The sequence below is a fragment of the Pelobates fuscus genome, chromosome 1, assembly GCF_036172605.1.
Source record: "Pelobates fuscus isolate aPelFus1 chromosome 1, aPelFus1.pri, whole genome shotgun sequence".
NCBI classification, from domain to species: Eukaryota; Metazoa; Chordata; class Amphibia; order Anura; family Pelobatidae; genus Pelobates; species Pelobates fuscus.
The window spans coordinates 488573698-488645786 of record NC_086317.1 but is presented as its reverse complement, the minus strand read 5'-3'; the positions used below and the strand labels follow the sequence as shown (position 1 = coordinate 488645786).

At 43.0% G+C, this 72089-nt stretch overlaps 1 protein-coding gene across 1 annotated transcript; it reads right to left on the bottom strand.

Annotated features, from left to right (window-relative positions):
• Nucleotides 1–35781: 35781 nt before the first annotated feature.
• On the bottom strand, nt 35782–71847 carry LOC134573321 (ecto-ADP-ribosyltransferase 3-like). The gene is made up of 6 exons (XM_063432999.1): nt 71717–71847; nt 48976–49072; nt 44464–45142; nt 42364–42396; nt 40566–40595; nt 35782–36377 (listed from the first exon to the last, which is right to left on the bottom strand). Exons 2-6 carry the CDS (start codon nt 49018–49020, stop codon nt 36286–36288), a joined length of 879 nt encoding a protein of 292 aa, XP_063289069.1. The 5' UTR covers nt 49021–49072; nt 71717–71847; the 3' UTR covers nt 35782–36285.
• Between the last annotated feature and the right edge of the window lie 242 nt (nt 71848–72089).

Below are 72089 nucleotides of genomic sequence, written 5' to 3'. Positions count from 1 at the left end.
TTCATTGTTGCACTGTGGAATATTGTCATTTAAAGGGCCACTCTAGGCACCCATTAATGAAGTGGTCTGGGTGCCAGGTCCCTCTAGGATTAACCCTTTTTTCTATAAACATAGGAGTTTCAGAGAAACTGCTATGTTTACACTAGGGTTAATCCAGCCTCTAGTGGCTGTCTCATTGACAGCCGCTAGAGGCACTTGCGTGCTTCTCGCTGTGAAAATCACAGTGAGAAGACGCCAGCGTCCATAGGAAAGCATTGATAATGCTTCTCTATGAAACTGGCTGAATGCGTGCGCGGCTCTTGCCGCGCATGCACATTCAGCAGAAGAGGAGGAGAGGAGGCGGAGAGGAGGAGGAGAGCTCCCCGCCCGGCGCTGGAGAAAGAGGTAAGTTTAACCCCTTCCTCTCCATGCAGCCCGGCAGGAGGGGGGCTCTGAGGGTGGGGGCACCCTCAGGGCACTATAGTGCCAGGAAAACTAGTATGTTTTCCTGGCACTATAATGGTCCTTTAAGGTAGTTTGTGTAGTGCATAGATGAACTGGCTCACTTCCAAAAGGGGTTAATCTGATTGTATGGGAGGGCAGAAGGTACAATTTAAATCCCTCTTTGAAGCTGGGACCCCAACAGAACTGCTCTATAAGGTGTGAGAAGTCTGGAAGTCTGGCCTCAGCACAAACCAACTCTCTAATTTGCCATATGTCTAGATTCCCTCTTAGATAAGGGGTCATTTTGATATGTTAATGGACATTAGCCTTGTGTTCCAGTATCATATAACAGATTAATAATGAATCATTTTTATTATATTTAGAATGGGACAAGCACAATCTTCTAATCAAGCCTAAACATGATGTGCGAACAAGGGGACCACACAGATGGGGAGATCCCCAGCATGATGACCTGAAAACCATAAGTTGGCAAGAGAGTGGGCAAATGTGGGCATGGTACTCAGTAACAATGTTCTGTCACAGTTAGCAAAAAGTAATAAAGGATATATAAATCAAACAATACATGTAAACCCAGAAAATCCGAATTATTATAGGGTGTATCTTGTTCTTTTTAGTGCTCCAAGTGGGTCCTTATAGAAAAACATCCTACAAGATGAATAATTTAGGTAGTGGCCACTTCTCCTCAATAGACCAGCATGTAGGATATGTAATGAGAACAAACACAAAATAGTCCTCTGATGGTCGAGTAATTTCAATAAATGGTGTATTTGTGTAAAGAGCACCATATAATTGATGAGATGCACTACCTATGGTCAAGATCACACCTCCCCTCATTGCCTGTTCTGCATGTGTACACATTTACTGTGGCGGAACCAACCTCATCTCTGTGAACTGGAGAAGACTGGTTGCTAGTCTCCTGCCCTGCGACTATGGCCCTAGGGTGTATTAACCCTTTAAGAAGTGTATTTGGGCACAATGGATTTTTGTATGCTGTTCCTGGCCCTTTAAATACTTGGGAGCAGTGTTACAACTTTTAAACTGGCACTTCGAATGCAGTCGAAGTGCCGAAGTCGTCGAAGTGGCCGCCATTCAACAAACGAACACGTGGCGGCGGACATTTTAACTTATTCGAACACGGTTAGCGGTGTATGCAGCCAAATCTATGGAACTGTTTGCGGCTACCCAAATGCACGAACACCGCTGACCCGTACCTTCTTCGACACTGCGGCTGGAGACTAAGTCCTGTTCGAAGATTTGAACGCTCGTTCGAATGGGACCTAGTCGTTTTCTTGGTGTAAAATAGACCAACCGCACAGCCCAAATCCATGGAACTGTTTTGGGCATGAAAATGTGCTTGCGGTCGGTCAAAAGTGACTTATAACTATCTCCCGAACGGCTGGAAAGATTTGTATGATTTTTGGGTATGTTTGTATTTGGAATGTGCTGATTAATAATATGTAACTATTAATATTGGATGTATGGTTTTAGAGTTATGAAAGTTGGGTAAAATGTATGTTTAAATTGTATGTATAACTGGGTTACCTCTCAGGCTAAGGGGAGGGAATCTGTGGGATGTAACCATTGTGCGATTGGGTAATGCATAATTGTATGTGGGCGTCTCCCTTGCAGGGGAGAATTGCATAAACGCAGAGTGTGTGTCATTAAACCGGAGTTCTACTTTACCCTCAATTTGGAGTGCTGTCTCTTATTGGGGGAATCTGCTACAAGGGATTGCTATGCTTGTCATATTCCCTTGCTAACTCACTGCTAAGTTCTTGTAAGTGCTGGTTCCTGTTTTGCTCTCTGGAGGAGTCCACGGTGGTTATTGTGTCTGCTGCAGTGCTTGGAGGCCTCAGGAAGCGCCAGGAGCATCTTTCAACGGAGGTACCCAGTCGGGGTGCCCGTCGATCCGTTACATTTACTGTTTTCTAAAGTGAGCTAGATATCTACACCCTGTTGCTCCTGAGCTAGTTTGTAGCTCTTCAGTTGTGAGTGCATTTCTGATTTTCTTTACACTGGACCATTGGGAGGCCTGTTAACATAGCTACTTACACCCACCTGAAAACAAACGTTATATAAAGCACTAAAAATATAAAACTCAATATAAATATGTACATAAGTGATATTAATGTAGTCAGCTGCTGCTACATGGTTATGTGAAATTCCCTGAAAAACACATTAAAAAAGTAAAACCGCATAAAACAAATTATGCAGAGGAGTGCTATACTTAGTGCAATTAATAAAGGAATAACATTAAAGGGTGGTTTCATCCTAAATTTGATTTTCCATTTTTCAACAATCCAATATGTATACCTACAAAAATAATATACAAAATAAAATCATTAAAAACTAGGTTCCTCGCGAACACAGTTGAAAAGGTTAGACAGCTCAAACACTCAGTTCCGGTCCAAAAAAAAGTGCGGAGAATAATAAGAGGGAGTAGCTCCTTGATATGTTTCTGAGGTAGATGCGTTCTTGGAGGTAGTATGATATGTGGAGACAGAAAGATAGAGCAGAATATGGTGTAGTATGTGCCAATACAGAGGCAAAATAAGAAGTGTAAATGCACTTACATATTTAAGAGCTTGGATAGCTCCATTTAGATGTGCAATGGCTGTACTGTACCCGTCTAGGGATATTTGGTGTCTTCTATTAGTTAGTGTTTCTGTGAAGGGGACCTCCAACCAGGTATGGTGGCTCAAGATTAGTTGCACCCCGCCACCATGGGGTCTCACAGGCTTGCAGATGAATTGCTAAGTAGATATTAAAGAACAAGAATAAAAAATATAGCGCTCACTGATATTATTAGACACTAATTAAAAAAAATTGGAGAGGTATTCACAAATAAGGAAAAAATGGGAGGTTTTGCTCAATCCAGAGCGCTCAGGTGATATTTTCCCCACCAAAGGAATTGTGTCCAGGCTCCAATGGAAAGATCAGGATGAAGTCCGAGGGTGTGATAAAATTAACTACTTTATTAGATGAACTAGTATATAAGGTAATTAAAATAATAAAAGCAGTAAAAATGCAGTGAAGAAACAAATCACGGAGCACGTTTCACCAACAGAGGCTTTTTCACAGGTGTATACACTGGTGTAGACTTGTTGAACATTCATTTTGTATTTTTATTTTTTCAGTACTGTTTAGATGATAATATACTCTGGGAGCACACATTAATGTGCAGTGCTGTGCACACCTGTTAATGAAAATATGACAGAGTTATTCACTAAAGGGAGAATCCAGAGTGAATTCCAGGTGAATTTTAATCATAAGGTCAAAATATTGGAAAAATAAAACTGGAGAAATTCTCTAGGTCAGCGATGCTTTAAGTTCAGCAATTCTGACATTAAGTTGAATTCTCACGTTAGTAAATAATCCTGTTTATTTTATCATCATTGAAGCAATGGCTCACCAAAGGTAAAACCCCAGCAAGTCTCTATCACACATATTGTTTTATACAAACACTTAACGATACAAAACACAAGCACGCACCTGGCTAAATACACAACTGAATTGTGAAAGTAAAACTGTATCCAACGTCTGAATTAGATAACGCATTACGCTTTCCAGTAAATGTTCCCTTCGTTTGAATAAAACGCTGAGATGTAAGATCAGATATTAATTTATAAAATAACGTCTTTCAATTGTTTATTTTATTAATTTATAATGTGATTAACTTCTTACCTAATTACCATATTAGAAGACATTTAAAACCTTGCAAAGTTTAGCTGTAATTAGTAACAAAACAAACGTTTACAATAAGTATAAGGATGATATGTAATATGCTACATGTTTAAAAGCTTAAAGGGACACTGTAGGCACCCAGACCACTTCTGCCCATTGGAGTGGCCTGGGTGCCAACTCCCACTACCCTTAACCCTGCAAGTGTAATTATTGCAGTTTTTCATAAACTGCAATATTTACATTGCAGGGTTAACTCCACCTCTAGTGGCTGTCTATAGGTCACTTCCTGGGTTCTAGCACAGGTTTCCTGTGCTAGAGCGTCGCTGGACGTCCTCACGCTGTGTGAGGACCTCCAGCGTCGCTCAAAACCCCATAGGAAAGCATTGAAATGATTTTTCAATGCTTTCCTATGGGGAGACGTAATGCGCATGCGCGGAATTTCCGCGCATGCGCATTAGGTCTCCTCGGCCGGTGAGCGAGATCAGTCTCGCCCACCGGCCGACGTAATCACTAGGAGGAGCGTCGCGGAGGCGGAGACAGCGGCGAGGGACATCGCCGCTGTCCCAGGTAAGTCACTGAAGGGGTTTTCACCCCTTCAGTAACCGGGGATTGGTGGGTGGGAGGGAGAGGGACCCTCCAGTGCCAGAAAAACGGATCGTTTTTCTGGCACTGGAGTTTCCCTTTAACCCACCACTCGGTGAAGAAACTTTACTCATTTGGATACTTGCGAGACAATGCTATAGAGACTTGTGTTGCAAGGTTGAAAATACACAATATTCCCTCAGGAACAATTACTGCCTTTTAAACACACAAAACCACAAGGCTCCATACATTTTTCGTTAGAAAGTTTTTGACTACATTTACATACATTTTACTTACCCACTTATCATACACAGTGTACCCCCTTTCCACCTCATCCCACATAGGAGGAAAGAAGGGGAAAGGCTCGCCCTGATATTAATGGGGTTCTAGTGAACCCCACTTTTTCATTTTAATTTTCCTGATCAAACAAGGCAAGTTACGTATTGGCTAGCTCCTCCCCTCATGACTTGAAGGACAAAAAATAGAATTCTGAAACTGGTATTAATACATCCACTCCCTCCCCACCACGCAGTCTTTTTAACATGTCCTTCTCAGCACAGAGCAGAATAGAGACTGTTCCCCCTACACAGGGTCACTTGGCAGATATGGATTGACACCTGTCCTCAGAGACCATGATACACACTGACACAGAGCAGAATAGAGACTGTTCCCCCTACATAGGGTCACTTGGCAGATATGGATTGACACCTGTCCTCAGAGACCTAATTGTGTAATAATGGTAATATTATTACCTATTATATAATATTGGCAGGGGCAAGGAAATTCCCTCTAAATAGATGGGTATAGGCAGAGAGTATGGAGACCGGAGTGATAAAGTGTCAATAAGGTGATATAAAGTAAAATGTATCACAGACACACAGCCACCCTTTCTCTTAGCTAGTTTCCAGAAATTATGGATAGGTAGAAGGGATATAAAGACTCAGAGAGGTCTAAGAAGAATCCTCTAAACTAGCCCTAATCTCCTAAAACACCTTCAAGGGTGTTCTAAGCTAAAGCTCAATCTAAACGTTTAGATGACTGCCTGATTTCCCATCACAGATGCTGGCTAGGAATAACAGTGTGCAAGACAAAGAGTGGGTCTAAGTGCCCATAGTGCAGCGAAGTGTCCCTAGTGAAGTGAAAAAGAGAATAACGAGCTGGCGCCCGGGCCTTTTGTGCAAAGAAATTTCGTCCGGGTACCTTCCACTGCGGTGTCCCAATAGCTACAAATTTTTTGAACGCCTCAGACTCCACCAGCTTGTATGGTGAAAGCTGGCGGGCTAAGAGTTCAGTCACGCCAGCTGTCAGACGCCGGGCAAGGGGGTGACTTTGTGACACTGGCTTCTTACGCTCAAACATGTCCTTGACAGACACCTGACTGTGGGAAGATGAGCAGGAACTGCTCAAGGCGAGAGACGGAGGGGCAGATGGTTGAGAGGGGCAAGGAGGACAGCAGTGGTTAACGTGGCTGAAGATGCTGGACCAGGAGGAGGATGGTGGCTTTGAGTTTGTGTGCTGCTTGTACTCATGTGTTGATCCCATAGGCGTTTGTGATGTGCGATCATGTGCCTTCGCAAAGCAGTTGTACCTAGGTGGGTGTTGGACTTCCCACGACTCAGTTTCTTTTGGCACAGGTTGCAAATGGCATCGCTGTTGTCAGAGGCAGACACACAAAAAAAATGCCACACTGCTGAGCTCTGCAATGACGGCATTCTGGTGGTGGCAACAGCATGTGTTGATTGGCGTGCTGTCTGGCTGACCCCGGGTGCCGATGCATGCTGTCTGACTGTGCCACTTGCGACGACCTCCCCCTGCTTCCAACTTGTCCCCTCCTCCTCCTCTCTGTCTCACAATCTGAACTTTCCCCCTGTTCTTCTTCTCTTCTAGCGGGCACCAAAGTGACATCCACGGACGCATCGTCATCATCAACCGCTTCCCTTGTATCTGACAACTCAGCAAAGGAAGCAGCAGTGGGTACAACATCATCATCACACCGTATGTGTGTAATGCTGCCTGACTGAGACATATCCCTGTTATCTACATCCTCTGGCAATAATGGTCGCGCATCACTCATTTCTTACAACTGATGTGTAAATAACTCCTCTGACATACCAAGTAAAGCGGCTGTGGTGCTAGTGTTGGTGGTGGCGGCAAGCGGGTGAGTGGTAACTTGAGAGGTGCCCGAAGCTAAGCTGGAGGAGGATGGTGCGTCGAGGCTCCGAGCGGAAGCTGAAGAAGATTGGGTGTCCTGTGTTAGCCAGTCAACTATGTCCTCAGAACTTTTCAAGTTCAGGGTACGTGGCCTCTGAACACTGGGCATTATTCTAGGGCCAAAGGGAGTCACAGAACCACGACCACGACGGCCCCTGCGGGGTGGCCTGCCTCTGCCTGTCATTTTTTTTTTTGATTAGTGGTACTATGCGTGCAAGCTACAGTGATAACAGATATGAGTGGCACTGGTGTGACACTGTGCCCTGGCAGGCCCTGAAACGCACACTCGTAAAGGAAACTGACTGCTACTATATTACAGTCCAAAAAGTTTATTTTTTATTAAATGCAAGCTATTGGGACACCAGATATGAATGAGTGGTAGCACTGGGCAGGCCCTGAAACGCACACTAGTGACGGAAACTGACTGCTATTATATGACAGTCAAAAAAGTTTAGTTTTTTCTAAATGCAAGCTATTGGGACACCAGTGAGAGAGTGGTGGCACTGGGCAAGTGGGCACAATATACGCTGTGAGCCTGACACACACGCGGGCAGACAACTAACTGCTATTCAATCTATTATAGTCAAAATTCTATTTTTTTTTTTAAATGTACACTACTGTTACACCAGATATGAGTTGCACTGGCGTGACACTGTGCCCTGGCAGGCCCTGAAACGCACACTCGTGAAGGAAACGGACTGCTGTTATATTACAGTCCAAAAACTTTTGTTTTTATTAAATGCAGGCTATTGGGACACCAGATATGAGTGACTGGTGGCACTGGGCAGGCCCTGAAACACACACTAGTGAAGAAAACTGACTGCTATTATATCACAGTCAAAAAAGTTTAGTTTTGTTTAAATGCAAGCTATTGGGACACCAGTGAGTGAGTGCTGGCACTGGGCAAGTGGGCACAGTATACGCTGGGAGCCTGACACGCATGCTGGCAGACAACTAACTGCTATTCAATCTATTACAGTCAATTTTTTTTTTTTGTTAAATGTACACTACTGTTACACCAGATATGAGTTGCACTGGTGTGACACTGTGCACTTGCAGGCCCTGAAACGCACACTCGTGAAGGAAACTGACTGCTATTATATTACAGTCCAAAAAGTTTAGTTTTTTTTAAATGCAAGCTATTGGGACACCAGATATGAGTGAGTGGTGGCACTGGGCAGGCCCTGAAACGCACACTCGTGAAGGAAACTGACTGCTATTATATTACAGTCCAAAAAGTTTTTTTTTGTTAAATACAAGCTATTGTGACACCAGATATGAGTGGTGGCACTGGGCAAGTGGACACAGTATACGCTGCGAGCCTGACACACATGCTGGCAGACAACTAACTGCCTTTCAATTTATTACAGTCAAAATTGTATTTTTTTTTAAAAATGTACACTATTGTTAAACCAGATATGAGTTGCACTGGTGTGACACTGTGCCCTGGCAGGCCCTGAAACGCACACTAGTGAAGGAAACTGACTGCTATTATATTACAGTCCAAAAAGTTTTTTTTTGTTAAATGCAAGCTATTGTGACACCAGATATGAGTGGTGGCACTGGGCAAGTGGACACAGTATACGCTGCGAGCCTGGCACACACGCTGGCAGACAACTAACTGCTTTTCAATCTATTACAGTCAAAATTGTATTTTTTTTTAAAAATGTACACTACTGTTACACCAGATATGAGTTGCACTGGCGTGACACTGTGCCCTGGCAGGCCCTGAAACGCACACTCGTGAAGGAAACGGACTGCTATTATATTACAGTCCAAAAACTTTAGTTTTTTTTAAATGCAAGGTATTGGGACACCAGATATGAGTGAGTGGTGGCACTGGGCAGGCCCTGAAACGCACACTAGTGAAGGGAACTGACTGCTATTATATCACAGTCAAAAAAGTTTAGTTTTTTCTAAATGCAAGCTATTGGGACACCAGTGAGTGAGTGCTGGCACTGGGCAGGCCCTAAAACGCACACTAGTGAAGAAAACTGACTGGTATTATAACACAGTCAAAAAAGTTTAGTTTTGTTTAAATGCAAGCTATTGGGACACCAGTGAGTGAGTGCTGGCACTGGGCAAGTGGGCACAGTATACGCTGGGAGCCTGACACGCACGCTGGCAGACAACTAACTGCTATTCAATCTATTACAGTCAATTTTTTTTATTTTTTTTTAAATGTACACTACTGTTACACCAGATATGAGTTGCACTGGTGTGACACTGTGCACTTGCAGGCCCTGAAACGCACACTAGTGAAGAAATCTGACTGCTATTATATCACAGTCAAAAAAGTTTCGTTTTTTTTTAAATGCAAGCTATTGGGACACCAGTGAGTGAGTGCTGGCACTGGGCAAGTGGGCACAGTATACGATAGGAGCCTGACACGCACGCTGGCAGACAACTAACTGCTATTCAATCTATTACAGTCAAAATTGTATTTTTTTTTTTAAAAATGTACACTACTGTTAAACCAGATATGAGTTGCACTGGTGTGACACTGTGCCCTGGCAGGCCCTGAAACGCACACTAGTGAAGGAAACTGACTGCTATTATATTACAGTCCAAAAAGTTTTTTTTTGTTAAATGCAAGCTATTGTGACACCAGATATGAGTGGTGGCACTGGGCAAGTGGGCACAGTATACGCTGCGAGCCTGACACACACGCTGGCAGACAACTAACTGCTATTCAATCTATTACAGTCAAAATTCTATTTTTTTTTAAAAAATGTACACTACTGTTACACCAGATATGAGTTGAACTGGTGTGACACTGTGCCCTGGCAGAGCCTGAAACGCACACTCGTGAAGGAAACTGACTGCTATTATATTACAGTCCAAAAAGTTTTTTTTTTTGTTAAATGCAAGCTATTGTGACACCAGATATGAGTGGTGGCACTGGGCAAGTGGACACAGTATACGCTGCGAGCCTGGCACACACGCTGGCAGACAACTAACTGCTTTTCAATCTATTACAGTCAAAATTGTATTTTTTTTAAAAAAATGTACACTACTGTTACACCAGATATGAGTTGCACTGGCGTGACACTGTGCCCTGGCAGGCCCTGAAACACACACTCGTGAAGGAAATGGACTGCTATTATATTACAGTCCAAAAAGTTTAGTTTTTTTTAAATGCAAGGTATTGGGACACCAGATATGAGTGAGTGGTGGCACTGGGCAGGCCCTGAAACGCACACTAGTGAAGGGAACTGACTGCTATTATATCACAGTCAAAAAAGTTTAGTTTTTTCTAAATGCAAGCTATTGGGACACCAGTGAGTGAGTGCTGGCACTGGGCAGGCCCTAAAACGCAAACTAGTGAAGAAAACTGACTGCTATTATATCACAGTCAAAAAAGTTTAGTTTTGTTTAATTGCAAGCTATTGGGACACCAGTTAGTGAGTTCTGGCACTGGGCAAGTGGGCACAGTATACGCTGGGAGCCTGACACGCACGCTGGCAGACAACTAACTGCTATTCAATCTATTACAGTCATTTTTTTTTTTTTTTTTTAAATGTACACTACTGTTACACCAGATATGAGTTGCACTGGTGTGACACTGTGCACTTGCAGGCCCTGAAACGCACACTCGTGGAGGAAACTGACTGCTATTATATTACAGTCCAAAAAGTTTTTTTTTGTTAAATGCAAGCTTTTGTGACACCAGATATGAGTGGTGGCACTGGGCAAGTGGACACAGTATACGCTGCGAGCCTGACACACACGCTGGCAGACAACTAACTGCTTTTCAATCTATTACAGTCAAAATTGTATTTTTTTAAAAAAATGTACACTACTGTTACACCAGATATGAGTTGCACTGGCGTGACACTGTGCCCTGGCAGGCCCTGAAACGCACACTCGTGAAGGAAACGGACTGCTATTATATTACAGTCCAAAAACTTTAGTTTTTTTTAAATGCAAGGTATTGGGACACCAGATATGAGTGATTGGTGGCACTGGGCAGGCCCTGAAACGCACACTAGTGAAGGAAACTGACTGCTATTATATTACAGTCAAAAAAGTTTTTTTTTGTTAAATGCAAGCTATTGTGACACCAGATATGAGTGGTGGCACTGGGCAAGTGGGCACAGTATACGCTGCGAGCCTGACACACACGCTGGCAGACAACTAACTGCTATTCAATCTATTACAGTCAAAATTCTATTTTTTTTTAAAAATGTACACTACTGTTACACCAGATATGAGTTGAACTGGTGTGACACTGTGCCCTGGCAGAGCCTGAAACGCACACTCGTGAAGGAAACTGACTGCTATTATATTACAGTCAAAAAAGTGTTTTGTTTTTTTAAATGCAAGCTATTGTGACACCAGTGAGTGGTGGCACTGGGCAGGCCCTGAAACGCACACTCGTGAAGGAAACTGACTGCTATTATATTACAGTGAAAAAAGTTTTTTTTTTTGTCAAATGCAAGCTATTGTGACACCAGTGAGTGAGTGGTGGCACTGGGCAGGCCCTGAAATGCACACTAGTGAAGGAAACTGACTGCTATTATATTACCGTCAAAAAAGTTTTGTTTTTTTTAAATGCAAGCTATTGGGACACCAGATGAGTGGTGGCACTGGGCAAGTGGGCACAGTATACGCTGCGAGCCTGACACACACGCTGGCAGCCAACTAACTGCTATTCAATCTATTACAGTCAAAATTCTATTTTTTTAAAAAAATGTACACTACTGTTACACCAGATATGAGTTGAACTGGTGTGACACTGTGCCCTGGCAGAGCCTGAAACGCACACTCGTGAAGGAAACTGACTGCTATTATATTACAGTCAAAAAAGTTTTTTGTTTTTTTAAATGCAAGCTATTGTGACACCAGTGAGTGGTGGCACTGGGCAGGCCCTGAAACGCACACTCGTGAAGGAAACTGACTGCTATTATATTACAGTCCAAAAACCGTTTGTTTTTTTCAAATGCAAGCTATTGTGACACCAGTGAGTGAGTGGTGGCACTGGGCAGGCCCTGAAATGCACACTAGTGAAGGAAACTGACTGCTATTATATTACCGTCAAAAAAGTTTTGATTTTGTTAAATGCAAGCTATTGGGACACCAGATATGAGTGGTGGCACTGGGCAAGTGGGCACAGTATACGCTGTGAGCCTGACACACACGCTGGCAGACAACTAACTGCTATTCAATCTAATACAGTCAAAATTGTGTACACTACTGTTACACCAGGTATGAATTGCACTGGTGTGACACTGTGCCCTGGCAGGCCCTGAAACTCACACTCATAAAGGAAACCGACTGCTATTATATTACAGTCCAAAAAGTTTGCTTTTTGTTAAATGCAATCTATTGTGACACCAGTGAGTGAGTGGTGGCACTGGGCAGGCCCTGAAACGCACACTAGTGTAGGAAACTGACTGCTATTATATTACAATCAAAAAAGTTTTGTTTTTGTTAAATGCAAGCTATTGTGACACCATTGAGTGAGTGGTGGCACTGGGCAAGTGGACACAGTATACTCTGTGAGCCTGACACACACGCTGGCAGACAACTAACTGATATTCAATCTATTACAGTCAAAATTGTATTTTTTTTTTTTAAAAATGTACACTACTGTTACACCAGATATGAGTTGCACTGGTGTGACACTGTGCCCTGGCAGGCCCTGAAACGCACACTAGTGAAGGAAACTGACTGCTATTATATTACAGTCCAAAAAGGGTTTTTTTGTTAAATGCAAGCTATTGTGACACCAGATATGAGTGGTGGCACTGGGCAAGTGGGCACAGTATACGCTGCGAGCCTGACACACACGCTGGCAGACAACTAACTGCTATTCAATCTAATACAGTCAAAATTGTGTACACTACTGTTACACCAGATATGAATTGCACTGGTGTGACACTGTGCCCTGGCAGGCCCTGAAACGCACACTCGTAAAGGAAACCGACTGCTATTATATTACAGTCCAAAAAAGTTTTGTTTTTGTTAAATGCAATCTATTGTGACACCAGTGAGTGAGTGGTGGCACTGGGCAGGCCCTGAAACGCACACTAGTGAAGGAAACTGACTGCTATTATATTACAGTCAAAAAAGTTTTGTTTATGTTAAATGCAAGCTATTGTGACACCATTGAGTGAGTGGTGGCACTGGGCAAGTGGACACAGTATACGCTGCGAGCCTGACACACACGCTGGCAGACAACTAACTGCTATTCAATCTATTACAGTCAAAATTGTATTTTTTTTTTTTAAAATGTACACTACTGTTACACCAGATATGAGTTTCACTGGTGTGACACTGTGCCCTGGCAGACCCTGAAACGCACACTAGTGAAGGAAATTAACTGCTATTATATTACAGTCCAAAAACGTTTTTTGTCAAATGCAAACTATTGTGACACCAGTGAGTGAGTGGTGGCACTGGGCAGGCCCTGAAACGCACACTAGTGAAGGAAACTGACTGCTATTATACTACATTAAAAAAAGTTTTTTTTGTTTAAATGCAAGCTATTGTGACACCAGTGAGTGAGTGGTGGCACTGGGCAAGTGGGCACAGTATATGCGGTGAGCCTGACACACAGGCTGGCTGGCAGGCAGGCAACTGCAATAACATTACACAGAAAAAAAAAGCAGACTGATGTTCTAGCCCTAAAAATGGCTTTTTGGGGTGCTGTCCTTACAGCAGAGATCAGATGAGTCCTTCAGGACTGTAGTGGACACTGAATACACTAGCCTAGCTATCAATTTCCCTATCAAATCAGCAGCAGCTACACTGTCCCTACTCTCACTAAGAATGCAGCTTCACAATGAATGTAAAATGGATGCTGTCCAGGAGGTGGGAGGGTCTGGGAGGGAGGGTCTGCTGCTGAATGGCTGGAATGTGTCTGCTGACTGTGAGGTACAGGCCAGGGTCAAAGTTTACTCAATGATGACGAATAGAGGGCGGACCGAACAGCGCATGTGTTCGCCATCCGTGGCGAACGCTAACAAGCGATGTTCGCCAGGAACTATTCGCCAGCGAACAGTTCGGGACATCACTAACCAGGAGCCTATACCCCTAGAGGGGAGCTGACACTTAATTAATTAGGTGATGGTTCCTATGGTTGCTGAGAGAGACCACAGTCTGGAGTGTGGCAATATTGCTTAAATGTAAATCAACTCTAGAGTATTTGGTGTGCTGTGAGAGAAATAAGAAGTAATCTCTAGTTTTAGTATACAGGGACCTCCACATGTCGTATAGGTTGAATTTGAACAGGGTCTAAAACTATTTGCTATGGTTCACCTGACTCCTAGAAGGGTTTGAAAGCAATGGGCCAGATGTCTCCAAATGAGGATTTAGGACACAATCTAATTTTGCCTTCTTTTGGATCAATAGCAAAAACATATGTGAGGAAGCCTGAACTTGATGGACGCAAGTAACTATTCAGCTATGTAACTATAACCTGTCACAAATTTTAATTTGTCAAGTTTACAAAACATATCTCCAGAAACCAGGCTTGGTTGTCATTGGGGGCTAAAGGTTCATTATTGTAATGGGAAACATGTTCATTAGTCAAGTAAGGAAAACATACCGACCATTTGGGTCAAAATATTGTTTCTCCAGAGAAAACACCCAATATTTATGGATAAGAATGGACAATGCTCAGGATCTGCTGCGTGAGCTTGCATGGAATGTTATTAGGGTTTTTTGGGGAATTAAAGGAAGGAGGCTGCAGAAGTGTGTTTCACTATTGCAGGGTTGGGCTTGTGAATATCTTGAAGTGCTAACTGCCTCTTATGATGGATGTTCAGCCCCTTAGCGTTTAAGGAGTATACCATAAAAGTACTTGCCATACTAATACAATGTTTAAGTATTATTCAAATACCTGCTGCACAAGGAATTGCACCCACATCAACAAGGACCCAGCCCAACTCACCCAGAACTCACATAGAGGCTTCAATCAGTATCTTGGCATCTGCACAGAGAAATAGGAAACAGGGAACAGTAACTGGTATAAACATTGTGCAAACAGTACATTATTAGATAAGCAAGGAATAGCCTTCTTTTATGAATAGCCTTCTTGGGCATCGAACACACTGTTGTGGATCAGAATGTTGATCTTCGTTATATTCAGAGGAAGCCCAAATTGTTGTTACAAGTGCACTTGGAGAAGCGAGAATTAGACACCAGACACCTGTTGGTATTCAAAATAAGCCTCTGACGTTTTATTCATCAGCTGGGTTTTATACATTAAAAAGTAAGTGCTTACGTGCAAATACTCTTAGAACAGTAATAGTAAGGCAGTACAGATAAGACATAGGGATGAGCATCATGTACACATAACAAATACGTTTCTGGGTAAGAGAGAACAAAAAGATTAGAGAAGAGACATTTCAGGTGGGGGCTCTCTGCTCCCGGGACTTAGACATACATGGTCTTAAGTGTTGTTCAAGCATCAAGCATTTCCTAATTCCAAGTTAGCCAATTTTAATACAGGATATTATTATATGACACCTATAAGCTTGAGCCTTGGAATCAAGATAAATTCTATCACAATCCCCTATTTTGATCCAAGGGTCACCCAAATGTCCAAGGTATTTCCAGGCCTGCTAGCCAAAAACTGTGGGACTTTCATTTATTGCTTCACCATGGTTCCCTTGGACTGAGAGACCACCAGAATCAGCGGAGGAGAGTTCTTTCATTTGTTAGGTGAGGTAACATCATAAAACCTTTCCGAAGTCGGAGCTGGAATGTAAGTTAAGATACCAACAGTAGGTTTGCTTTTACATAGAGAGGTTAGTAGACATGAAAAAAATCTAAAGGTTAGAAAAATAGCCATAATGACAAATATGGCTAATAGCAAAAAGTACAACATTTTCTTAATTAGTAAAGTCAACCATGTTCCTAGCCCAAATGTCCAATCCCAATCCCCAAAGAAGCCGTTATCCTGTTTGATATCCTGTACTAAGTCATGTAAATCTTTTATATGTTTATGTAGCATAGTGCCATGGTCAGATAGGTTAAAACAGCACATACCTTCAATAGCTTCACAGCCTAAGTCATGTTTCATTAGTAAGTAGTCAATGGCTGCTCTATTCTCAAGGATTGCCTTCTTATCTGCCTGGTTGTCCATAAGTAGCTCTTCTAGGGCCTGTGGAGTGGCATTTAAACCTTTTGCAAGGGAACAGGCTACAGCATTAACTACTCTGGTATTATACAGCGCTAAGCCTGGGACTCCTACCAAGGTGTACGCTAGGGCAGAGTATTCGGCTTTAGATAGGAGAGTAATTTTTTAGGGTTACAATCTGCAGTAATGGTGTTTTTAACATCTCTCCTGTCTCTCAGCAGTTTGTGTAGCTGGGTGGTTTTAGTGATCAGGTCACATTTGGAAAACATGGTCATGGTTAATCGAGAGATTGCACAGGGACCTCCTGTAATGTTACCTGGGACATAAGCATAAGTAATATTTCCACAGGAGAAAGTCCATCCTTTAGGAAGATAGACATTGTAGTGGTAACTCATAACTTGGTGAGTTTTGGTACAATTCATAGTGGTGCTCAGGGCTCTACAATTCGTGGTATTTTTCCACCATGTTTGGCAAAACAGGGATTCAGTATTAGGGTCTCTTGAACAATTACAGGAAAAAGACTAACATAGTTCAGCGCCTGTCACATTAATTGTCTTCAGGGCTAGGGGAGGCTTGCCTACCAGTGGGTTGAAATCCTAAGAATATAGTTGTAGAGATGTCTATGGGTATGCAGGTACTTCCTCAACAGTGAGATGGGGGTAGGGACAGCTAAAAGACAATATAAGGGTTTGGGGCACATCCAAACAGGATCTCAAAAGGGGATAGGCCATGTCTGGAATTGGGGGTGAATCTCATAGAAAAGAGTGCTAGGGGGAGGCATTCAGTCCAGGGCTTCCCTGTGTCTTGCATGGCTTTTGCAATCTTGTTCTTTAAGGTGCCATTTGCGCTTTCTACTTTCTAACTGATCCCTAAGGCTTTCATAATTTCTTGCATTATTTCCCCAGTGAAATGGCTACCTCTGTCACTTTCAATCACTTCAGGTACTCCATATCTACATACCAGTTCCTTCAGAAGCTTACTTGCTGTGACCTTCGTTGTGGCTTTCGACACTTCAGGCTGTGTAATTTGACTCAGAACTCTCTGATTGGTGGATTAAGTAACCAATCAGAGAGTTATGATTCAAATTACACAGCATGGGAAAATTCCAAAGAACTTTCCCACGCTGTGTAAAATGACACAGAGCACTCTGATTGGTGGATTTCAAACCAACCAATCAGAGTGCTGTGACAGGTAAATGTAGAGACGTACCTGTCAGTCTCTTCATTTACCTGTCAGAGCACTCTGAGTGCTCTGAGCCTAATTGAAGGGCGGGGCAAGGCTTTATAAGCCTTCCCCGCCCTGCAGAGCTCAGCCTGTGAAGATGGATTATTTATTTTTGCGCACGTTTTTTTTTTTTGTTTGTTTGTTTTTATTGCGTCGGTTATTATGGTTTTTTATTTGGCCTTTTTGGGGGCTGAAAAAGATTTTAGAAGAAAGAAAACCATGAATGGTAATTTTTTTTTTTTTTTTTACAGGTACTTAGTTAAAGGTCCCCCCCTCATTTTTTTAGGGTGAGGGGGTTAGGTAGGGGGATAATTTTTTTGGGGGGGGTTACTAGCGGTTTGGGAACCCCTAGTCACCTGGGGGGGACATTTATTTTTAGGGCCCACACCCGCCGCTCAGGGGTTGGGGCCGGGGGGAGGACAATAGGTATTTAGGGCCCCCACCCACCGCTCAAGGGTGGGGGCTAGGGGAGAGGACATTAGGTCCACCCCTTATTAGTATTTAGGGCCCCCACCCACTGCTCAGGGGTGGGGGCCAGAGGGGAGGACATTAGGTCCTTATTCCAATTTAGGGCCACAACCCACCGCTCAGGCTGCTCACTGTTTAATAGACATGCCCCTACTCGCGGTATAGCGAGTAGGGGCATAATTGACTAATACTGAGTAATCTTTACCTAAATTGGTCTTTCAGCCTTTTAGTAGATAGCTCTCTAATACCGTGGGAATTAGGGAGTTATCTACTCATTCATTCCTGTCATTACACTGATTGGCCAAGTAACTTACATTTTATATGAATGTATGTTACTTGATTGTTGTAAGTGTTGCAAATGCTTACAGCTGAATCCTGGCTATGTTTGTATACTTTTTATTTAAAATTGTATACAATGTAACATTCTTCTTTCACTGGGTAAGTATATTAGTACTTGGGCAATACTGTACTTCACAAATTCGGTAATTTCGGAACTTCGGGACCTTGGCAATTCGGCACTTCGCTAATTCGGACATGTCTAGTAATAGCATGTGATTTAGGCTGTGTGGTGCGCAGTAGTGTGGTTCGATAGTGATGAAGTCGTCTAAGTAGTGTATAGCTACTGGACATCTGCACTTGTTCAGTAGGAGCCAGGTTAAAGTTTTGGCGAAGATATCGAATATCTTGGGGCTACTTTTAGTCTGGTAGTGAACTATTAGCTATTTTCCCACATAACTCCATGCAGATACGAGAGTGGCTGATGAATGGGTAGTAATTTAAATGCGTTAGTAATGTCAGATTTACTTAACCAAGCAGCCTTCCCGGAATGAATGATGGCTTGTATGGCATCGTCAATTCTGGCGTACTGAAGGGAAAAATCTTCTAACGGGATCAGCTAGGTGAAGTGGATGAGTGAGGTGCAGAAAAATCAATAATAAGTCTCTTTATATTGTTAAATTTCCCTGTGGCGATTACTATGGGGTTTGTCCTGCAGGAAGTAAAAGGTGGTGTTGTGAATGGCCCTATTATGAAACCGGTAGTGATTTCTTTAAGTAAGAGTTCTTGTACGCTGTTGGGATCTGTGAGTGCTGACTGTGGGTTGGGGCATTCCAAAATACCTGTGGGGAGTGACACAAACCCTGTGTGAAACCCATTAGTAAAACCAGACGTGAGAAATTCTACCAGATGTAAAGAAGGATGATTAGACAGGTAACGTTGCAAATTTGGTACATTTATTGGAGTGGAAGATTTTTTTTTAGGGTACAGCCTGTTGGGGCACATTGTTTTTGCGTGCGCTCTGAAACAAAGCGAGCACACGTGAAGAAGCCTACAAGCACTATAACTGCAAACACCGGCATTTAAATTATTGCAGACTTGAGCTTTACCCAGAAAAACAATTGGCCTGCCTAATTTGTCTCTCAATTCCCTCTGGGTTGTGTTGGACTGATAATCAGCATTGGCGTTACTGGTGGAGGGAATTGCCACGTTTTCTGGACAAAAATTGATTGTGTGGGCTGCTGATGATCATATGGCGCAGGAAGGAGTTTTGAGACCCGCAAAATGCCTTAGAAACAGTTCAGTGTCTAACTGACTCTAGTCGGTGTTTTTATTGTATTGAGCCAGTGATGCAGCAGATCTGGATGAGAATGATTTATGATAGTCATAAAAGGCATAGCCTCCGTACTAATATGCTAAGTCAATAACTTTGTGTAGGTAAAGGTCAAGTTCTTCTCTACAGAGGGAAAAATCCGTACAGATAACGTCTCTGTACAGACCGAATGCCAGGACAAATTCAGGGATATTAGGTTTCCTATTTAGTCTAGGATCTCTAGACTTCAGGACTACTGAGAGATCATCAAACGTATACGACCTGTTCTCAACTACGTCTTGAGATGCTATCAGTAGTGAAGCCAGATTAATGTCAGATTAATGTCAGATTAATGTCCTTCCCCTCTATTATGTCACATTTGAAATTCTGAGGTATGAGGTGAATAGGATTTATAATGTTGGTAGCTTTTTTAGCTAGTATAGGGTTATCGTTACCTCCTGGGTTAGGCTCAGGCTGGGCAATAGGTACTGGAACCTCCGGAATGGTAGGAGTATTGTTAGACTCCAGATTATCCAACCTACTATTAATAGTTGCTACAGAGGACACTAGGGAGGCCATCATAACATGCAGTTCTGCCAGGCTGTTTTGCACATTAAATTCTGAACTAGGGTCAGGCCTTTCACTGCCTTCAGTAGTGATTAACAAATGAAAGAGTTCAGTTTTCCTGGCTGTAGCCAGGAATGGGATATTCCTCTTTTTGAGTTCCGTCGTGATTTGGGGGATTGTCCAGGATCTATAGCTGGAAGCTGGGCTTGCTGGTATGGGTTGCCTTCTCTACGAGCCTGATCTGATCGGGGTGCTGGAAACAGACAGGTCATCTCCTTGTATGGAAGCACTAGACATGCTAAGGGAGTGAGGGAGGTAGATCGGTTAGTATGGTGCTGACCAGATCTGCAGTAGCCCAGCTTACTAGAGTAGTGCCCTAAGGCAAAATTATAACAGCTTATCTTGGTGACAGGTGACGCCCTGACTACATGCAGTGGTGTATCCTGGTTTTGTGCTGCCCTAGGCAAGTTTGTACGAAAGTGTGATTTATACGAACGGCTGCTATGTGTACACTAATGGGAAAACATAAGCGTTTTATGCGAACGGAGTACTGCTCTTGTATGAATGGAACTGTGCAGACGAATGTTTAACCGCACCGCCAGTTAGTACGAACTGCTGTATGTGAATGAAAGATTTAACATGAGTGATATAGTCGAATGAAAACTGTTTGAATGAACGTGTGAGTAAATTACAAGTATGCCTGTAATACGAAATGCTAACTGAGGTCTTTATTCACATGCTCCAGTATTTATGCAATTCCCCATGCAAAGGGTTTCCTGAGTAACATCACAGGGGTATTACAGGAGTGGACTACATGGGAAACTTAATTTAGAGCATTTCTCCCACCATGCACTGCTGTACGAGAGGGATACTCCCACTAGAATATCCTGTTAAGTGGATTATCCCTCCGTACAGCAGAATGGCTTTTAACATAAAAATCCATAACTTTTGCTTTATTCGTGTGATTAATATGAATGACCGTTCGGTAGATAGCTGGGGTCTGAGCGCATACTTCGTGCGAATACCGCTCAGATCCCAGCTTAAATAACCGAACGGCACACAAAAACATATTTTATATTGCATTCACCTAAAAGTACCGAACACCGATTGGGGAACCCAACACTAAAAGACCGGAGCTCCCGAATGGCCTGGAAGTCTGTGTTGTCGAGCAGCCGATTTTAGTTCCAGGCGCTCGACGACCAAACACCGCTGGGCTAACAAAGGATCCAAGATGGCCGTCCGCCGCGTGGTCGGTTGTTGAACGACAGTCACCTAGGAAAGAACTTAACTACCGATTTGCAACAATGTTGCAATCCGTTAATTGGAGCCACACTACCCTCTGTGTGTGGGCTCTGGTTCGGTACTTGGTTCGTTTCACGAACAGACGGTAAAGTTGCTGTTCGTGAAACAACAATGTGAATGCTAGCAGCTTTCGGCTGCTAGCATACGAATGCTATAGGTTATACATGCAAGCATACATTTCCACACAGTAAGCAGAATACATTTAAACATAGTAGTGCAGCAGTGTTCCGGACAACCTTTAAAGTCACAGCCATATAATCTGAAGTGGCTAGGTTTGCCACATTACACAATGCTGAAAATAATTGAATTATGCACGACAGGTTGTATAAAAAGTGTTTTTTTTTACGTGTGTGGCCGTTATGTGTATGTGAACGAGAACCGTATAGTTTACGCCCATGTGTTAACGGAACCGTGCAAACTAAATGTTATACATATGAAATGTTTTAACAAACATTGGGTTAAACAAGTATGGGGTGCATACGAGCAAAAGAGTAGGACTTACGGTTTAGCCGTTCGTATGCTGGCTTCGTAAAGTTATACTCACGAACTGGGACAGGAAAGAAAGTTTGCAAAATGGACTGCCGGCGGACGAGAAAATGTGTGTGACAGTACAGTCTGTGTGTGGGGGGGGTCAGTCTGTGTGTGGGGGGGTCAGTCTGTGTGTGTGTGGGAGGGGGTCAGTCTGTGTGTGTGGGGGGTCAGTCTGTGTTTGTGTGTGGGGGGTCAGTCTGTGTTTGTGTGTGGGGGGGTCAGTCTGTGTGTGTGGGGGGGTCAGTCTGTGTGTGTGTGGGGGGAGTCAGTCTGTGTGTGGGAGGGGGTCAGTCTGTGTGTGGGAGGGGGTCAGTCTGTGTTTGTGTGTGGGGGGTCAGTCTGTGTGTGTGGGGGGGGGTCAGTCTGTGTGTGTGTGGGAGGGTCAGTCTGTGTGTGTGGGGGGGTCAGTCTGTGTGTGTGTGTGGGGGGGTCAGTCTGTGTGTGTGGGGGGTCAGTCTCTGTGTGTGTGTGGGGGGGTCAGTGTGTGTGGGGGGGTCAGTGTGTGTGGGGGGGGGGTTGGTCAGTGTGTGTGTGTGTGTGTGGGGGGGTTGGTCAGTGTGTGTGTGTGTGTGGGGGGGGGGTCAGTCTGTGTGTGTGTGGGGGGGTCAGTCTGTGTGGGTGTGGGGGGGTCAGTCTGTGGGGGTGGGGTTGGGAGTTAAGTCTGTGTGGGGCGGTGGGGGGTTAGTTTGTGTGTGTGTATGGGTCAGTCTGTGTGGGGGTTCAGTCTGTGTGTGTGTGGGGGGGGGGACAGTCTGCGTGTGTGTGGGGGGGTCAGTCTGTGTGGGGGGGTCAGTCTGTGTGGGAGGGGTCAGTCTGTGTATATGTGTATGGGTCAGACAGTCTGTGTGGGGGGGTCAGTCTGTGTGGGGGGGTCAGTCTGTGTGGGGGGGTCAGTCTGTGTATGGGTCAGACAGTCTGTGTGGGGGGAGGGGGGCTCAGTCTGTATGTGTATGGGTCGGTCTGTGTAAGTGCTAGAGCTGCTAGAGAAATACCTCGTGTGAATGTTTACATGGTGTGTTCAATAAAAACATGGCAACATTTCACTCTTTGTGTGTTATTAGTTTAAGCAGACTGTGATTGTCTATTGTTGTGACTTAGATGATGATCAGATCACATTTTATGACCAATTTGTGCAGAAATCCATATCATTCCAAAGGGTTCACATACTTTTTCTTGCAACTGTACATACATACATACTTCACCCCATTACACACTAAATCTCATATATATTTTTCTAAGCTGTGACAATGCAATGGCACCAAACTCAGGTACATTTATCTCTCTCTCGCTCTCTCACAATAGATTCATCCTTGCTAGAGGTTTAACCCTGAAACTGAAACAGATTACTTGCAGTTCCATTTAAACAAGCCATCTTTGGACTCATACAATGAACATTCGTGGTTTTCTTTCCAGAGAACGTATATTGATTTAATATTGCTTACAATAAATAGAGTATATGTATTCTTGCAGGCCAGTGTGTAAAACCATGAGGAGAGGAGGGCAGTGGCCAATCCCGGGGGATAGGCAGCAGCAGTGTACAGAGCAGGTACCTGCCTAGCGGTGCATTGCTGTCTGGAAGTAATGCATGTATGTACGTAGTGGGGAATCGCGATGCAGCCTAGAACAAAATCTAACCCCATTAAACCCCCCAATAACGACAGACCACTTAGTATGGATGAAACAGGCCACAGCATTTATTATCACAACTAAATTACTGCATAACACATCCATAACTTTATTTATTAAATCTCTTATTTTCTGTAACCAAAACATTAGACATAAATAAGCATACATTAACATATATACATATATAACTCCACCCATAGTGTTATACAGTGACCCAACCGTCCTTGCCAATAAAAACCATGGAGTGGTTCCTAATCACCACTCCCTCTCACCTCCCCCCTCGTCATAAAAAATCCTTCCAATGCCTGCCATCAGCCGACCTTATCCACGCTCGATGGGCACGAGACCTCAGGCAACCTAAAGTTTAACCTTTGGAGCAGGGGAGGTTTGAGACCTTAAAAACTTGTTCATCTCATTCCATATACTTAAACGTAACCTCAAACTCAATTGGCAAGGACATCCCCCGCTAGCTGCGACGAAATATACTATAGGGTGGGCGGGAGGGAAGCTGTTTGCTGGCCCGAATCCCAAGTGGCACTGAGGTAAGACCTCCCCCACACTGTCTTACACAGAACATAATCACACCCACAGACTCTTCCCAACCAATCCCATGCATCTATCCCCACACTCCTACATGTGCCCTTGTCCGCTTAGCTGCGCTATCTCCCCAGGGCCTTGTATGTACGTAGTGGGGAATCGCGATGCAGCCTAGAACAAAATCTAACCCCATTAAACCCCCCAGTAACGACAGACCACTTAGTATGGATGAAACAGGCCACAGCATTTATTATCACAACTAAATTACTGCATAACACATCCATAACTTTATTTATTAAATCTCTTATTTTCTGTAACCAAAACATTAGACATAAATAAGCATAAATTAACATATATACATATATAACTCCACCCATAGTGTTATACAGTGACCCAACCGTCCTTGCCAATAAAAACATGGAGTGGTTCCTAATCACCACTCCCTCTCACCTCCCCTCTCGTCATAAAAAATCCTTCCAATGCCTGCCATCAGCCGACCTTATCCACGCTCGATGGGCACGAGACCTCAGGCAACCTAAAGTTTAACCTTTGGAGCAGGGGAGGTTTGAGACCTTAAAAACTTGTTCATCTCATTCCATATACTTAAATGTAACCTCAAACTCAATTGGCAAGGACATCCCCCGCCACAACCCCGCTGTTTTACGCCTAAAATCAGCGGGGGACCCCACCACAACCAGCCATGGCCTGTTCCACCACTTCTCGCAGCGCTAGAGTAACAGAGGTCAAGTCCGACCTCCAGCAAGCGCACCCTTCCTTCGAGATAACTAGGCCACATTCGGCCAAACCCAAAAGGCAAACCGGAAATTTTAATTTTAATTTATTTTTATTGTTTTTTTGTATATTTATGGCCATGACAAACCTAGAAACACATCTAGTCCGATGACCGACAGCAGCGCACCAGGGCACTCACTTGCGGAGCGCACTGCCAACAGGAAAGGGCGATAGGCGCAGCCTAGTCCCTGAGAACCTTGGGGAAGAAACATAATGCGTAACATGTCCAAATTGAAGAGCACCCAAGTCCGAAACTGTTACCGACCCATGTCATGCCACCCAGGGATGACAAAACCCCTGGTACCCCATGAGGCGGGACAGCTGACCCCGTATGAGGAGGAGCCACACCCCCCTCACGTATCCGGTGCCAGACCCCGAACCTCCGCTCCCGAAGGCGGAAGATCCAACCACTCGCCCCCGCCTCCTGGCCCAAAGTACACACGAAAATCCCACCCTCCCCAGTCTATGGTGGGGGGGGGGAGGGGGACCGTAACCGCGGAGATAAATCCAGTCAGAGACCAGCAAGGCGAACCCAAGGAACCCACCACCTTGACTCCCACCATCCGAGCCCTCTGAACCATTGGCGCAGGCACGCCCAGCCTGGCGGTGTCCTTAGCCGCCCCAACCAAATAAATGCCCCTTGAATTCCCCAACAGCCATATCCAGGAATTTGATCCCCCAAGAGGAACACCCCAACTAAATGGACGTGGGGGTGAAAACCCATCTCCGAGAACGGAACGGCACTCCCAATGAAAACAGGCAAATGACGGAAACCGGCACCGCCCCCGATCGGAACGGTATATTGCAGACTATCCTGGAAACCCATTATAGCATGGTAGGAGCCCAACCATTACCCCGTGCATTCCACCTACCACAGGAGGATGCAGAAAGTAAACCCCGCAACATCCAAGAATTGCACAGATTCTATCGACGAATCAGCCAACCGCAACCGACTTACCCTTCCTAACGACAACAGCCGTTGAGCGTCGAAACCTGAAGGAAGTCCGACCCTACGCTTACCCAACTCCACCAAAAACACCCACCCACGTGCCGACGATCGTCACATGAACAGGAAGCCGAGCCCTGCTAGTCGCAGAAATCGCCCCCAATGCCCATAATAGACGGGACCAAACATGTAGATGAGCAGTCCACTCCCGGAAACCCCCAGGAAACGTTCCCATCCGTCCCGATCACTCCCACCTTATTAGAGAAGGCCCCACGCTGCCTCAGAGATCAACCCACAGACCAGCTTCATCTGACCGTTGGACCAAGCGACCACACCTCCACTGCCCTATAAATCGACCCCGCGACACCTCCGCCTGAACCACGCCCTATAGTGAACAAGACAGAGCATCGGCCATCCCATCGGGAATACCCGGACGAAAGAAAATAAATAAATTAATAAATAAATAAAATAAACCTTTGCCCAGCCGCCCCTAGCCTCAAACAGCGCCGAGCCAGGCACGGCAACCAGAGCACAACTGGGGTAGAGGGTACTGTCACATGATAAAGACAGCCAGCACCACCCCACGATGGTCCCGAAGGAAAACCACCCCACCTGTTCGCGAGCTGGGTACCCAATGCCTACCATGCCCCTAGAAAGGGGAAGCTCCAAGAACACCAGAGTCCGCCAGAGCCCCAATGCTAGCCACCGTAACGGGCAGGAGTCAACACACCATTGAGAGCCCAACATGACCCAAAACCCCAAACCTGTTGCACGGCAAACAGTCGGAAGTCATCGGAAAGAAGTTAGGGGGCCAGATTGCACAAGCCACTGTCAAGGCCCAGAAGGAACCCCATACAGTCCCAAGGGCAACCACAACAGGCAAAGTCCAGCGCCCCCCAGAGAGCCCATGGGTAGCGCAGCTGAAAACCACACCTCCCCGCAAAACCCCGACGCCTCCTGCCCAATGACCCAAACCGCAGCCAGTGGTAACCAATGTTCCCCCTGTAGAAATTGACCCCTCTATCCCTGAGACTACAGCACGTATCCCGACCCACGGACATGGCCTGGGCCACGGAACCCAGAATCTCTGAAACACTACCCCAAGAAAGCCCCGCAGCAGCAGAGTGCGTACGTCCGACACTGATGGCCCCACACATGAGCGACATCGGGAGCAACTCCCCTGGAGGCACATAGCCACCCAAACCCAACCGTCAGAAAAACAGCCCGGAAGCAATAACCCGACCGATGTACCGGCAGCAGCCGGAAAACAAATTCCACAGCCGCCTCCGACAGCAAAGTCCCAGTGCCCTACCCACTCAGACCGTTGTGCCGAGCTACCATCCCAAACCTAGCCCCTGGAATGAAACGACAACTGAGCAGATAAGGAATCTGGCGATATCGACCTCGCCCCTCCATGGACACCGCAACCCAAAGGGGGGACCCGCAGAGTGGACTTCAGGGGCGCACCAAACGATTGAGGAAGTAAGCTCCTCGAGCGTCCTTGGTAAACTGGACACACCCGCCCGATGGAGCTCTCTCATGGACTGAGGGTCCTGTACCGAGAGCACCCACGTCCCCCATCCCGACAGATTGCAGAGAGGACGAAAACGCATCATGGTGAAGCGCCAGACGAGCCCCAAGTAAAACCAGAGGCCGAAACCCATCTGGTCCCAGGACAAGAAGGGCCGCACCGCCAACTGTCGACGAAAGTGCAAAACGTACCTCCACCAACCCAGCTCATCCCAGGAACGACATGCGCCCCGAGAGTGTCCTGACCGCAGAACCACGCAGCGCATTCTCGGGGAGCCCTCTCCCTGACCATGCTATCCAGAAAACAGGGCGCATCTGAATATGCGCCATGGGGTTTAACTGACCACAGCATGCTCCCCACGACCCTCTGGAGCCCCCCAATGTCCATCTTAGGCAATGGACCCCCCGTGGCAGGAGGGAACATACCTGCAATAAAAGCCCCCCGCCCCATCTGCTCCCTGGCATCGCGCGCAAGCCAAGCGGGCCATGAAAGCTCAGCAACACCCAGGGTCACGTAAACCTGGGAGGCATCGCCGGCGCTATCAGCTGCGCCGGACACTGCAAGAAAGTATACCGAAACACATGACACATACTGAAATGAAAAAAGGGGGGGGTGGAGGGCGGGAAGCTGCGTCCATTTACCCAATTGTTTGGAGACTAGTACCGCCTCTCTTTTATTTTATTTTTTGTTTTTTTAGTTTCGGTTTTGTTAAGCCATTCGGGAATGTACAGTTAATTTCTGTCTTATAAATATTTTTTTTTTTTGTATTGAAATCTATGTATGTATGTAGTAATTTTTATATTTAGTAATTTTTCATTTTTTTTTTTTTTTTTTTTTTGCTAAAAGGACCGGACTGAAGAAAAGAAGGAACAACGGAGGCATGTGAAGCGCCAAAAGAGGGGGGGGGGGAAATGTACTTACCGGTCGCAGCCTGGCGATCCAAACCCGGCACTGCGCTCACAGAAGGCTGAGGCAAAGAAACAGCAGTTCCAGCATCCAGAAAAGCCATCAGCTGTGATCCAGGCGCCACCTGCTGGACGTGTCCTGAAACAGCAGCAGAGTCCTGAGAAGAGAGCAGTGGAGAAGACGCGATCCCCTGCCCCAGAGGAGATGGCCGAGGTAAGTGATTGCAGGGGGGGGGGGGAGGGGGTCCAGACAAGGTAGGAGGGGGGGTGGAGAACAGAGGGGACCCAGATAGAGCAGAATAGGAACATGGAGAGGGGAAAGGGAGGAGAGGGGAGAGGGGAGAGGGGAGAGGGGAGGGGGGCAGGATAGGAACCAGGAGAGGGGAAGGGAGGGAGCAGAAAGAAGGAAAAGGACCCACAGAGCTGAAAGGGGGGGGGGGGAGGACAGAAAAGGATGAGAGGGTCCCGGGGGCCCTGACAGTGGGAAGTTGGGCCCCCCAGGGGACCCACTGACAGCAGCCACATGGGAGGGGGAGGGAACAGAAAAGAGAGTACCGGGAGCCTTCCTCACTGGCAGAGGAGGCTCCCGACCCACAAGGGGACCCCCCACGCACCCCCAACAGCGGTACCACCTACCACAGGGGCCCCAGCGGGAGCCCCACCCCCCTGCCGGCCGCGGGGGGACCTGGAATGGTGCCGGGTGGCCACTCGCCGCCTGGTGGTACTCACGGGCCTCCCACCGCACCCGGACCGCTATCCCCACGCTGGCGGCCGGGGCGGGAGTCAGGGGAACCGGCCGGGCATGCGGAGCCCGCCAGGTAGGCCGCGCACCAGGCCTCCGGGCCGCAGGGCGCGCGGTAGATGAAGGCCTGACCTCAGGCCTTGAGGGAGCAGGCTGCGCCACGCGCGCAGCCTTGGAAGGCCGCAAATCTCGGTCTCTGGATGCAGGCCGCGTGCCTGGAGCCCCAGACACGCAGTCCTGGTGGTGCCTCAGGCCCGGGTTCCACACCCTCAACCGGGCCCGAGGAGTAGGAGCTGGGAAGAGCCTGGCAGGCGGGTGGGAACGCCTGCCAGTGCTGGAGCGGCCCCCAGGGGTAGGGGCCGCAGGGGAGGCAGCAGGGGAGACCGCAGGGGGTGCTCCAGGGGGAGGTAGGCCGTGGGGGGGGGGCCACACCGGTAGCCATACCTCTATTAATGCTTGCCAATTGTCCCCACAGGTGCCGGCCACCATCCATGCTGCAGCAGCCCTGAGGGAAGCCAGAAGCCTCAACCATCAAGCTGTGTAAATCTGCAGGCCCAGGCAAACAGGAGCGGGAGGACAGAAGCTGTTTGCTGGCCCGAATCCCAAGTGGCACTGAGGTAAGACCTCCCCCACACTGTCTTACACAGAACATAATCCCACCCACAGACTCTTCCCAACCAATCCCATGCATCTATCCCCACACTCCTACATGTGCCCTTGTCTGCTTAGCTGCGCTATCTCCCCAGGGCCTGAACTGACAGCGAGGGAGCTGCACCGCTCTCCAGAGCTGTAGGCAGCACTCGGTGTACAGAATGATCTCGGCAGATCCCTCACAACACCCAAGGAAGAAGACACCACTCCAGCATCCCCCCAACTTAAAGGTAGGGAATGAGGCCAGGTGAGTGTAAAAACATACAAAAATAAGAAAATGTATAAATGTGTATGTGTGTCTGTGTTTACATATACAGGAATAAGTGTGAATGTATATGAATGTGTTTTTATATGAATGTGTGTGTAATTTCCCCAATAAGAGGTTGTAGAGTGGCACAAAAAATCCCCCAACTACATCTCCAGCTCTGTCCTTCTTGGAGTCCTTAATGTCCCTTTGTTCTGTGTCTATTGTCATTCTCATCTCTTTGTGTCAACGTCCCTCCTGCGCACACTAATTGGGATGTCTTAAATGAATACTTAATATCTATGTATTGAGATAAAACACTGCTTTCATTTTACTAGTATTGTTAAAAATAGAATCACTTCCCTCAAGTATTTAAGCAACAACTTTTCCTCCAGTTTTTTCATATCAGTTTTTCCCGCTCACATCCACCACACCGAACGTATACAAACAGAAGAATCAATAATAGGAGTAAAGCTCAGATAATGTTGACGCACACTATTACTGTTTGTGTAAGGTGCCTGCGTGTCGGACGGCCCATTTGACTTTGTTACCTTAATCTGCCCTATACAGGTGGGTTGTGTCACAGCCGGATAACCCATAAGACGGCATAGGTGGCTGCCTAGAGCCCATGATAGGACATAATTGTCCAGTAGGCCCCTGTCTCGGCCTGGGGCTCCTGCTCTGTATGTGTGTGGACTATGTCTTCGCAGACAGGAATATCAACAGATCTCCCTGGCCAGGTCTGAAAAGAATGTACAGTGCACGGTTGGGGCTTGCTGTACACAGATACGTCATAGTGTTTATCTGTCAGATGTTTTATGTAACAATTGCAGTATTCAGAAATACAGTTAAAGGAACAGTGCACACACAAAAACAAAAACACAGTTTTAAAATGTACAAGGTTACTGAATTCATCATACAAGTGGGCCCTGTTACATAGAGTTACTCTACACAGGTGGGCCGTGTTACACAGTTACTCTACACAGGTGGGCCGTGTTACACAGTTACTCTACACAGGTGGGCCGTGTTGCATAGAGTTACTCTATACAGGTGGGCCGTGTTACATAGAGTTACTCTACACAGGTGGGCCGTGTTGCATAGAGTTACTCTATACAGGTGGGCCGTGTTACATAGAGTTACTCTATACAGGTGGGCCCTGTTACATAGTTACTCTACACAGGTGGGCCGTGTTACATAGAGTTACTCTACACAGGTGGGCCGTGTTACACAGTTACTCTACACAGGTGGGCCGTGTTACACAGTTACTCTACACAGGTGGGCCGTGTTGCATAGAGTTACTCTATACAGGTGGGCCGTGTTACATAGAGTTACTCTACACAGGTGGGCCGTGTTGCATAGAGTTACTCTATACAGGTGGGCCGTGTTACATAGAGTTACTCTATACAGGTGGGCCGTGTTACATAGAGTTACTCTACACAGGTGGGCCGTGTTACACAGTTACTCTACACAGGTGGGCCGTGTTACATAGAGTTCCTCTACACAGGTGGGCCGTGTTACATAGAGTTACTCTATACAGGTGGGCCGTGTTACATAGTTACTCTACACAGGTGGGCTGTGTTGCATAGAGTTACTCTATACAGGTGGGCCGTGTTACATAGAGTTACTCTATACAGGTGGGCCGTGTTACATAGTTACTCTACACAGGTGGGCTGTGTTACATAGAGTTACTCTACACAGGTGGGCCGTGTTACATAGAGTTACTCTATACAGGTGGGCCGTGTTACACAGTTACTCTATACAGGTGGGCTGTGTTACATAGAGTTACTCTACACAGGTGGGCTGTGTTACATAGAGTTGCTCTACACAGGTGGGCCGTGTTACATAGAGTTACTCTATACGGGTGGGCCGTGTTACATAGAGTTACTCTATACAGGTGGGCCGTGTTACATAGAGTTACTCTATACAGGTGGGCCGTGTTAAATAGAGTTACTCTATACAGGTGGGCTGTGTTACATAGAGTTACTCTATACAGGTGGGCCGTATTACATAGAGTTACTCTATACAGGTGGGCCGTGTTACATAGAGTTACTCTATACAGGTGGGCCGTGTTACATAGAGTTACTCTATACAGGTGGGCCATGTTACATAGAGTTGCTCTATACAGGTGGGCCGTGTTACATAGAGTTACTCTATACATGTGGGCCATGTTGCATAGAGTTACTCTGTACAGGTCGGCTGTGTTACATAGTTACTCTATACAGGTGGGCTGTGTTACATTGAGTTACTCTATACAGGTGGGCCGTGTTACATAGTTACTCTACACAGCTAGGCCGTGTTACATTGAGTTACTCTATACAGGTGGGCCGTGTTACACAGAGTTACTCTACACAGGTGTAATTAAAGACTTTGGCTCCATGACGATTAAACTGTATTCGTGTGGTCTGAGTGCCATTCACCTAATAATGTGCACTCAGACCTGAGCTATCTTGGGATATGTTACATGTCTGTGTGCTATATGTAAAATGTAACTTTATGTATTTTATGGTGTTTTACTGTCTTTGTATAATGGTGATTTGCCTTGGATGACCGAAATGCAGTCCGTAAAGGCATCTGGTACCAGACACTGGGTATTGCGGAGTACCAGCGGGGTGAGAGACTCCCCAAGGAAGACCAGCGGTTGAGGAAGCGAGTAGCCCTGCGGATGCCCTTCCTAGGAGAGCAGCCCCTGGAGGAATGGGTAAAGGAATTGGAGCTCCGGGTATGGCAGGAGATGTGGCTGGAGGATGCCTACCAGGCGCTCTGGTGGTATGGGGCACAGTACCTGCCCTGGACAGCCGAGCATGACAAGCCAGAGGGAGAGGAGTTTGATGGTCCTGGCTTGTTATGGGAGTCTTTTTCAGAGCTCGAATTTGGGAGCCCTACACAAGCCCGATTCAGTGATCTCTTGGAGTGGAGGGAGAGCAGGTATGACTGGGACGACACTCACGAGATGGAGCAAGACCTGGTCCACCTGGTGACCCGGGAGATGGAGCTAGAACAGGGCTCAGCAGGAGAGCAGCATGACAGACCCAGACCCATTCAGAGGGGACGAGGTGGTACAGTTTTACTGGGAAGAACCCCAGGTGGCCGGTGGAGATGGGACCAAGGTCTCTCCACCGGTCCTGCAGGGAATTGGGAGCACAGTCTCCATTCCCCAGCGGCAGTGTAAAGTGCAGGGAGAGGAGAGCAACGTCCTCCCTCCCCAGCAGCAGGCTGAGTTACAGGGGGCAGAGGTAATTATTCCTGCCCCCCAGCAGCAGAGTGATATGCCGGGAAGGCAGTGTGAAGTGCAGGGAGAGGAGAGCAGTGTCCTCCCTCCCAAGCAGCAGGCTGAGTTACAGGGGGCAGAGGTAGTCGTTCCTGCCCCCCAGCAGACGAGTGAGATGCCGGGAAGGCAGTGTGAAGTCCAGGGAGAGGAGAGCAGTGTCCTCCCTCCCCAGCGTGATTTTTGGGAATTGGGAGCCCAGTCTTCAATCCCCAGCGGCAGTGTGATGTGCCGGGAATTGGGAGCCCAGTCTCCATTCCCCAGCGGCAGTGTGATGTGCCGGGAATTGGGAGCCCAGTCTCCATTCTCCAGTGGGAGTGTTATTTGTTGGGAATTGGGAGCCCAGTCTCCAGTCCCCAGCGGCAGAGTATACAGCAGGGAATAGAGAGCCCAGTCTCCTTTCCCCAGGAGACACTGCAAGTGTCTCAGGGACACTGCAAGCCCAGTTTAACCTAGCTGATTTGTCCCTCCTTCATACCCCATTAGATTATTGGGATTGATACCCCTGGTGTATTGTGTTGGAGAGCCCATGTAGGGGTCTGTGCCTGTAAAACCATGTGTGACAAAATAAACGGCAGTACATTTTCAGTTGCTGTGTCTCGTCCACTTACTGGGGGAAAGGGATGCCTACTTGTTGTAAAGGTTCTAGAGTGACTAGAGTGACTGAAGGAAACAATTAGAGGGGGTAACCGGTTGGGTTACCCGGGGTCCGCTACAGGTTAGTTTGACATGACCTATGTTTCAAAAAACCATGCTGATTATTGCTAATAACAAAGTTCTTCCCAATGAATTCCTGAATATTATCCCTTAATAACCCTTCAATTACTTTCCCAGTTACAGAAGTTAAGCTCACAGGTCTATAATTTCCAGGTTGTTGGTCATTGGTTATAAGTTTGGTAGGTTTCGAGCTGATTGGTGGCTCAGAACCTTTACATTTTTATGATGTTACATAGTTACATAGTTACATATAGTTACATAGCTGAAAAGAGACTTGCGTCCATCAAGTTCAGCCTTCCTCACATATGTTTTTGCTGTTGATCCAAAAGAAGGCGAAAAACCCAGTCTGAAGCGCTTCCAATTTTGCAGCAAACTAGGGAAAAATTCCTTCTTGAGCCCAAAATAGCAGTCAGATATCTCCTTGGATCAAGCAGCTATTACCCCACTAATTAGAAATTATATCCCTGTATGTTGTGTTTTTGCAAATATTTATCCAATTGCTGTTTAAACATCTGTATGGACTCTGATAAAAAAAAACCTTCTTCAGTCAGAGAATTCCATATCCTTCTTGCTCTCACTGTAGAAAAAAAACCTTCTCTTTGCCTTAGATGAAATCTCCTTTCTTCCAGCCTAAATGCGTGACTTTGTGTCCTATGTATAGCCCTGTTTATGAATAGATTTCCAGATAATGGTTTGTACTGGCCCCGAATATATTTGTATAATGTTATCATATCCCCTCTGAGGCGCCGTTTAACTATTGTTTGTAATATTGTTAATGTTTACTGATATGGGTCATTTTATGACATATTGGGAAATGTTATGTTGTATGGCTAGATTGGGAGGAAATAACTTAGTAATGTTAGGTTTAAAAAAAAAAGTATTCATTTTATAAAAAGCTGTGGATATATTTAACCCATATACTATTAGTGTCAATGTTTTATTGGGTTAAGTATTGTTGGGGATATTTCCACCTGCCGATATGTAGACGATGCGCCTGTAATGGATTCGACTTCTTGCTTTTATTACAGAAACACCTCTTGAACATCCCTTATCTACTCTGCATGATTACTTGGTAACAAACTTTGGCTTTGGATTTAGAAATTGAGTATTGGATTACCCTTGAAACTAATTACTTGTTAATGTCTCCTGGATATTCGCCTCCACTTTGCTGCACAGAATACATAGTTACATAATTACACAGGCTGAAAGGAGACATGTGTCCATCAAGTTCAGCCTGCCTCACATTTATTTTTTTTTGCTGTTGATCCAAAAGAAGGCAAAAACCCAGTTTGAAGCACTTCCAATTTTGCAACAAACTAGGAAGAAAATTCCCTCTTGACCCCAGAATGGCAGTCAGATGTATCCTTGGATCAAGCAGTTATTCCCCTATTTTGGAAAACTATATCATTCAATATTCTGTTTTTGCAAGTATGCATCTAGTTGCTGTTTAAACATCTGTACGGACTCCGATAAAACCACTTCTTCAGGCAGAGAATTCCATATCCTTATTGTTCTTATGGTAAAAAAAAATACTTTTCCTTTGGCTAAGACAAAATCTTTTTTCTTCCAGTCTAAACGCATGACCTCGTGTCCTATGTAAAGTCCGGTTTGTGAATAGATTTCCACACAATAGTTTGTATTGGCCCCAGATATATTTGTATAATTTTATCAAACCCCCTCTGAGGCGACGTTTTTCTAAACTAAAGAGGTTTAAATTTGTTAACCTTTATTCATAGCTGATATGTTCCACGAAGAAAGGTTAACAAATTAAACCTTTACAAAACCTGCTTGATCAATCAGTAACAAAGTTTGGTTTAGGAATTTTGTTTTTGTTTATTGGATTGCCCTTATATTTTACGGATTACCTGTTAACATCTCTTGGCCTATTACCTCCACTTTGCTGCGCACATTAACCTTTACAAAACCTGCTGGATCTTTTTGTTATTATAACTGGCTATGAACACAGGACTTGTTTTACTATTTAACTCCTATGACATTGATTTAATGGTACTAATCCCTGCCTTCTCCTACTGGATGTTCTACACTGATCAACCTTCACATCCCTGTTATATACCACTAAATGAATTGGAATTTGAATACCTCATTAAAATTCAAGTAATTGTATTTTCTGAAGTGTTTTGTTAAAAGAAGATTTTTTATTTTTTTAAACCGAGTGACACAATCTGTATTAAACATCCTGACAGTAGCTCTCTTTTATACAACTCATGGCTGTTGTCTACAAAGAGCACTAGAGTTTGTGTTTTTGTATTTACATATTCTGCTGATTATACCTGACTGAACGTTCCCATTACTTGTTTTGCTGTGGATTCATACCAAGAACAAGAAGACCTCTTTATATCCCAGGCAGGGATTGTTCCGCCCATGCACTGTAACCTAGAGCTGGTTAGAAGCTCTATTATATGTGAGTTCCATTCTACATTTATTCCAGTCAAAATAGTGAAATATACTCCACCATTGGACTCTGTTTTACATGTTTACTTATCCGCAGCGCAACAACAACAACCCCACTGCTACCCTGTATCACAGTTCAAGTGTCCCTAAATGCAGGAGTCTCGAAAGCAGGGGTCTTGGAAAGTAAGGATCTTTGAATGTTGATACAATATTTCATGTTAGCAGATCTCAGACCAGTTTCATAAAAGCTGCATTAATAGCTAGGATGAGCCCTGTGAAGATGTGAGGGGTCTCCGGTAGCAGGACAGGTCTTCCTGGAGCTATGGACAAAAAAAATAGTGCACTGTTAATACTAGTAAATATACACAATGACAGCAGATATAACAACCTCTAATCTGCATAACCTCTTGTTTAATGCAAGCGAACAATAACTTGCAAATGCGCATCCTGTTGAATGCATTCAGTCCTAATTTGTTTTTACATAGACGTTTGGTAATTATTCTTGATCACATACTTTGTATATAGTTCAGACACCGAATACATCCAGCCGATTAGTGCAGATTCGATTCGCTTGGCTGAATTCTGACCACAATTAGCTTTAGTAAATATGAGAATTGCCATTCTATTCGGAATGAATTAAATCCATTGTTTTGTGACTTACCTTGTCAGACTCTGAGATCAACCAGTGGCACATATTGTGTATTTTTTAAAGTTTGGACATTGAAACTATTTGTAGCATTTTTGGCTTTTTTCGTAAGCCGCCAAATATGGCCAAACTGTGTATTTATTTTAGCAGGAAGTAGTGAGAGGAAAAAAGAGCAATTAGTTATGATAAATCCGATAAATTATCCCCTCTGAGATTTAACTAATGTGTATTTTGTATGATCTCCATGTGGGCCCTGGATTCTCACCAAGTTCTCCCCTAAATGGACTGAATTCAAAGTAAAAAAAGCCACATTGGAAAAGCTAACAATACTTTCACTACGGTTACTCCGGCCTCCAATTTGAAATTCACTTTGAATACTCATTTTAGCAAATAACCGAATTGTATGAAGAATCTGCCAGGGTGTGTTCCCGGCTCTCAGAATCCTGATACATTCACAACATTGGTGGAACTTGATGGCCCCTTTGTAATAACATCATTTTTATAAATGGAACTTGAAGGCTGCACAGCGTGTCCGGTGTAAAAATATCTGGGCAATCTGTGCTGGTCTTATTATATTAATGACAGCTGCTTACATGGGTGTCTTAAGGGGGGTAGGGTGGGCCGCCTACAGATCAGGTAAGTGAGGGATGGGGGAAAGCATACAGTTCAGGTAAGTGAGGCATGGGGGGCAGCCTACAGATCAGATAAGTGAGGGAAGAGGGGCAGCATACAGGAAGGGTCAGCAAAGAGAAGGGAGGTAAAATAGGAGCAGGAGCAGAAAGGAGAAGGAACAGAAATGAGCAGGAAGGGACATCAAGGAGCAGAAAGGGTCAGAAGTGAGCTGGAAGGGACAGAAGGAGTAGAAATGAACATAAATGAGCAGGAAGGGGCAGGGAGTATCTGCAAGGAGCAGGAACAGGCAGAAATGAGTAGGAATGGGCAGCACGGAGCAGGAAGGATCTACAAGGATCAAGAAGAGACAGCAAGGGGCAGGAAGGAGCACAAAGGTAAAGTAGGCAAAGAAGCAGAAAGGGCCATCAAGGAGCTGCAAGGGGCAAAATGAGCACAAAGGTAAAGTAGAAGAAGCAGAAATGAACAGATGAGCAGGAAGGGGCAGCAAGAAGCAGGAAGGGGCAGCAGGAAGGACAGAAGGATCACAAAGGCAAAGGAACAGAACGAATCAGAAGGAGCACAAAGGTAAAGTAGGAGAAGGAGCAGAAAGGGGTAGAAAGGAGCTGAAAGCGGCAGAAGGAGAGCAAAGGTAAAGTAGGAAAAGGAGCAGAAAGGAATAGAAAGAAGCCAGAAGGGGGCAGCAAGGAGCAGGAAGGGTCTGCAAGGAGCAGAAAGGGACAAAGGGAGCATGAAGGTAAAGGACAAGAAAGAATCAGAAGGAGCACAAAGGTAAAGTAGAAGAAGGAGCAGAAATGAGCAGGAAGGGTCAGCAAGAGCAGAAAGAGCAAGAAAGGAGCTGGAAAGGGCAGCATGCAGTAGAAAGGGGCAGACGGAGTGCAAAAGGTAAAGTAGGAGAAGGAGCAGAAAGGAATAGAAATGAGCAGGAAGGGGCAGCAAAGAGCCAGAAGGGTTAGGAAGGGTCTGAAAGGAGCACAACGGGGCAGGAAGGGACAGAAGGAGCACAAAGGCAAAGGAGCAGAAAGAATGAGAAGGAGCACAAAGGTAAAGTAGAATAAGGAGCAGAAAGTGCAGCAGAAAGGAATAGAAATGAGCAGGAAGGGTCAGCAAGGAGCAGAAAGGGACCGAAGGAGCAGGACGGTAAAGGAGCAGAAAGAATTAGGAGCACAAAGGTAAAGTAGGAGAAGGAGCAGGAAGGAGAAGGAACAGAAATGAGCAGAAAGGGGCAGCAAGGAGCTGGAAGGGACAGCAAGAGCACAAAGGTAAAGTAGGAGAAGGAGCAGAAAGGGTCTGCAAGGAGCAGAAAGGGATCTGAAAGAGAAAGGAGCAGAAGGGCGCAAAAGAAGCAGAAAGTAGCAGAAATCTAAAGGAGCAGAAGAAGCCAAGGAGGAGAGACGGCTGTGTCAAATGAGGAAGAAGAAAAGGAGATTGGAGCAAGAAGGATAAGTGAAGTGATCCCTCCACTTCATTCTGGACACCACATCATAAGGCTTTGGTACCTGGGTCTGGCAGGGAAACTTTGGACTTTCTCATCTTCCCATGTAAAAAAAAATTCAGTATTAATGGTTTAACTTTTTTTACTGAGTGTCAGGAATCACAGAGTGTCATTGGGTAGGGTTGTCGCTGATTGGCTAGAGCAGTCAGCTGGCACTCTAAGCCAATCAGTAGCTCCCATTCATAAAAAAGTTAAACATATTTATGAACCGGGAGCTAGCCATTGGCTTAGACTGTCAGCTGACTCTAGCCAATCAGTGGCACCCATACCTGACGTCAATCTGCACTTCCTGTCAATCTGCACTTCCTGGCCAAATATCTCTGAGCGACCTTGAGATCTGGAGCTGGAGGAAGTCTTTTGGGTTAAACCATTTGAGAGCGGTTTAACCCCTTAAAGGAAAGAGAGCACCCAGCGGCCTCCTGGCATCATAGCATTTTCATTTTGATGACATTGTTATGGTGACCAGAATGTTCCTTTAATTTGCTTAAAGGAACACTATAGTGTCAGGAATACAAACATGTATTCCTGACACCATAGTTGTGAAAACGCTATTCACCCTGACTTTATGTGATAATGACTATTCTCCTCCCCTTCTTGACAATGTCAAAAAGGGGCCAAGCATGGATGTCATTATAATTATGTCCCCCCACCCTCCGCCACCCGCAAAATTCCTGCTTATCTGTTTTTATAATAAAGCACCGTCTAATAGTTTGTAGAAATGTCAAACTATCTTTAACTGTTATTAACAGTCTACGATTTTATTGAATCCATTAATGCCAGACAGTAAGCCATTATCTAACTTGGTTCCAGTTTATAAGTGTCAGACAGTACTCCAGTACCAATGGACACTGCAACTTTTCATTTTTTAAAGGGGCAATCTAAGCACCAATCTATTAACTTTAGCTTAATGAAGCAGTGTTGGTGTATAGATTATGCCCCTGCACTCTCAATGATCAATTCTATGCCATTTAGGAGTTAAATCACTTTGTTTTTGCAGCACCAATCAAACCTTAGCTGAGACTCACACATCCTTGATGTGAAAAATTATTTCTTGAAAAATAGTCTAAATGTGTTTCCCTGTTACACAGAGTGTTTGATTTATAATGTTGCATCTCCTGCTCTTTTAGTTGCCTGTTACAGCCTGAATCAGCCTCCTGTGTGTGAATAAAATGTAAGTAACAGAGCAGATGGTAAGAACCTCTAAAACAAACACACTGTGCGATAGGATTTGATTGAAAATAAAACCATTTCATGAAGGCAGTGTGGGTCACAGCCAGGGGAGGTGTGGCTAGGGCTGCATAAACAGAACAACAACGTGATTTAACTCCTAAATGACAGTGAATTGAGCAGTGAGACTGCAGGGGAATGATCTATACACTAAAACTGCTTCATTAAGATAAAGTTGTTTTAGTGCTTAGAGTGTCCTAATAAGCACCCATGCTGTGCTTCTGTTTGCCTCCCACTACCCTAATATGGAGATAATGTATTGCTTTTGTTTTTAATTTGTTGAATTATTTTATAATCCTCACTTTATGCACAATCTGATCACAGTTGCTCTAAGCTCTCTTCTCACCCATCTCTATATTTTATCTTATTTATTTGTACAGAATAACTCAGAAATAGAACAATTTATAAACTAAATAAACAGTGACTGGATTAATAAAACTATGCAAAAAATAAATATACAATAATGTAAAAACAATAATAAACTACACTTGTAAAATGGTTGTTCCTTACCTGCATTGCAGTTGCCAAGAAATTCACTTTCTGCAAAGAATAAAATATGGTTATTTAGTATCTTATTGGACATAGTACCATTTGGCAATAATCTGTAATGGCAATGGGCTTGGCATGCCCCTTTAAGTGAGGGTCGAGTCTATATTAGATGTGGAGCCAGTAGGGGGCATATTATTAAATAGGTCAGGTCTATATTGGATGGGGAACCAGGAAGGGGCATATCAGTAAATATGTTGGGTCGATGTTGGATGGGGAGCCGACAGAGGGTATATTGGTAAACAAGTCGGGTCTGCATTGGAAGGGGAGCTATTGGGGGTATATTAGTAAATATTTTGGGTCTATATTGGATGGGGAACCAGCAGGGGGCACATTAGTAAATATGTCATGTCTATATTGCATGGGGAACCAGCAGGTGGCACATTAGTAACTATGTTGGGTCTATATTGGATGGGGAGCTGGCAGCGGGTATATTAGTAAATGTCAGGTCTATATTGGATGGGGAGCTATTGGGGGGCATATTAGTAAATATGTCAGGTCTATATTGAATAGACCTGACAACCTGCAGGGGGCATATAATTAAATATGTCAGTTCTATATTGGATGGGGAGCAAATGAGTAAATATGTCAGGTCTATATTGGATAGGCAGCCAGTAGGGGGCACATTAGTAAATATGTCAGTTCTATATTTGATGGGGAGCATGTTAGTAAATATGTCAGGTCTATATTGGATAGGCAGCCAGTAGGGGGCACATTAGTAAATATGTCAGTTCTATATTTGATGGGGAGCATGTTAGTAAATATGTCAGGTCTATATTGGATAGGCAGCCAGTAGGGGGCACATTAGTAAATATGTCAGTTCTATATTTGATGGGGAGCATGTTAGTAAATATGTCAGGTCTATATTGGATAGGCAGCCAGTAGGGGGCACATTAGTAAATATGTCAGTTCTATATTTGATGGGGAGCATGTTAGTAAATATGTCAGGTCTATACTGGATGGGCAGCCAGTAGGGGGCACATTAGTAAATATGTCAGATCCATATTTGATGGGGAGCTATTGGGGGCCTTGTAAAGCTGCTTAACAGAAGTGGGACACAGTATAAAGAAACCAAAGCAGTAATAGTTTGGATTCAAGCAATATTTTTGTGGAGGTTGCAGCAGGGTCTGATGAGGGTTTCAATAATAGGGGTGCAAGACAACACAAAGCAGGAAACCAAAGAATCATGCTATCTATGCTGAAGAGCTAGTAATGTCACCAATATTGATAAAATATCATTATTATCCTTGAGATTTTAACTTTCAACATTTCCTGTCCAACACTGGAATAAGCTTTTGCACTGACTTTAATGGGTATTTTCCCTAATTTTTTAATGAGTTTTAGAAAGTAAGCAGGACATTAACCTCAAGCACCCGTCCATGCTCAAAGTGAGGGAAGTTTCGAGTATTCGGCTCTCTCCAAACTCCTTCTCTATCAAGAACTGAAATGTGTCAAGCTGGGAACTCTGTGATAGTTCTGCAAGACGTGTTCACATTGCTAAAAAACCTGGCATTATACACAATAAAACAGGAATCCTGAAGGACTAGCCTGGGAATTGCAGGTTTTAGATCGAATGGCCACCTTCGCTATATTTTAAGTTCAGCTATTTGGGAGTAAAGTGTACGATATCCCTGTCAATTATCCACAATTCCCAGTTCAGTTCTGCCAATATACACACGCTATGTTGTCATTGTCAACAGTATTATCATCAAATCAGTGTAACTGTCAGCAGTTAGAAGATTCTAAATGAAATATTCATTACCTGGAATGCAGGTGGGGACTTTCCGTTTTTCCCCTGAAACGCAGATAATCGATATGTCATTGAATGCAACAACATACACAGCACTTTTTATCTCATGCCAAACAGGACAACATTTACCACAACAATGACCACTAACATTCTGGGAAGCTGGTGGCTCCCAAAGAAGAGTTGAACAACAGTTATTAAAATTTAAGGAAAAAACAGTGAATCAGTGAACCAAAAAATGGCTCAGAAGTGGGACACCAGTGCACTAAATTGGGGCTGCCGGACATGACCCTGTAATCAGGACTGTCTTGCCAAATTGGGGACTGGTGGGCCTACCCAGATATGGTATATTGTCCTACATTTAACAAAAACATTTGTCAATGTGCCATGATTCACGTTGCAATATGTAATATTCTCAAACTTTTCACACACAGAAAATTGTGTTCAACCAGGAATATTCAGTAAAGTGTGAATGTTCGAATTTTAGCCCAATATAATCAAACTGTAATAATTTCATGTATGTGTTTAGCTCTGATATTTTGGCCCAAGATTCATGAGAAGTCAGGACACCAGGAGCAATGTTGGGGGGGGGCAACTTTTTGAAGCATCACCCCTGCTTTTTTGCCACTAAGTAACACCCCAGCTAGGACCTAAAATGGCAACCCCTAAGGCAGCATTTCCCAATTGGTGTTCCATTTGGAGAACACAAGTGCGGTTCCTCCGTAATTTCGGCAAACAAAATGCCCGCCGCGATTTGGCCCGGTTGGGTGCTGCTGATGCTGGAGTCGGAATATGACGTCACTCCGGCTGTGTTTGTCAGTGAGTGTGTGTATATGTGTTTGTCAGTGAGTGTGTATGTGTTTTTGTCACTGAGAGTGTATGTGTGTTTGTCAGTGAGAGTGTATGTGTGCTTATCAGTGAGTGTGTATGTGTGTGTGTGTGTGTGTGTGTGCTTGTCAGTAAGAATGTATATGTGTTTGTATGTGTTTATCAAAGAATATGTTTGTCAGAGTGTGTATCAGTGTGTGTATCTGTGTTTTAAGGTTTGTGTATGTGTCACTGTATGTATTGGTGTGTGTGTCAAGGTCTGTGCATGTGTCAAGGTGTGTTTATTTGTGTCTGTGTGTCTATGTCAGTGTGTATATGAATGTGTGTGTATGTGTAAATGTTTTTATATGTGTATCTGTGTGTTAATTTGTTTGCGTATGTATGTACGTGACATAAGTACAGCAATCATATGTGCATACATCCCAGCAATCAAACACCAACACAACATGCAAACACACTCCTGCAAACACACTCCTGCAAACACACTCCTGCAAACACACTCCTGCAAACACACTCCTGCAAACACACTCCTGCAAACACACTCCTGCAAACACACTCCTGCAAACACACTCCTGCAAACACAAACATTTCATACAAAAACCCCTGGATTAAAGTTTCAAATTTATATCCGAACACTCAAACACACCCTTCACTCAAACACTAATACTACACACAAATGTACATCCGCATTTTAAGCTAACACTACATCCAAGCACACCCCTGCACGCAAATGCAAAAATTACATACACACGCCCCCTGTATCAAAACGCTAACATTATATACAAACACCAACTGTACACACAAAAGCACACCTGCTCCTAAGTACTACTATCTGTTTACTATCTGCGCTACAGTGCCAAAAATGTTTGTGGGTTCCACGTTGTTAGCGCATTATGTCAAAAGGTTCCACGGGACAAATTCATTGGGAACCCCTGGCCTTTTTAGGAAGACATGCCCTGGCAGTGTAGGAAAAAAAAAGGAACCGATCCCTAGAGAGAAACTTTAATACATTCCCAGAATTTAAGAAATGGCAAAGGGCTGACTTCTGTAAGGGCAAAAGAATCCCTAGGTAATAACCAGGAAACTCTGAAACTATTACTAGAATGAATAAAGACACAAAGTTGCTCTCACAATATATCTCAACAAATGTACAAAACACAAACTGCTAACTTATCTACTAACACTAATCACACACACAGAAATTAGTTCACACAATGAAAGCACGATGTCTACATGGAAAGCTGGAGGAGCGTGAGGCAGGGGGCAGTATTCACATTATACACTTACCTCCAAGATATGCGCAGTTAAAAAAACTGCATTTAATTCCGGAACTGGTGGCATATTGAAGTTTCTGCCCTTGATTTATAAAATAAAATACTTCTGAAACTGGAAAGATGGTAATTTCGTTTTCAAAAAAAGGTGGAACATGAAGCGTTGTGTAATATAAAGAAGAAGACAAAAGCAGTGAACTGTCCTTTGTCTCGTGTTTAACCCTTAGAAATCTCCCAAAGCGTATCGGCAATGTTGCATTATTTGGTAAATGGAATGTTGTAAAGAAATGCTTTTTAGACGCTTGTTTGACAGTATTGTCCTGCAGACCTCTGGTCAGGTAAAAATGAAAAGCCTTAAAATGAAAATTTGTCATGTATTCCTCCCTGGAGCGCCCGGCCGTGCTTACGTTAGCGTTGAACTGCTCGAAAAAAGACTCCAACTCCGGATCTTCCATGGCAAACAGAAATAGCGCTACAGAAAAATAATCTCTTTCAGGGTCAATTTCATCATTTTGAAATAACTCCTTCACTATTTTCTCTGCTCTGTCCCAGGCTGCACCAAACTGTGGGTTTTTAGATTTTTCTGCCTTTAGTAGATTTGGCATGATTTCTTTCTTCAGATTTTCTGAACAACAAATATATTGGTCATCAAAAGAATTGCGATGCATGTACAATTTCTGTGTTTGGCCGTGTAGCTGCAGAACAAGCAAGAACAAGCAAATTAGTTTTCGTACTTTAATTTGTGGATAAGCTTTGCTACATCAGTACATTCTCTACACTAAGTGTTTCCTAGACTGTCGAACTGCATCCTCATTGATTCCTGTGTATCCTGACCGTTGGATTGGCTAGTCGTTCTGAACTTTTGCTGCCTGGTCTGAACTTAGGATTGCCCCTTTTACCTACACACCTTAGACTCTGGCCATTATTCACTGCCATTGTCCATACTAGTTTTACTCTTTAGCCCACATCCTCTGCATACCCCAGATCATTCTCATTATACTCGGGGAGGGATGCTCCATTTGAGGTGGGGGAGTGAATACAAACAAATAGCTATGTTTGAGACCAAACCAGCAAACTGCTCATTTTGTTAATTTTGTTAATTCTATATGAAAAGTTAGTTTTTTTGCAGTTTAAATGCTTATTGAATTTTATTACAAGAACATATGTAACATATAGGGTAAGAACATAAAAAAAGAGAAATAAAGTACAAATTAGTATATAACAATACGTTCACTGCCTGGTCGATCTTAGCTTCGCGATGAAAACAGAATAGGTTACAAAGTGGCTGTAGAATAATACTTCAAAAGACGCACCTAATAATCAATCAGGATGTTTCTGCACTAACAGATGTATCTCAAGATTTTGCAACAATAAAATTGTGGAGACAGGGGGAGGGGCAAGCTCAAAACAGAGGAGGTATGTAATATTGATAATTCACAAAATATACAAAAGACTCATCAAGATATTAAATGTATGCTTACTAATGCAAGGAGCCTATATAACAAAATGGGGGAACCAGAGGCAATAGCATACACTAAACAATATGATATAATAGGCATAACAGAAACATGGTGGGATGAGACACATGACTGGGCAGTTAACTTAAATGGGTACACGTTATTTAGGAAGGATAGGAAAAACAAGAAGGGTGGTGGGGTATTTTTATATGTCAACCATGAGTTAAAGCCAAATCTTAGGCATGTGGAGTGTGACGAGGAAAATGTGGAGGCTTTATGGGTAGATATTTGCTTGGGGGAAACAAAGGGAAATCAATTATTGGTTGGGATATGTTATAAACCACCTAATGTTAATATTAATGAGGAAGAACTGCTGTTAGAGCAAATTGGGAAAGCTGCAAATCTGGGGAACACATTAATTATTGGAGACTTTAATTACCCGGACATAAATTGGGACAGAGGGACTAGTAGCTCAGCAAAGGGAATTAAGTTTTTAAACTTGTTAAATGACACCTTTATGTCACAACTTGTACAAGCACCAACTAGAAAGGATGCTTGTCTGGATCTCATCATAACAAACAATGTTGATCTTTTGACCAACATTCAAGCTGGTGAGCACTTGGGAAATAGTGATCACAAGATAATGTCCTTTGAAATAAACTCAAAAAAACAAAAGCACATGGGGTATACTAAAACATTTCATTTTAAAAAGGCCAATTTCTATAAGTTAAGGGCAGCTTTACAATATATTGACTGGCATAAACTCTTTAGTGAAAAGAACACTGAGGATAAATGAATCATCTTCCAACAAATATTAGAAAGGTACATTTCTCAGTATGTACCATTGGGAAATAAATATAAAAGAAACAAATTAAAACCAATGTGGCTTAGTAGAGAAGTAAAACAAGAGATTAAAAATAAGAAAAGGGCATTTAAAGCATTTCAATCGGACAAATCAGATGCATCTTATAAAAGATATAAGGAAGCAAATAATACGTGCAAAAAGGCAATTAGATTTGCTAAACTTCAAAATGAAAAAATTATAGCTAAAGAGAGCAAAACGAACCCCAAAGCATTAAGTACATAAATTCTAAAAAGGCACAACAAAATGAAAGTGGGTACACTAAAAACTGAAACGGCGGTGTCAGTTAATGAAGACCAGGAAAAGGCAGGAATTTTAAATAACTATTTCTCCTCCCTATATATTAAGGAAGAACCCATGGCAATAGATGTGTAAATGATTACTACTAAAAACTTGCAGAATAATTGTAATTGATTAACTCAAGACAAGGTGCTGCAGCAACTAAAGAAAGTTCAGGGCTCCAGGGCCTGACGGTATCCATCCATGAGTACTTAAGGAACTAAGTGTAGAAATAAGTGAACCTCTGTTTTTAATCTTTCAAGATTCTTTTCTTTCAGGAAGTGTTCCAGAGGATTCCGGAGGATTGGAGGAAGGCAGATGTGGTTCCTATATTCAAAAAGGGTTCAAAATCCTTGCCTGAAAATTCTAGACCTGTGAGCTTAACTTCTGTGGCTGGGAAAATATTTGAATGATTATTAAGGGATAATATTCAAGAATTCCTTGAGAGGAACATAGTTATCAGCAAAAATCTGCATGGTTTTATGAAGCACAGGTTATGTCAAACTAACTTGATTGCGTTCTATGAAGAAGTAAGTAGAAGTATAGATCAGGGTGTTGCAGTGGATGTGATCTATTTGGATTTTGCCAAGGCATTTGATACAGTTCCACACAATAGATTAGTGTTTAAACTCAAGGAAATCGGTCTAGATGAAAATGCTTGTTCTTGGGTAGAATATTGGCTTAAAAATAGAGTACACAGTGTTGTCATTAATGGTAAATTTTCAAGCTGGGCAGAGGTGGCAAGTGGTGTCCCTCAGGGTTCTGTTCTGGGACTCCTTCTATTTAACATGTTTATAAATGATCTCGAAGACAGTCATGTTTCAGTGTTTGCAGATGACACAAAACTCTGTAAAATAATACAATGTGAGCAGGATATTACTTTGCTGCAGAGGGATTTAGATAGACTGGGGGACTGGGCTCTCAAATGGCAGATGAAATTTAATGTTGAAAAATGCAAAGTTATGCACTTTGGCGTAAAGAATACACAAGCAACGTATACCCTTAATGTAAGTGAATTAGGGATAACAACACACGAAAAGGACTAGGGAATTGTTATAGACAACAAACTATGCAACAATGTGCAATGTCAATCAGCAGTGGCCAAGGCCAGGAAGGTATTGTCATGCATGAAAAAGGGCATTCATTCTCGGGACGAGAATATCATTTTGCCTCTTTATAAATCACTGGTAAGACCACATATTGAATATGCTGTGCAAGTTTGGGCACCTGTTCTAAAGAAGGATATTATGGCACTAGAAAAAGTGCAGAGGCGGGCTACAAAATTAATAAAAGGAATGGAACATATCAGCTATGAAGAAAGGTTAACAAATGTAAACCTATTTAGTAAAAATACTAGTTAAAACGTCGCCTGAGAGGGGATATGATAACATTATACAAATATATTCGGGGCCAATACAAACTATTGTGTGGAAATCTATTCACAAATTCTTTCAATGTAGGGTAATAACTGCTTGACCCAAGGATAAATCTGACTGCCATTCTGGGGTCAAGAAGGATTTTTTTTCCTAGCTTGTTGCAAAATTGGAAGTGCTTCAAATTGTTTTTTTTTTGCCTTCTTTTGGATCAACAGCAAAAAACAAATGCGAGGAAGGCTGAACTTGATGGACGCAAGTCTCTTTTCAGCTATGTGACTATGTCATTGTTGTAGGTGTTGTTGCAGGTGTCGGGCCCATAGAGCTGGGCTAACTCTCCTTTTTAAAACCTTCCCATTTATCTAAAGCCTGGTTCCATATATCCTCAGATGCAGAGGGGGTGCTGTTTTGGGTTAGCACTTTATGAATAGAAAGCCACTTGATGTAATTATACCACATTTATTTAGATTGTCAGCTTGTTTGGACAGAGCCCTCACCCTATATGTCACACATTTTCTGTTTCAGCTTGCCGTCTATGCAGTTCCAGAACACCTTACCTGAGTCAAACCAAGCAGGAGAAATACAACGGTCAAAGTCAGCATTGTGAAAGGATGGTTTTCTCTCCTGAACCTCAGACTTCACGCAAATGGCGTCCTGTGGAAATAGTTTTTAGAATCAGCAGAAGGTTTTTACTACGCAATACCCCACTGTCATCTACCTACAGCAAGATTTCAGTCTTTAAGGCTCTGTGGGGATAGCACAGCTAAGCAGACAAGGGCACATGTATGAGTGTGAGGATGAATGCTTGTGATTGGTTGTATGTGTATATGGGAGTGGTTATGGGTTTGGGAGTGGTGTAGGGATCATCTTAACAGTGCCTCTTTATTTGTTATTGTCCATGTCACAGCTAGCGGGGGGCGTATCCTTGCCAATAGGTTTTGGGGGCTATTACATGGAGTGTCAGGATATGGACATGGTCGGGTCTCAAACTCCACTGCTCTGTAGGGTAAACTTTTAAGTTACCGACTTGGACGTGCCCCCTGGGCTAAAAGATGGCTGGTGGTAAGCATTGAAAGGAAAAGGGAATCTGGTTTGGACAAGGGGGGAGGCGAGAACCCTGTGGCAAGTGGGTGCATAGGCATGTAGTCTCATTCATTGGCAAGGACGTTTATGTAAAGTCTGTAGGGCCTAGGTGTTAATTTATATGTAAAGTTATGGATTATTTATGTATTTATGTATTTCTCTGGTTATAATTGAATGATAAAGTTTAATAAATGTTGGATGAGTCCTACAGTCTTATGTTTAATAAATGCTGTGGCCTGTTCCATCCAAATTTGGCCTCTGTCGTTATTGGGGAGTATTTGGGTAGGCTCCGTTATTCTTGTTTGCATCACATTCCCCGCTACGTCCATACATGTCTCAGTAGCTAAACAGAAAATACATTAGGGTGACTGGACGAACGGCCAGCTGGAAGGTTCTTTAAGACAACTCGGTACAATCAGTTAACAAGTCCACTTAGAACAGAACATGTCTATGTCCATGTTCTCCCATCCAAAGTAAACGCATAGCTTTCCTTCTAACAGATTTCTCTTGTAAGCGAATAGAAATGATATGGATGTTGTACAGACAGTAAATGCATCCATTTGTTTGAACAGTCAATATCTATCAATCTACTTATATCTCCATAAAAAAAAACTGATTTTGTTCATCACCTGCACATCTCAGTCCGCCTTGGACAGAAATTCCCCAAAATTATGTTTCCACAACTATCCCAGAATGCCAAGCTTGAAATGCAAATGAGTACAGACAGATATGGTATTTCAGACTTCATATTGCATTGCTTCAGAAACCTGTAGCAACTATATACATTTTATCCGCATACAGTAACTATATACACTCTATGCCGCATACAGTAACTATATACACTCTATGCCGCATACAGTAACTATATACACTCTATGCTGCATACAGTAACTATATACACTCTATGCCGCATACAGTAACTATATTCATTATATACCATATACAGTAACTATATTCATTATATGCCACGTACAGTAACTATATACACTCTATGCCGCATACAGTAACTATATTCATTATATACCATATACAGTAACTATATTCATTATATACCATATACAGTAACTATATTCATTAAATGCCACGTACAGTAACTATATACATTCTATGCCGCATACAGTAACTATATTTTGCATTATATGCCACGTACAGTAACTACTGTATATACATTATATACCATATACAGTAACTATATTCATTATATGCCGCATACAGTAACTATATACACTCTATGCCGCATACAGTAACTATATACATTATATACCATATACAGTAACTATATTATTCATTATATGCCACGTACAGTAACTATATACATTATATGCCACGTACAGTAATTATATGCATTCTATGCCACGTACAGTAACTATATACATTATATGCCACGTACAGTAATTATATGCATTCTATGCCACGTACAGTTACTATATACATTCTATGCCACGTACAGTTATTATATACATTCTATGCTGCGTACAGTAACTATATTATATGCCGCGTACAGTAACTACGGTATATACATTCTATGCTGCATACAGTAACTATATACACTCTATGCTGCGTACAGTAACTATATACATTATATACCATATACAGTAACTATATACATGATATGCCGCGTACAGTAACTATATACACTCTATGCCGCATACAGTAACTATATTATTAATTATATGCCGCGTACAGTAACTATATACATTCTATGCCGCATACAGTAACTATATTATTAATTATATGCCGTGTACAGTAACTATATACATTATATGCCACATACAGTTATTATATACATTCTATGCCGCGTACAGTAACTATATACATTCTATGCCGCATACAGTAACTATATTATTAATTATATGCCGCGTACAGTAACTATATACATTCTATGCCGCATACAGTAACTATATTATTAATTATATGCCGCGTACAGTAACTATATACATTATATGCCACATACAGTTATTATATACAATCTATGCCGCGTACAGTAACTATATACATTCTATGCCGCATACAGTAACTATATACATTATATACCATATACAGTAACTATATTCATTATATGCCACGTACAGTAACTATATACACTCTATGCCGCAAAAGGCAGGCTGGTGTACTGGTAAGGAAGAGGTTTAGCAGCATGTAAACCAGGGTTCGAAACCCAGCAGAGTCAGTTCCTCACACCTAGTGTCGGGGATGTACTGTGGAGGAGAGGACATAGATTAGCATCCGTTCAGGCAGACCAAAGGGATTCCCTTGCAGGCAAGGGGATTCCCTTGATAGTACACTCGGGGTATGCCCAAAGGCGTTACACCAACCACTAGTGGTGAAAGTGACAATATTAGTGTGAGGGTTCATCATACCCTTTGAGGAGGTACTAGATCAGCGGAACTAGTCCGTTCACAGTAATAGGTTAATTCCTGGTAGCGACAAAAGGGGTCCCTGAAGGCAATGCAGGAGAGTACACAGCAGGTCAGGTAAGTATTTGCTGTAGCGCTGTCCGACAGCATAAAATGAGATGGGGAAATAGCCGCCGTGAGTATCGCGGTCTCCGAGATCCAAAAAGGCCACCACACGTGGGGACCCACCGGGAACAACTCCCAATTTCCGTGCGAGTGGCGGAATGTGATAGCCCCAATATCCCTGGCAAACAGCCACCCGGCCGCCCCCGCCACACAGTAGAAGCCTGCCAAATAAAAGCAGAGCCGGAAAAAAAACCTGCGCGCGTGTGGGAGAACTGCCCAGATAGACAGGCATGGGAGAGAGGATGGTAGAGACAGGGTTCAGCATGAGCAGGGATGGTGGGAAAGGTCATGAAACACCTTAGGTAAAAGTAAACAGTAACAGTGGATCAGACAGATAAAACTATTTGATTCAATGTAAGCAAAATATAAGAGAATCAATACTCTGACCTGTACTCTGGCAGGAGCAGCAAAGAAAGAGGGAGTGGAAAGCACCACAGAGCTATATGTAGTAATGACTCTTGTTTCTGATTGGTTTACATTTTTTGATTGATTGATTGACTGTGCTGCCAGAGTTTAAAGTAAAGAAAGTTTATGCAAATATGAAGCCTCCTGTTATGTGGTAAAATTAGTTGGCGCTATATAAATTTCAATAATAATGCTAATATACATTTTGCACAATATACAGTAACTACATACATTCTAAACTATATACAGTAACTATATACATTATACGCCATATACAGTAACTATATACATGATACCATATACAGTAACTATATACATTATATGCCATATACAGTAACTATATACATTATAAATGTGGCGAAACCAGCTTCGCCACTGTGAACTGGAGAGTCCTGGCTGCTAGCCTCCTGCCCTGCGACTACGGCCCCTGGACATATTGCTCTATAAACACTATATTTGAGCATGTAATGATTGGTTATTTTCATCCTCCCCCTGGGAGTGTCTTGTATGTACCTGTTTGTAATAAAAGCCAGGCTGGGTGTCCCAGTCCAGAGTTCCTGCTTAACCCTCAAAGCGATGTGTCGTCTCGTTCTTTGGGGGAATTGGATTGTATGCTGACTGCCAGGAGTCTGTCCCAGTGTTCGTGTGGTTCCAGTCGGGAGAGTGGTGTTTGCAGTAGCTGCCTGTGCATCTGGAAAGGGGGATATCGCCTAAACTGGGTTTTATCCTCTTGTAAGTGAAACGGTCCGTTACAATTGGTGGCAGCGGTGGGATCGTTCCTACAACCAGAGGGACAGCTACAGACAACACCATTTCTGGATTACAAATTGAGGGCAACGCTAGTATCCGTACAGCGACCCTATCTACAAAGGAACTCAGAAAATGGAGGAGGAGTTTCAAGTTAGATTGGACGATTACGTCCCGGAGTCTGGAGCAGTCCCAGAGGAGAACATGTTGATGTACAGACAGTCTGTCAGATCCGGGTTGTGGAACGAAGCCCTAGAAGAAGTACAGTATTCACGAGGGGAGCGGCGCCGCAGCAGAAGGCAGCGAATCCTGGCTAGAATGGCAGAGCGGATGCCCCTCCTGAGAAACCAGACCACAAGAAAAGTGGGTGACTAGACTCGAGATTCTAGTATACGCAGAACTGACGCTCGACAACGCGTACCAGGCGCTACAGTGGTACGCGGCTCAGTGTGTCCCAAGGATGGCAGAGTATGAGTTCCCAGAAGGCGGAGAGTACACTGGCCCCGGTCTATTTTGGGATAATAGTGGTGACGAGGACTTTGGGGAAGATACCGACTCTCGTTTTTGGGTCCTGTACGACGTTCGAGAGAACATGCTGGGTCTCTTTGGCACTATTGACCTCGAGGCAGACCTACGATATTTGGTTACCCAGGAATGGAACCTGGAGGGGGATTACCTGCGACTCATCAATGAGGCCTGGGAAGAGACAACCGGTCCTCCCGCCCAACAGCAACCAGCAGTACCCGAAGTAGCAGAGCTCCTAGACTGGTCATGTGAGCAACCCCAGGGAGCTGATGGTGTCGACCATCCTCCCCAGCGGCAGTGTGTGTCCCAGGGAGCAGAAGGTGCCGTCCTTCCTCCCCAGCGGCAGTGTGTACCCCAGGGAGCTGATGGTGTCGTCCATCCTCCCCAGCGGCAGTGTGTACCCCAGGGAGATGAAGGTGTCGTCCTTCCTCCCCAGCGGCAGTGTGTACCCCAGGGAGATGAAGGTGTCGTCCTTCCTCCCCAGCGGCAGTGTGTACCCCAGGGAGCTGATGGTGTCGTCCATCCTCCCCAGCGGCAGTGTGTACCCCAGGGAGATGAAGGTGTCGTCCTTCCTCCCCAGCGGCAGGCTGAGTTACAGGGGGCAGAGGTTGTTGTCCCTGCCCCCCAGCAGCAAAGTGATGTGCCAGGAAGGCAGTGTGAAGTGAAGGGAGAGGAGAGCAGCGTCCTTCCTCCCCAGCGGCAGTGTGTACCCCAGGGAGATGAAGGTGTCGTCCTTCCTTCCCAGCGGCAGTGTGTACCCCAGGGTGATGAAGGTGTCGTCCTTCCTCCCCAGCGGCAGTGTGTACCCCAGGGAGATGAAGGTGTCGTCCTTCCTCCCCAGCGGCAGGCTGAGTTACAGGGGGCAGAGGTTGTTGTTCCTGCCCCCCAGCAGCAAAGTGATATGCCAGGAAGGCAGTGTGAAGGGAAGGGAGAGGAAAGCAGTGTCCTCCCTCCCCAGCGGCAGTGTGTGTCTCAGGGAGCAGAAGGTGCAGTCCTTCCTCCCCAGCGGCAGTGTGTACCCCAGGGAGCTGATGGTGTCGTCCTTCCTCCCCAGCGGCAGTGTGTACCCCAAGGAGCAGAAGGTGCCATCCTTTCTCCCCAGCGGCAGTTTGCCATCCAGAGAGAGGAGCTTGTTACACCCTCTCTCCCACGGCAACCTAACCCACCAAGGGGAGATGTTAAGCCCCACAACTGTGCAGATGGGACCGTAGTCTCTGCACTTACCGCACAAGGGATAGGGACGGTCGGTCCTGTTCCCCAGCCTCAGTGTGATGGATCTAAAGGGGAGACAGTCGGTCTCCCCCTCCGGCAGTCGAGCTGTGCACCTAAAGGGGAGACAGTCAGTCTCCAACAACCAGGCGCCCACCAGACTACTCCCGTGGTAGTGTTGGCAACAGGACAGAGTACCGCTGGTCTCTGCCCCCTCAGCAACCCACCAAGGCAGCCTACTCGTCTCCCACCCAGCAGTGGTGAGACACCAGAACTTGGACAAAATTCTTCCTCACCCAGATGTAGTAACCGGTTAGTGTGGGTGGGCTGCTCTGTTATTTCTGGTTTGTACGTGGGTTGCTGGACTAACCAGGGCACTGACCGGCAGAAAGTCAGGTACCCTGTTAGTCTAATTGGCAAAGGGGAGAAATGTGGCGAAACCAGCTTCGCCACTGTGAACTGGAGAGTCCTGGCTGCTAGCCTCCTGCCCTGCGACTACGGCCCCTGGACATATTGCTCTATAAACACTATATTTGGGCATGTAATGATTTATATTACTGCTACTATGCCTTTAAGGGCCATCCGTGAACTTATTGGGACTTTTGTGATACTGTACCTTTAAGACTGTAGAACATGGTACTTTAACCCTGCTTAATATCCTGTATGTATTTATGTGTTGAGCTAACCTGGGATATAGATATGCAGTATTCATCTGACTGTTCGGTAGAATCACTCCATTCAGTATATTGAGTGAAACTACCGAACAACCAGACCACCCAGGAATAAGTGTGCCTCCAATTACCGTTTGCAACAATGTTGCAAACAGGTAATTGGCAATCGATGTAATGTATTCTGTGTCCTCTGGGTGGCCGCCATTCGGGAGCCGAACACGTGGCGGCGGCCATCTTAAACTACCGAACAGCGGTGTTTTGCCGTCGAGTGTCTGGAACTGAAATCGGACACTCGACGAGGCAAACACCGCTGACACCTCCAGACTTCCAGGATTTCGTGGGGAAACTACCGAACGGCCCGCCGTTCGGTAGAAAGAAACGTACGAACTAGGGGATTCATGCGAATCCCCCTTAGTCTCTATAACACCAGTAATTCGTCTGTTTCATTCACTTGTTTGTGACCGACCGCAGGGCCAAAATGCATGGAACTGTTTTCGGATACTTTACCCATGCGGTCGGTCAAATCTTTGGAACCTCATATCTCCCGAACCATTCATCCGAATGACCTGATTCTTGAATATGTTGTCCCCTGGAGGTGTAGCATATGTATTTGGGGTACATCCAGGAATTGGGGAAAAGGTTGTACGGTATAATTATATTAAGTGCTAATCTAAGGGGAGGAAATGTGTGGGAGGTACATCCATGTGATTGGTTAATTTAATCCTCCCCCTGGGAGTGTCTTGTATGTACCTGTTTGTAATAAAAGCCAGGCTGGGTGTCCCAGTCCAGAGTTCCTGCTTAACCCTCAAAGCGATGTGTCGTCTCGTTCTTTGGGGGAATTGGATTGTATGCTGACTGCCAGGAGTCTGTCCCAGTGTTCGTGTGGTTCCAGTCGGGAGAGTGGTGTTTGCAGTAGCTGCCTGTGCATCTGGAAAGGGGGATATCGCCTAAACTGGGTTTTATCCTCTTGTAAGTGAAACGGTCCGTTACAATACCATATACAGTAACTATATACATTATACGCCATATACAGTAACTATATACATTATACGCCACATACAGTAACTATATACATTATACGCCATATACAGTAACTATATACATTATACCATATACAGTAACTATATACATTATACGCCACATACAGTAACTATATACATTATACGCCATATACAGTAACTATATACATGATACCATATACAGTAACTATATACATTATATGCCGTATAGAGTAACTATATACAGTAACTATATACATCATATACCGTATAGAGTAACTATATACAGTAACTATATACATTACACGCCGTATGCAGTAACTATATACAGTAACTATATACATTATACCATATACAATAATTATATACATTATACGCCGTATACAGTAACTATATACATTATATGCCGTATAGAGTAACTATATACAATAAGTATATACATTATACGCCGTATACAGTAACTATATACATTTTATGCCGTATAGAGTAACTATATACAGTAACTATATACATCATATGCCGTATAGAGTAACTATATACAGTAACTATATACATTATACCATATACAATAATTATATACATTATATGCCGTATACAGTAACTATACACATTATACGCCGTATACAGTAACTATATACATTATATGCCGTATAGACTATATACAGTAACTATATACATTATACCATATACAATAATTATATACATTATATGCCGTATACAGTAACTATATACATTATACGCCGTATACAGTAACTATATACATTATATGCCGTATAGAGTAACTATATACAATAATTATATACATTATACGCCGTATACAGTAACTATATACATTTTATGCCGTATAGAGTAACTATATACAGTAACTATATACATCATATGCTGTATAGAGTAACTATATACAGTAACTATATACATTATACGCCGTATGCAGTAACTATATACAGTAACTATATACATTATACCTTATACAATAATTATATACATTATACGCTGTATACAGTAACTATATACATTATATGCCGTATAGACTATATACAGTAACTATATACATTATACCATATACAATAATTATATACATTATATGCCGTATACAGTAACTATATACATTATACGCCGTATACAGTAACTATATACATTATATGCCGTATAGAGTAACTATATACAATAATTATATACATTATACGCCGTATACAGTAACTATATACATTATACGCCGTATACAGTAACTATATACATTTTATGCCGTATAGAGTAACTATATACAGTAACTATATACATTATATGCCGTATAGAGTAAATATATACAGTAACTATATACATTATACGCCGTATGCAGTAACTATATACAGTAACTATATACATTATACCATATACAATAAGTATATACATTATACGCTGTATACAGTAACTATATACAATATATGCCGTATAGACTATATACAGTAACTATATACATTATACCATATACAATAATTATATACATTATATGCCGTATACAGTAACTATATACATTATACGCCGTATAGAGTAACTATATACAGTAATTATATACATTATACGCCGTATAGAGTAACTATATACAGTAACTATATACATTACACGCGGTATACAGTAACTATATACATTATACGCCGTATAGAGTAACTATATACATTATACGCCGTATGCAGTAACTATATACATTATACGCCGTATAGAGTAACTATATACATTATACGCCGTATACAGTAACTATATACATTATATGCCGTATAGACTATATACAGTAACTATATACATTATACCATATACAATAATTATATACATTATACGCCGTATACAGTAACTATATACATTATACGCCGTATACAGTAACTATATACATTTTATGCCGTATAGAGTAACTATATACAGTAACTATATACATTATATGCCGTATAGAGTAAATATATACAGTAACTATATACATTATACGCCGTATGCAGTAACTATATACAGTAACTATATACATTATACCATATACAATAAGTATATACATTATACGCTGTATACAGTAACTATATACAATATATGCCGTATAGACTATATACAGTAACTATATACATTATACCATATACAATAATTATATACATTATATGCCGTATACAGTAACTATATACATTATACGCCGTATAGAGTAACTATATACAGTAATTATATACATTATACGCCGTATAGAGTAACTATATACAGTAACTATATACATTACACGCGGTATACAGTAACTATATACATTATACGCCGTATAGAGTAACTATATACATTATACGCCGTATGCAGTAACTATATACATTATACGCCGTATAGAGTAACTATATACATTATACGCCGTATACAGTAACTATATACATTATATGCCGTATAGACTATATACAGTAACTATATACATTATACCATATACAATAATTATATACATTATACGCCGTATACAGTAACTATATGCAGAAATAAGGGAAGCACTCTCCGGTCTTCATAAAAAGTCCTTTAGTATTTTATTTCCAAATTTTCAAATAACGATCGACGTTTCAACCCCTCAGGGTCTTCCTCAAGATCAGTGTATCAATAAACATAAACCAAATATATAGCATAATCAATAATGTACTCACCAATCGTGAATGAATCACCTCCCCTCCTCCGTGTAAACCCGGAAGTGAATTAGCGATCACGTGACTGCGTGACCCGTCGTGCTACGTGCGTGCTGACGTGTACATGTGTTGCTAGGAAACCCATATACAAAACATTTACAGAGTTATCTATCCCGAGCATTGTCTAGATATGTGAATATATATCTATGTAGATTAGATGTGCATTATGAGAAATGTAAGAATAGCTATGCATACAGCTATATAAGATGCAAACAAATTTGTAAAGCTTTTACAGTGAATCCACGTATGTGATCACACAATGAAAATAGTGCCAAATTGCATGCAGTGAAGAGAATGTGCATAGATGTCATATAGATCTCCCCAGAGAGCTATATCACCTAATCTTATATATACATAGGACATAAAGAATACATATAAAGGTGATATCCACCATATCATATCAAACATAACAATGGAGAACTAGCTTAGGATGACCATAATCTATATAAAGACGCAAAGCAGGGCAGCTCTATCATAACTGGCAAAGATAACTATTACAACTCTGTGTATAATAGAGTGGGCGGCTCGGGGATAAATAGCCGACCCACCAGGCGGGGGCAGAGGAATTGCTCAAAATACAAATCTTACGACAAAACCCCCCAGAATGAGAAGATGACCACGGTGTTTAACCTATCCGATAAAAGTCTAGATGCCAACCACTATTCACTATTGAACAAAGGTTTATCGTTTGTACCGGTAGCCAAACCTGACCCATTTAACCCCTTAAGGACACATGACATGTCTGACACGTCATGATCCCCTTTTATTCCAGAAGTTTGGTCCTTAAGGGGTTAAGACTGAGGTGGAAATGTACAAAATTCAAAGAACCCTGTACAGCAATGAAATACGAAAACAGGGAACTCAGATGACTACCCAGCGATTCTATACGAGAAACCAAAGGGACATCCGTACAGCCAATCCTTCAATCAAAACTTTTATACAAACAGTTAAAACTGAGATTGAAAGAACAATTAAAAATCCACCAGAACATCATCATAACCTAACACCAGGTGAAAAACTTGCCTTAAAAGATCTTCGACAGGATCCGAATATTATAATCCGATCAGCGGATAAAGGAGGTGCTACGGTCATTCAGTCTTATCAAAACTACCAGGCAGAAATTTATAAGCAACTAAGTGACACGCTTACATATGCCAAACTCACGTTTGATCCGACTAAGAAATTCCAGAAGAGGATACAAAATCATATAGATATGGGTATACAATGTGGATACTTGGATACCAAAACAGCGCAATTTTTACAAGTGGAACATCCAAAACACCCAATATTATACACTCTACCCAAGATCCACAAGGACCCACTACAACCGCCAGGAAGACCCATAGTATCCGCCAGAGAAAGCTTACTCGAACCGATTGCCAAGTACATTGATATTTTTATCAAAGACAGCGTATTGGCGCTACCTACATGCCTACGTGATACACAAGACTTTATGTCCAAGGGGGGCGGGGCCGGACCGCCATGCTGACCGGTCGCATGCAGGAGAGGCTCCGGAGTAATCTGGCCTCTTAAGCTACACTCAGAAGCTTTTGACCAAAAACAAACCCACACACAAACTCACAAGGCTGCGGCAGGGGTAGCAGACCCTGAGATCGGGAGTTTTGGTCCCCCTGGAAGGGATACGAGGCTTCGGGGGCTGCGGCCTACTCAGAAGAGGGGCGAGGTGGACGGCCGCCACCATGCCCCCCCTTCCAGCTGCCACACACCGACTTCCTGAGTCGCTTGACGGCCCCGTTCACCCCCCCCTCTGGGCCGGGGGGGTCATCCCGGTCCCCACTAGGGAATCTACAGGCTGCGAGGAGCCTAACACCCAAGGCCTACCTTGTAAAATGGCGGCGACTCAGGGCACCTCACCATAAGAGCTGAGGTCCCGCCACTGACCCCGACGGAGACCCTTACAGCGTGTCCGACGATACAATAAGAATCGGAGCTGAAAGCAATCTACCCGGCATGAGTTCTAAATCTGTAACACTGCACTGAGAAGCTGGCCCTCGTGGCGCAACTAAGATGGCGGCCGATCACTTACCTCATACTCCAAGCTGGCCTTCAGGCCTCCAAGCCATAGGCGCCATCAGGTTACTGCTACAGATCCCCTACAACACCTTGCAGAAACTTTCCTGTGACGCTGGGAGAAAACTCATTAGCGTGCACTCACTAACTAGATGCTAGATACCAGCGGTGTTGCAAGCCCATGCCTTACCTCGGCAACCGGTCGCAGTAGAGGGTTCAGCACCGGAGAAGGGACCGCACTGAAACTGATACCTCAGCAACTATTCCTTCCCTTCCAACGACTTCAGAATCCGAAGGCTGCATCATCGAGGTGCCCGCGGAGGCCCATGTCGCAATTAACTACTCACTAAGTACCTCACTACATAGCCTAGCTCACATTCACGCAAGGCAGTAGTTTAAGTGACCTGAGGACTCCCTATGTCTGCCTTGGTGTAAAGGTGTAGCCCAGTGGTTATCTTATCCTAATTTAGCTAACGTTAAACGTTTGTTTGTTTTATGTTATTAAGCCTTTATATGACGTGCATAATGTTTCCAAATTGTGATATTGTTTTTTGTTGATGAGGCTCTCTTAACTAGTAGCCGGTGTTGAGGCGTTATAACTCTCATCTCACTCACCTGACGACATACTATAGACACTAGCTGTTAGATTGCCTAGCACATATTACAATTAATTAACTAGTCTATTACTCTTGTTCATTGCATCTCTTACATATCTCCATATAGTCCAGTCTGAAGTCTAAGCCATTAAAGAAACGTAGCTGTCTTACTCATACTCAGACGACTGTATGTGACATGCCTAGCTTGCCTAACTCCTTTATATGCAATGCTCTGCTCGTTCATGTAACACTCATGTTTAAGCATATAGAAACACATGCTGGACGTTCCTTTGTATAGCCTGTACTAAAACTCTTATGTCTTATGCTACCTTAAAAAACAAAATGTGCATTGTTATTCGTGCCTTAACTAACTCTGATCTATGTTAAACCATCTGCTGACAACAGCTGTTGGGGCAATGCCAGATTGTATTTTTCATCCTATGCACCAAAAATAAAGAATTAAAAAAAAAAAAAAAAAAAAAAAAAAAAAAACATAAAAAAAAAAAAAAAAGACTTTATGTCCAAGATTAAACAAGATCCCGGGGTGGAACACACAGCCCTGTTGGTAACGATGGACGTACAAAGTCTTTATACGATCATACCACATAGGGAAGGCATACAAGCGCTCAGAGATATTCTCATCAAATCATCGGTTTATGAAGGACCCCCTATCGAATACCTCTTGGAATTTCTGTCAATAGCACTCTCCTGTAATTTTTTCAAGTTTGAAAACCAATTCTATCTTCAGTTGTCTGGAACTGCAATGGGTGCGGCCATGGCACCAGCATACGCTAATTCCTACATGTTCATGTTTGAACAAACGCATATCCTTGTCACGTTTAAACATTTGTTATGAAGGAACACAACTGCAGATTTCGTATAGTTTGAATATTTATTAAAGAAAGTAAAAGGTAAAGACTTTAATTCCACTTTACAGGTACTGTAGCATTAAGTAATAAACGATAACTGAAGTCCACAATTATATGCACTGTAGCTTTAAGGAGTAAAAGGTAACTGAAGCAGCAAGAGTCCTTTAGTAGTATTAATTAATTAGATGATAAAAAGTTACAATAGCTGTTCCATAGACTTTAAATGAAGAAAGATAGATGCAGCTAACTGAGACAAGTATGAGTTGAAGTTAGCTGTAACGGTTGGCTTTAACGAAGGACTTTGGAGACAGGAAATAACAGCTTTAGATGCAATGCTTATCAGAGAAGTTTTACTTAGCTTCCGGCACATAGAACACTGGTTCCCGAGATTTCCTCAGAGGCGGATTATCCTGCATGGATAGAGTTCAGCTTTAGCCGTGGATGAGGAAAGGTGAAGGGAACTTTGCAGAGTCTTTCAGTCCGGTCTGGTAGCAGAGGCTTTCACAACGAAGTTGTAGCCGGGTTGTGAGTAAGGAACGTAGTTCAATAATCCAGCCCTGATCAGCTGGTGCAGTCAGATTAAATAGGCAGACCGTGTCATAAAGGGGTGTGGCTAGGCTCCGTGGAACCAGGAAGTAAGAGGATACCATAGTTAAGGCATGACAGTACCCCCTCTTTAATGAGCAACCTCTGGGTGCTATTGACTTGGTTTAGAAGGGTAACTCTTGTGAAATTTGGAAACCAATTTGTCGGCATGAACGTCCGAGGAGTTTTCCCATGTATCTTCATCAACTCCATATCCTTTCCATCTGATGAGGTATTGTAAGGAGCCACGATGGATCCTTGAATCCAGTATACTTTGAATCTCGTATTCTTCTTCACCCTGGACCAATATGGGATCAGGAGAAGTAGTGAGATTTCTTTGGAAAGGGTTAGGATGATGAGGCTTCAACAAGGACAATTGATTGGATCTTTGGCATACAGAACAAGATTTGACATAAGATTCGATAGTTTGGTCTTGACGAGGCCACCAACAGTATCTTTTAGACAATTCAAGGGTCCTTTTCATATCTGGATGACCTGCCAGAGGAGAATCATGAATTAATTCAAGTATTTTAATCCTGAAGGAGGGAGGCACGTAAATCCGGTCTTTGAAATAGTAGAGACCGTTTTTCTTAGATAATTTCATTGATTTAGGAAGTTCAAGAGCATCTTCACTGAGACCTTTAATGTCGTCAATAAGAGAAGATAAGATTCCAATGACTTTAGGCGAAGGAGGTACTTGAGGAGTTTTGTGTTGAGAAAGGACAGCTCCAATTGCAAATTCCGAAGCATCCGTTTCAAGGACATAAGGATATGAAGGATTTGGAAGTTGAAGGATAGGAGCTGTTGTAAACTTTCTCTTTAATTCACCAATGATTGTAGGAGGAGGAGACTCCAGTTCGGTGTCAGAACAACATGAGGTTTTAGCTAGTTCTTTCGTAGACTGAAGAATTGGAATACGTTGCAAGCATGTTTTCTTGCAATAATCAGAATCAAATGCAAGAGAGAAGGGAAACCATGAGATTTGAGGGTTGTGGTTCCTTAACCAGTTGATCCCCAATATAATAGGAAAAAATGGTGATGAGATGACATCAAATATAAGACTTTCCGTATGAGTATGATTGATGGTTACTTTTAGAGGGATGGATTCATGAAGTATTGGTCCCGATGAGATGAGGGACCCGTCAATCACTTTAACAGGTACAGAAGTTCTTTTACGAACACAAGGAATTTTATTCTTTGTTACAAAGGCTGAGTCGATGAATACTCCATTTGCACCGGAATCGATAACAGCCTTGGTTATGATTCTTTTATTGTCCCACTGTAATACAAGAACGATAGGGGACATTTGAGTATTTGCTGTAGAGGGAAGTACACTTAGGATGGAAGAGGCATGAGACTGCCTTCTGCCTTTTGTCCGTTTCAATGAAGGACAATCAGAGACTGAATGAACTTGAGAGGCACAATACATGCAGAGGTTTAACATACGTCTTCGATTTTTCTCTTCAGGAGTGAGGGGACTTCTTATTATCCCTATTTCCATAGGTTCGATTGGTTCAGATGGGTTGTCAGGAGGCTTTGGAGCCCCTAGTTCCATAGGTTCACTTGTTAAGGAAGTCTTTTCTGGAGCTTTTGAGGGAGTGAAAGGTTTGCGGTCTTTTGAAAGAAAAAGAGACTTTTCGGCCTTTCTTTCTCTTAATCTTCTGTCAATGCTGATTGATAGGCGAATTAGAGCGTTCAAATTAGTAGGGAGTTCTGTTCTAGATAATTCATCTTTTACAGCTTCCGATAAACCAATTCGAAACTGGTTGCGCAATGTGATGTCATTCCATTGCGTTTCTATAGCCCATCTTTTGAATTCAGCAATGTAATCTTCAACGGGTCTATTTCTTTGCTGTAGTGTTCTGATTGTTAAATCAGCTGTAGCTTGTTTGTTAGGATCTTCATAGAGAAGAGACATGGCTTCAAAAAATTCATCCAGTGAATCTAAGATGGGGTCATCGTTTTCCAGAAAGGAATGAGCCCATGACATAGGTTCACCTCTTAGAAAGGAAATAACCGAACAAACTTTAGTTCTTTCTGTAGGGTAGGATCGAGGTTTCAAAGCAATTAACAATTTGCAAGAGTTGAGGAACTCCCTGTATCTGGAACGATCTCCATAGAACTTTTCAGGGTTACACACAGCAGGATCACTAGCCGAGTGCAGAGTAGTATGAGGAGTATGAGTTTGTAAATCTCTGATATAAGTGAGAAGTCTTTCGTTAGTAACTTGCAGGTCTTGCACACTTTGGGCTAGTGCATTAACTCTTTGATTCAACGTAGTTATAGTAGAATCGAAATCTGCTGGATCCATTACAATGGCTGGATTATTCTGTCACGTTTAAACATTTGTTATGAAGGAACACAACTGCAGATTTCGTATAGTTTGAATATTTATTAAAGAAAGTAAAAGGTAAAGACTTTAATTCCACTTTACAGGTACTGTAGCATTAAGTAATAAACGATAACTGAAGTCCACAATTATATGCACTGTAGCTTTAAGGAGTAAAAGGTAACTGAAGCAGCAAGAGTCCTTTAGTAGTATTAATTAATTAGATGATAAAAAGTTACAATAGCTGTTCCATAGACTTTAAATGAAGAAAGATAGATGCAGCTAACTGAGACAAGTATGAGTTGAAGTTAGCTGTAACGGTTGGCTTTAACGAAGGACTTTGGAGACAGGAAATAACAGCTTTAGATGCAATGCTTATCAGAGAAGTTTTACTTAGCTTCCGGCACATAGAACACTGGTTCCCGAGATTTCCTCAGAGGCGGATTATCCTGCATGGATAGAGTTCAGCTTTAGCCGTGGATGAGGAAAGGTGAAGGGAACTTTGCAGAGTCTTTCAGTCCGGTCTGGTAGCAGAGGCTTTCACAACGAAGTTGTAGCCGGGTTGTGAGTAAGGAACGTAGTTCAATAATCCAGCCCTGATCAGCTGGTGCAGTCAGATTAAATAGGCAGACCGTGTCATAAAGGGGTGTGGCTAGGCTCCGTGGAACCAGGAAGTAAGAGGATACCATAGTTAAGGCATGACAATCCTATGTAGATATGGACACCACATTAAACACTATTATCGCTTCGTCGATGACGTGTTTCTCATCTGGACTGGGACCTCTGTTGAGCTAGAAAAGATGACCACTGAAATCAACCAACTATCTACACCAGTTAAGCTAAGTGTTGAACAAGACACACTATCGATCCAATTTCTAGATGTCACAATATACAAGAAAGATGACAAACTTGAATTCACTCTACATCGAAAAAGAACAGATCGTAATACTCTACTCATGGCGTCCAGTTTTCATCCCAAACAGTTTAAAAGATCATTACCGATATCACAGTTTTTGAGGGTCCTCAGATATAACACGGAAACGGACAAACGAGACATACAGATCCAAGAGATGTGGGAAAGATTTAGAGAACGAGGATATCTACCGTGTACACTCAAGGCGGCACATGCTAAAGCAGTGGACATTTGGAATCGTGAGAAAACTACTTCCAAAAATAGGACAACACCCAAAACACCGAGGATTTACCTCCCTATCACTTTTCATACAGGGACCTCGATCATCAGATACTCCATTCATAAAAACTGGGGGATGCTTAGATCGGACAAATCCTTACCTAGAACATTCTTGGAAACACCCATATTAAGCTATAAAAGAAACAAAAATTTGAAAGATCTCCTGGTTAAGAATGATCCTATAGCCAGTTATCGCAAGCCCGCTCTGATCTCCAAGAAAGGTTGCTTTAAATGCAGTGGGTGTGTGACATGTGGTCACATGATCAGTGGTACAACTTTCGCCCATCCTCATAGTGGCCTCAAAATCAAAATACCACACTATATTACATGCACCACTGATCATGTCATATACATGATCACATGCCCCTGCGGACTCTCATATGTGGGGAAAACCGACTTGACCCTACGGGATCGCATAAGAGGACATAGATCTACGATCATGACCGCATTCAGGGATCAACATAGCGACAAACCAGTGGCCAAACATTTTTTAAACCTGGAACACAGACTCCCGACTCTCAGATTTGTGGCCATAGATCATGTTCCTCCCATGTCCAGAGGAGGGGACAGATCGAGGATCTTGCTTCAACGAGAGGCCCAATGGATATATCGATTGGACACTGTCGCCCCTAAGGGGCTCAATGAAAATATTGTTTTGTCTATGTTTCTATAACTAGGGTATAGAACACCGTTAGATGTGTTATATATATCTGAATTTTTCATTTATTCTCTCCAGCTGTCTCTTTTGCTCCGTTCTCTCTGTGTTGCATTCTTTTTCAGTCTTTCTCCCGTTCCGGGGTATTTCCTGGTGGCTCCTGATTGATAGAATAGGTCTTCAAATGACTAACTCCTCAAGAATATGGCTATTTATCCCCGAGCCGCCCACTCTATTATACACAGAGTTGTAATTGTTATCTTTGCCAGTTATGATAGAGCTGCCCGCTTTGCGTCTTTATATAGATTATGGTCATCCTAAGCTAGTTCTCCATTGTTATGTTTGATATGATATGGTGGATATCACCTTTATATGTATTCTTTATGTCCTATGTATATATAAGATTAGGTGATATAGCTCTCTGGGGAGATCTATATGACATCTATGCACATTTTCTTCACTGCATGCAATTTGGCACTATTCTTATTGTGTGATCACATATATGGATTCACTGTAAAAGCTTTACAAATTTGTTTGCATCTTATATAGCTGTATGCATAGCTATTCTTACATTTCTCATAATGCACATCTAATCTACATAGATATATATTCACATATCTAGACAATGCTCGGGATAGATAACTCTGTAAATGTTTTGTATATGGGTTTCCTAGCAACACATGTACACGTCAGCACGCACGTAGCACGACGGGTCACGCAGTCACGTGATCGCTAATTCACTTCCGGGTTTACACGGAGGAGGGGAGGTGATTCATTCACGATTGGTGAGTACATTATTGATTATGCTATATATTTGGTTTATGTTTATTGATACACTGATCTTGAGGAAGACCCTGAGGGGTCGAAACGTCGATCGTTATTTGAAAATTTGGAAATAAAATACTAAAGGACTTTTTATGAAGACCGGAGAGTGCTTCCCTTATTTCTGCATATATATCTTCTACACGTGGGATAGCACCAAGGCATCTATAACTTGATTTTTGAGATAGGGTGAGTGCCAAGCATATTTGTTTTTTGTATACAGTAACTATATACATCATATGCCGTATAGAGTAACTATATACAGTAACTATATACATCATATGCCGTATAGAGTAACTATATACAGTAACTATATACAGTAATTATATACATTATACCATATACAATAATTATATACATTATACGCCGTATAGAGTAACTATATACAGTAACTATATACAATAATTATATACATTATACGCCGTATAGAGTAACTATATACAGTAACTATATACAGTAACTATATACATTATATGCCGTATAGAGTAACTATATACAGTAACTGTATACATTACACGCGGTATACAGTGAACCACAGTCGGCTGCTTTTATACTAAGCTCTTTGAGTTCCTGATTGACCTTGTGATATCGTATTACTGTTCTGTAACTGCGTGTCTTTGAAGCAGTCTCTATTGATATAGGAATAAAGACATAAAGCCCGATCCGTGCTGGGACAGGGATATATTGCTTTACATCCTGTGTATCTACTCCCTTACTATTACAATACATTACCATGTTCAAGGACAGCACTGTCCTAATAATAGCCACATCTGGGCTCGTTCTGTTTTGACATCCTGCTCCTTACGGCATTGTTTATTGTTAAATCCTGAGCTCACAGACTGCACCGCTGTCCCTTTAACTCATTACTGGAATCTGAGCAGGAACGCCATGTGGGATCGCTTTGTACAAACTGAAACCATGAGCCCCTGTCTTCCATCGCACTGTTATCATTAATGTAATAATAAGGTGAAAAGACAATGTGCCGTTCTAGGAAACCAAACCTGTTGTTTGAACAGATGTTAGAGGCACCATGGCAGGGACACTAGTTATCTCACTATCTGCCTATAAACCAAAGGTTATTGTTCCCAGGTACATAATATGCACGGTCTCAGTGTGTCCCAAATATCCACAGATATCCAACGGAAGTCACACTATAAATTCCATATAGATAACTTCATATTAGGAATTGCTCCTGTAAAATTCAATCAACTGCTGAAATGACGTTTATTGATCTAGACAGAGGGGAAAAAAAAGTGTATCTTCTAGAAAACGTTGGGGAAATCTGTCCGACGGCTTCTGTTTGAGGCTGTCGATATCCAAACAGAAATAAAACTCTCTTGGGAACATTGTGTTTAGATAGTTTCATGGCTAAGGCGGACAGGATATATGGAAGAGTTCTCAAGAAGTTTGAACATTCAGGCATTCCAAAAATTGTGACCCTTTTTTTTTTCGGTTTCTAGATAGTGGTGGGCAATAAGATTTGCAAAGAAGATCATTTGTTCCCCTTTTTGGAGGTTATTCTGTGGATTACATTGTACTCATTACCATCATACTCCATACCATGATCAGGCAGAGCAGGTAGGTTAGCTATTATATTCTCAGCTCTGAGCAGGTTATTCAGTGAGCTGACAAGTTCAGCCAATTCGTGAATATTGACAAACTTAGCATGAAATTAGCATTTGTTCATTAAAATTGCATTTTCAGTTTCACAACTCAAGCCTTAGTGAATGCCCCCTCCTGGGCCAGGCTCGGCTGTCACTGCCCTTAAAAATAAATGTTCTGTGGCTGTTTGAAAAGCCCAGCTGTGAATTCAGGTGATCTTTGCTGATCCTGCAGCTGTAAAACTCTTTAGAGTCGCGGTGAAACATAGACTCGTGCACAGTGAGAAAATATATTCCATTTTATCTTAGAACAGAAAATGTTTCTGAACGCCTGAATTTCGTCCGAATGTCGGTTCAGCTCAGAAGAATTTCTGAAGTAAGATTTTGATTTGGGAACCGGGCCAATCAGTGTGTGCATAATATATACATATTACACTATAATATATATTTTACAGTACACTGATAGGGCCATGTTCCTGCAGGAGGAGCAGTACAAATCTACATTTTATATTTAGGAAATAAATAATATATAGATCATTTTGCTTCTATATTAGTCACAACTGGGTATATTTTGGTTCGGAGTTCCAGAATCCTGCTGGTCATCTGATTAACCAAGATTCCACCGAATAGCATTTCGGCGTGAAATAAATCTCCAAGTCTAGTGAAAAGGATATGACTGCTTATTTACGGGCATCCTGCCAGGTTAATATTTGTGTTTTATTCAAACTTGAACCCGCAGAGGGCTGGCATGTTTTGATTTGATGGCAAATACAAACAAATGGCTCTGTTTATCAATAGATCCTACCACAAAATATTTTAAAATGAATACAAAATTTAAACTTTAAAAACCCAATAATTGAAACAAATAGGTGCGTAAAATAAACAGATGAAATAAAGGATGATATTCGATGGAGTGGCTGAAATCTCAAACAGATGTGAGAGAAATGTAAGTTTTTAATTAAGGCACATACAGGCGTTTATTCTCTAAAGTCTGAAAAATAACTAAATTAAATCCCCAAATCCCTCATTTTTAATGTGTTTTAGGCATTATATATTATTAACCGTCCTGTACTTGTCTGTAGCCTTCGTTTTTGTCTTATTTGTTATATTGTATAATAAATCTTTAAATAAAATCCCAAAGGCAAAATATAGGCTGAAACCGCAGATCTTGAAAAGGTCTCCAACCAGCTATAATTAGAACTTGTCTATTTTAACCTCAATTTTGCCATTCAGATTTTAATCTGCTATGATTAATGGAAAAACGGTGTGTATTTATTAAACTGGGAATTGTAAATATTAGGCAAAAGAAGGTAATTTGGTAAAAGCTTTTCGCTTAGAATCTGCGTGGCCAATTCCGTAATTCCCAGTTAATAGGACTATCTAATAAGATAAGACCCGACACTCAACACATTTCTGCTGCCGGGGTTCACATCGGTTTACCTGATCCCTAGGATGGTGGCTTGATCCTCGTAGACGTCAATATGAACTGCGCAATGTCTTGAGCCCACTCTCCCCGATTTTAACTATTAACACTCATGATAAATGTTCCTTTACAATGTAGGATATGGCCTGCTTTTTGTGACACTATAGTCTTGTTTGTTTTGGGAGGTTTCTTGAATAGCAAGATTCATTTTGAGTGGAAATAATGTTTTCTGTAGTCTTTTCATTGTTACATAATTTTCCCATAACAGAGTGCGATTAACCCAATGGGGACTATGCATCGACGAGATAAACACAAAGTCTACTTTGTTCATATTTAACATGATGAAAGAGAGCCAAAAACATGACTTACTTTGCATACAGCATAAATTGTCCCGATGGTCTTGATTTCAGATTCCAGCTGTGGGAAAATGACTCCGTCAGACTGTTATCTAGTTTCTTGGCTCGTCCCGCAGAGGAAGAGGGCTGGTTTGCTTTCTTACATTGTGCCATTGTGGATACATAAACAGAAGCTCAAGTCTAGATCATGGAGTAAATGAAACAAAAGCACAGGAAATCTGAGCAAGAACTTCTAACTTCCTTAAAAATGCAGTCACATTGAACAATGAATTTACAGAAACATATCTGCCCTTTTCTCCAACTCAAATTAACCCATCAACAATATCTTGTCAATTGGTGGACACTCTGTGTCGATATCAATGATGAGACACTGTTTCAGTCTTAAT

What these genes read in the sequence shown, in the direction of transcription:
- LOC134573321 (XM_063432999.1), bottom strand. Translation starts at nt 49,020, where the DNA reads ATGCTGACTTTGACCGTTGTATTTCTCCTGCTTGGTTTGACTCAG. An exon ending in TAACTGCGCATATCTTGGAG is followed by an intron (nt 42,397 to 44,463) that starts GTAAGTGTATAA and finishes TCTGCGTTTCAG; the next exon opens with GGGAAAAACGGAAAGTCCCC. An exon ending in AGTCCCCACCTGCATTCCAG is followed by an intron (nt 40,596 to 42,363) that starts GTAATGAATATT and finishes TATTCTTTGCAG; the next exon opens with AAAGTGAATTTCTTGGCAAC.